The sequence below is a fragment of the Eumetopias jubatus genome, unplaced genomic scaffold (assembly GCF_037043125.1).
Source record: "Eumetopias jubatus isolate StellerSeaLion01/CBP00866 unplaced genomic scaffold, mEumJub1_p1.0 scaffold_15, whole genome shotgun sequence".
Classification (NCBI taxonomy): domain Eukaryota; kingdom Metazoa; phylum Chordata; class Mammalia; order Carnivora; family Otariidae; genus Eumetopias; species Eumetopias jubatus.
The window spans coordinates 70,302,137-70,374,225 of NW_028274821.1; positions in this window are offsets into that span (position 1 = coordinate 70,302,137).

Below are 72,089 nucleotides of genomic sequence, written 5' to 3' on the forward strand. Positions count from 1 at the left end.
TGCCTCTGGGATCTCTGGACTGGGCAAATGTCTAAATAATCATAGACTTTTTGGAAGGTCCTTCTTGGGCCCCTCTTTGGTGTTTCTAGACAGGAATGAACATAGAAATCTTCTAACTCGTCTCTTTCAGTTCTTTCCACAGTCCTAGGGTTCTGGTGATCCCAGTCTCCCAACCACCATCACCAGTTTCTTTCCCCCACTCAAAATGACACCAATGAATAAATGGAAAGATACATGCTGCTGCCACCCCCCCCCCCACCATACATACACACTCACAGAACTTTCTCTCCTACATGGCTCACAACAATCCATGGAAAATACCCACAAATCCCTTGCTCCAACAACCAGGGAAAGCAGACTGATGTCAAAGCAAACATGCTCTCCTGATATTGGCCCGAAAGCTTCGTCGCTCTTCTCCCTAGATCTCCCAGGCAGAAGGGACACTGATTTCTGCATCAGCCAATCACAGGTAACACACTTCAAGGTTCTCCAAATGGTCCTACTGAAGTCCCATCACTGGTCCTGAGTGAAAAGTCCCTTCTTTTGTCTAGCTCCTGGGTATCTGGTGTCTGCCTGGCTACGTGGTCCCCTTGGATCGAACCCTTTGTCCTTATCTTAGAATCGGACAGTTCTCGCCAAAGAACTCTCCTAACAAAATCCACCCACTCATATTCAGAGGTGGTTGAGGGGATTGAACTGAGAGAAACAACAGCTTGGGCTCTTAGCGTCAACTTGCCTCATTTCAAATGCTTATGCCAGATGATCTTGGGTGAGTTATGTATTTTCTCTATACCTCAGTTTCATGATCTGTAAAATATGGGTAATAGTGAGACTTAGCTTTAGATTTTCTATGAGGATTAAATAAGATAACGCAAGGGGAACACTTACCAAATACACTGAAAGTCCCAGCTGTTAGTCTCATAACAAACCAAATCTCTGTATAAATAGTAGATGCTGCCACTATAACAGGATGACCCAATAAGTTCCTCATTATGATTTTTGGAATCAGAGTTTATAAATTTCCCTGAATCTGCGAGCTTAAGTATGCACAAGTATGAATCAGCTTGAAGAAAAGCCCTAGATAATGTTATCATTATTTCCGTATAATTTTCTGACAAATTGTAAATGACTATCAAAATTGCAAACTGCAGTGATAACGTTTCCACAGAAAATGAATGAAGTTGCTACTCCCTCACACTCTGGTGTGATCCTTTATCTCTCTGGCTGCTGGACAATGATGACCAGAGCTTGGGGATACCCTGCTTTCCTTTGGAGACTGACAAGTACAGATTCATCAAAATTCAGTTCAGTGAAAGCTGAACTTGACCAACCCCCACAAATAGAACTGTTTTCTTCCCACCTAGATTCCCCTCTGGTTCCAGGGTATCATGGGTCTCTGCCTGTCTCTGTGGCCCCCTGGGATTGAACCTCTCACCCTTACTTTAAATAGGACTTTGAGTCTGGGTACTGTCCTTCACGCCTCCATTTCATCCATACTCAGGGGCTGATGTGACCACACACTTTGGTGTGTCTCCTCTCCCTATCCTGATGACTTAATTTTGGCTGTCAGACCCCCTACTTGTACCTGATACTCCAGGGTCTCCTTGTCACTAATGGAAATTTAGAAACTAAATAGAAATGGAATCAGAAGCTAAGAGAGCACAGAAAAGTAATTCTTTCATCTGGGAGTGAAGAGGGTGGGGAAAAGAGAAAGGCAGAAGTGTTTTCCGGGTAGAGCTGTATGAGTGTAAGTTTACCTAGAACAGATCGAACAGCACTGGCAAAGCATAGAGAGGTGTAGAAAAGCTTGCCATCACAGAGACCATGAAGACAACAGATGTGTGGGAGTACAGGATGGGAGGAGGGTCAGGGAGAATGGCAGAAGGTGACACCGGGAAGAGAGGATGAAGGTGAGTGAAGGCTGGCTTCAAGAGTTTAGGTTTTGTTATGCATACATTGTGATGACATCTGAAGTGGTTAAAAGGGGAGGGGTAGGTGGACAAAGTAGGAGCCGTATTTCAGAAAGATCACTCTGAATGTCATGAGGTTGGTTTGGAGGGAACACTCTATAGCATAGGCCTACAAGGGCCAGTGCACCATGGATATCTCGCATCCCTTGAACATCTGTCTGTTATGGCTGAGGAATGTCTCTAGAAATCAAATATAATGAGGAGGATTCTTTGCATGGAATGTGCCTGTGGGGGTTGTGGGGAGGCAATAGGGGTGCAGGGAAGAAGGCACAGGATGTTTGATCCTAGTGAATATTGGAGAATGTATACAGCCAAGTCTGTGGGCTTTCATTAGGAAGAAGACAAAGTTTCCAGGAGGATACTGCTGTGAGGCAAAGGATATGAGGGGCCCAGGGGCAGCAGATGGTCAGGAGAGGTACAGAAGATGTTATCCTGGGCCTTTGTGGCATGAAGAGGAGCTGTGCTTCATTGGTCTGCTTATTTGCTCTGTGTTTCGCATTTCTCTGGGCCCTCTTCCTGCTACTTTGCAGACAGGAGGGGAGTCACTGAGTAATGTGCCCTCTTTCTGGCCAGAATCCTCTGTTCTTGGTTGAAGGCCACAGCTCCAGTCAAGCTTCTTCTGCTCCTTGCAGAACAGGATGGTCAACGATAAGAGTTTGCTCAGCAGCCTGAGTGAGAACTGGACCCTGGCTTCCTAAATTTTTCACTTCTTCCTCTGGCCCAGGACCTTCAAGGGACTGGGCAGAGAGCTGGACCCTCAGTATGGAGTTTGAGGGCTGCTCGTTTTTTGGCTGATACTGCATTTTGCTTTCAAGTTTGGAAATATGTACAACCAAGACCTGGTCTTAATAACTGTAAATTCATTCTCTGGTCTCCAGAGATAAGGTGTTACCAGAAAGCATTTCATCAGTACGGAATCCTAATTGTGGCCCCAGGTCATTAGATTTTAATAAATCGGTGTGGCTGAATGATGGCTTAAGAGACTTTCTATTTCCAGGAGAACTGACAGGATTATGAGAAAAGCTACTATAACTAGTATCTCGTGGAAGAATCTTAATTACCGCAAGATTCATGGGAAGCACCTAATAGCTCCACAGATGATTTGATTAGAAACCACATTTTTAAATCTCTCCTGGATGAGTCAGTGATAGCGTCCTTTGGGAGCCAAGTCTGTGTGTAAGGTCTCATGCATGCAATAAATCTCAACATTGAAGAAAAACAAAATTCCCTCAAAACCTCCATTTTCAATTTCTAGCCTAAAAAAAAATACTGGTACTTTTTTTTTCCTTGACCAGAACTTTCTAGGCTAAGGATAGGTTGGAGCTAAAATGCTAGTGTACTCAATATTCCTTGTCATTCATCAATCACTGTAGGTAGATATCAGGTAAATGATATGGCATGATATATGAGGTACCACACCATATGAAGCCCACCCACTCATTCATGTGTCTATTTAGCAAGCGATAGCCACTAAGCCCCTGACACAGCTTCATGCTGGATGCAGGAGCAGCAACAATGTGAAACCAAGCACCGATTCTTGCTTTCTTGAGCTTACAATTTATTGGAGCAGTTACACCTAATCAAAAAGGTGTTCCCCAAAAAGCTACCCAAATAAATGTAAAGGAGCAGATACTGGTGCAATGAAACCAATAATGTATAGAATTGACCCATTTACATCAGAGAAGCCTGGCTTTCTGAGAAAATGATCATCAAGCTGAAATCTGGAAGAATAGTAGGGGGTGATTTGGTGAAGGGAGATCAGGGGAAGGGTTAAGTGGCGGGGGTAGGAGCTGGAGTTAGGAATTGCATTCTGAAAACAGGGAAAAGATGGCACCAAGGCCCTGGGGCAGCATGGAACGTAGAAGGTGGTCAGCATCGCACACTCCCGTGTTCTCCCCTGTCGCTCCAGTCAAGGTGGGTCCCTGTCATCTCACTCCCGTGTGTGGCTTTCTCCTCCTGCGGTGTTTCACCCTAGGTCTCACCAATCCCTAGCTACCCCAAGCCCTCCAAGTATCACCTGAAACATTACTTCCAGGAAACTTCCAGATCCCCACTAGGAAGGATGCCCTTTCCCTCTGTGCTCACAGGATACTTGCATTCCATTTTGTCTTGTATTACATGGGACAGTGTCTGAGTCACAGGCTCCAATGCAGGGTAAACAGGGTAAGCATATTTTCAAATGAATGGACAAACATTATAACAGTAGTGCTCATCTTTTCTTTGTACTTGGAATAAGATCTCAGGACGGTGTCTTACTCCTGTCTGTAGCTTTCATAGCACATGGCAATTAAAGGTGCACAGGATTTAGGTGCTTTGTTTTTGTAAGGTTTACATGAATGAATCAATCACTGAGACTCAGGTAAAAGTGAACTGGTGCTACCCAATGGTTCCCAACTGGGGATGGAACTGTTCTCCTGGGGGCAGGTGTTTTGGCAAGTGTCTGGCATTCCTGGTCATCTCAATGACGGGTGGGGGCTCTACCTACAATCGCGGTGGGGATCAAGAAGGGTAAATACGCTGTAAATCAAGGGAGAGTCCAGGCTGACAAGAAAGCGCTTCTACCCCAGTGCCATGTGCACCATTTAGGGAGGGCTGCCTGCTTTTCATGCTGAGAGACTAGAAAATGTTTTGAAGAAAGTTGTAGATCCTTTGCCTCTGAGGTAATTAAAAGAAAACAGGAGAACGTTGTCCTGATGGCCTTTCTCAACCCTGCCCCGTCCTGTGATACTCAGCTCCTGGGGAATGTAACATCCAGGCCAAATGGTCCAGACACAGAAGACCCACCCCTTTGGCTCATGCGGGGGCAGCCTCAGAGATCCCTGCTCCCTTAGGAAAGGCTTGGGGCTGGGCTGCACTCCCCCCAGCCTCGAGAGAGCCTGCCCTCTGCATGGATTTGACTCCAGGAGAAATAAGAACTCAGGAGAAATGCATACATTTATATTTGGCACACAGGTAATATCATAGCTTAGGCTACCAGCTCATCCCAGGGTTCTTTTTTCCTTTCTCCTAACCAAGCAAAGAGCTTAGCTAGGAGGAGTTAGCTAGGAGGAGCAAGGCACAGAGTATGGGGAGGAATCTGAGGTGGTGGCAGGGATAAGGGTAGCAGAATGTCTGAAAGGAGAAATGACAGACCTTGCGGGACTTTGTGAAGCCCCCTGTCCCCTTCACCATGATGGAACTGAAATCCCTCCCTTACATTATATATATTTATGTTTATATTTATATTTATATATATAGTTTTACATGAATATATTTATATAGAGATAAAAATATTATAGTTATAATATATATGAATAATATATAATATAGTTATATTCTCAATCATCAATAATTTTATTATAAAATTTTATTTTGATGTTATTTTTATAATATATTATCATTATGAATATAATTATAATTATTATAATAATAATTTTATTATGATGAATAATAATTTTATGTTCCCTTCTAGTCCTGGAGCTCCCTGAGAACAGTGATAATGTTTTATTTATTCCTGTGTTTCCAGTACCTAGAACACCTGACCACTTGCTTCTTGATGCTTCATATGCATTTCTGTCTTATTCCAGAGCACATATGATTCTTAAAAAATTACATCCTTGCCACGATCTATGGCACAAAATCTTGAGGGCCTTGACTCTATTATACTCATTTCTGTGTCCCCAGAAGCTGGCTGAGTTCCACACACTCGAGAGGTGCTCAGCAAATTTTGGTTGAATCAAATCAAACTGAATCAGCATGAACTGAGTATTGACAGGCCTCGTCTGAATGATCTGAATGATGCATGAGAGTACGATTGAAGAAAAACGCATCGAAGAAAAGGGACTGATTGGGCTGAAGGAATAAAGGGGCTCTAACAAATATGTCAGGAAATAAATTTAGCTACCTTGGAAGGGAATGGGTTTTTCTGACAATGCAAGTGCTCAGGCACAGGGGTGGGAGCCTTGGCTAAGGAGACTGAGACTCAACCACCAGTCAGATCAGGTGGACTCATTGTTTAGAAACGTGTGATTGAAAACATCCCAGGAGCTGATGCAAACATAAAGGCTTTATCTGGTTCTTCTACAAAATACAGATTCATTCACAGAGTTTTAAGAATATCCTACTCTATTAGCCCCGTTCAGTTGAACACACAACGGAAGACACTAGGGATAAGTAGAAAAATAAAATCCATTCCATACTTTCAAGTCATTCCTAAGCCATCTCGTCTTTACCATTATATAAGCCAAAACCTCCTTTCACTTAAACTCTTTTGAGTTACATTTTGTGACTTCAAGTCAAGAGAATGTGGGCTAATCAGAGTACCTACCACTGCTTTCCCCAACATATCATTTTTTTAAAAACTTTTGATATTTTGAAGACAAGGGTCCATTAAATATTGTTTCACTTCCCCTTCACTTTAGATTTATTTATTTGTTTGAGAGAGAGAGAGAGAGCGAGAGCAAGAGTGCACTAGTAGAGGGAGAGGCAGGGGGGAGGGAGAGAAGCTCCAGGAGACTCCCCACTGAGCATAGAGCCTGACATGGGACTCAATCCCAGGACCCTGAGATCATGACCTGAGCCGAAATCAAGAGGCTGATGCTCAACCAATTGAGCCACCCAGGCGCCCCCTCCTTCCCTGTGAGCAGCTACTTGAAGGGCTAGCAATTCCTAAGTGTGTTTGAGAAAGGTTGATTGCTCTAGGTCAATGATTTAGAAGTCAGACTTTGTTAACAGAGACAAATACTGATTGTTCTGGATCTTCATTCTCCATCAAAAAGGAGCAAGAAGAGCTGTAGGCAGAAGGCCAGTGAGTAGTTTTCCCTGAACCCTGCCACCAGTGGGCCAGTCCTGCCTCTTTGAGACATGTATCAACACTTGATTGGCCTCTCCTGGGTTTTCCTTCTGAGTGAAGGGAGCAGTCAGTAAGCATATAAACCAACCAGTCCTTTCTTCACTCCACAGCAGAAAAGATAATGGTATCACTTAACTGGTTAGTATCTCTGCACTTTATCGTCTGTCCTTCCAAAACTACAGGCTCATTGTGCAGCAGCATCTCTTCCCTGTTTTGACCAACACTCCAAACATCAGTAACTACCTTCTTCAGTCAGGATACTACCAGCTCCCTATTGGCTTAATGATGACACCAGTAATCATAACCATGAGCTGGGGAGACATGTGCTTCCCGTGGAGAGTATCAACATACTATTTTCCATACATTTCTATGGCCCCTTTAGAATTGTGTGTCTCAGTGAACACGTTTATAATGAAAGCTTGTGAAAAATGACTCACCAGTTCCAGCCCCAAACAGTTACAGTTCTCTGACGACTCATGTATTTTTGTCTTACAGGAAAGGGAAAGACAGACTCGTCTTGTTTGATCTTCTGGAAGCCAAATCTAGGAGACTGTGCTTTAGAAAGGCCTCTGGTTGAAGGCTGCATCATCTAAAATATGTTATCAGAGACATTTGTACACCTGCTGTGGCTGAGTTCCTTCAACACAGTCAGTCACATTCACCTCTGACCAAGACGAGTCGGAGGTGGCCCTGATCATTCAGGCCGACAGATATTAAAGCCTGAAAAACACCATCCATTGAACACTTACTCCATTCCAGACATTGCACCAATACTTTTGTAAATATTAGCACATGCCACACTGCCCCCCCTCAAAAAAAAAAAAAAAAAAAAAAACCTCTGTCATTTTTAGGGATGAGGACATTGAGGCTCAGAGAGACAAATTACCCAGGGCCCACCAGCTAGTAATTATGGAGCCTGGGTCTGACCTCCAGAGTCTGTGCTCCTCAGGTAACAGAGCAAATGTTCTCCCTGATGTCCTTGACCTGCACTTGGCGCAGCCTTCCAGCAGAGCAGTTCCCACGATGGACTGTCATTATTTACTGAAAATCTTGACTGCCGCACCAGTTTCTAAACTCTTAATTTTGCTAATCTCTCTATGTCTTCAACATTGCTCGGCCATCAGTAGGGACTCAGTAAATGTTTGCGCAGTCATACAATAAAGGCGTGAGTGAACGCACACATAAAGAAATGAAAAAAAAAAACACCAAAATACCTAAAATAAATGGACATTTTCTTCCTTAGATTCTTATTTGAAGTCTCTCCTAGATCTTTTAAGATCTGCTTTACCCCAGATACACTGGAGACTATGAATCATAATTCATATAATTTATGAACCTTTACAGAATGGAATTCTGGGCAGTCCTTTAGGTGCAAACCTGGACTGAGGCCGAGTCCTGGTCAGAAATGCTCATTATGGAGGGAGGCAAGCAGGAGCATAATCATCCAACTATCGTTGGTGGGTGCCAAATGGGTTTGTGTGAAGAATCCATTTGAGCGGGATTAGGTAGCTAGCACTTAGTGCTAGAGGTAGGCCTTGAAGAATGCAGAGGATCAGAAAATGAGCCTTTCACTGTCTGAGAACTTCTTTCTTTCTCTATGAATTGCATTTTCCCTAATTGCTCTTCAGCACTTCTCATCAGAAAGGGAAAGGATCGACAGAGATGGTGACAGCAAGAACCGTTTATGATGGAAGAAGCTAAGCCAGGGTGACAAGGCTGGGAAGAGTCCATATTGAAGCCCTGAATTCTGGGCTGTGAGTAAACTTCCACAGCCCTATGACTATCTTTGAGAGCATCTTTACATTCTTAAGAAATAGTCAACATTCCTCACCACAGTGTACTCAGCAACTCCCCCTGCAGAGTACAGCTCTTCCTCCTGTCAACGGTGAATGGAAGTAATTTGTTTTTGGTTAGCAGAGATCCTATCAGGCAGGGAGGAGACGAGGAACCACATCTTATCGTCCAATCTGCCACTGCCTTTTTGCGGTATCCATAACCGTGTTATAACCATAGAACCCAGACATTGGGAGCAAAACAGATGTGTGGGCTGGCCATATAATCCTCAGGTTCCATACTTGGGTCGCCATGCATGGAGAAGGGGCCAAATGAGATACATCTGATTAAGACCTAATGGCACAACAAAACAGAGGCAAGCAGGGGCAGGGAGACTGCAGAGAGCTCACATGCACTTGGGGGTTTGCCCACACCCTCAGAGCCAGGAAAGAAGCTTGAGGATTGAGGCTTAAAGCCAAATGGTACTCATAACTGGAGGTGAGATTGATCTCTCCCCCAACTCCCATCAGATCCCAACTGACAAACTGCATTGATGACCATGATATTTGGTCTTCTGATACTCCATAAACTACAAGTATGATTTGGTTCCCTCCTGCATGGTGACAGTCCATGCTCCAATTCTGATTCTCATCATCTCTTTCTAAAATATCATAATAACCTCCTCACAATATTCCCTGCCTCTGCATTACCCACCTCAAATCTATTCTATACACTACACACAAATCTACTCATGACCATCCCCTTGAAATCCATCACTCGCTCTACATTGTATACAATAGCACTATCCATAGAATTTGTGATCATGGAAATACTTTGTATCTGTGCTGCCCAATATGGCAGCCACCAGCCACATGAGCCTATTAAACATGGAAATATAGTTGGTAGGATGGAATATTACACAGTCGTAAAAAGGATGAGATCATGCCATTTGAGAGAACATGGATCGTCCTAGAGGGTATTATGCTAAGTGAAGTAAGTTAAACTGAGAAAGACAACTACCATATGATTTCGCTCATAGGTGGAATAAGAAAAAAATAGGAAAGAAAGAAAGAAGAAACAAACAAAAAGCAGAATCAGACCTACAGATACAGAGAACAAACTGATGGCCAGAGGGGAGGGGAATGAGGTGTTGGACAAAATGGGTGAAGGGGAGCGGAAGATACAGGCTTCCAGTTAGGGAGTGAATAAGTCATGGGAATAAAAGGCCCAGCGTAAGGAATAGAATCAAGGACACTGTACTAGTGATGTGATGGGACGGATGGCAGCTCCACTGTGGTGATCATAGCATTAACGTATAAACTTGTCAAATCACTACCTTGTACACCTGAAACTGATATAACATTGTGTGTCAACTATACTCACATTAAAAAAAAAAAAAAGAAATATCATTAGTACAATTGAGGAACTGAATATTTAGTTTCAATTTTCACTAATTCATATTTAAAGAGACACACGTGTCTAGTGGCTGACACAGTAGACTTTGTAAATCTGCAGGATGGTGTTCAAGCTCCTTAGCCTGGCATCAAAAGGCTTCAATGATCTAGGCCTAACCAATATAACCTGGCCCATTTCCTACCCCAATTCTGATCTGATTTCCCCCACAGATAAGCTAGACTCTTTAAGCCTAGCTGTTCCCTCCATCCGAGTATCCTTTTCCTCAACACCTACTTAACACATTTCTATTCAGATTTCAAGGTCTAAATTAAATGCCACATCCTCTGGGAAGCCTGTCTCAAACCTCTCTTCCCCGACATAATGAAGCCCTCCCTCCCCAGGGCTCCTGAAGCTCCCCGCATCTGCTTCTACTATAGCACATCCCACACTCTATTGTAATGATTTGTTTACTGGGGTGTCTCAGCCACGAGTCTGGGAACTCCAAAGGGCAGGGACTAACTCTTCTTCATCTCGGTAACCCTATCACCCAGGGAGGTCCACAGTGGTAAATGTGTGGTGAACACATGCAAACCTGCAAAATGCATTCCTCATTTAGTCAATCAGCGTTTAGCTCAAAGAGCTCCCTGAACTGACAGAGACATTAGTAAACTGTTGGAACATCAAAGCCGTTGAGGCCAACCTGTCCGTGATGTCAGGGACAGATCTGTATCCATGAAATGGTGCCTGTAGTTATATGGAGGGTCGGCATGGAGCTCTCAAATCCACTCTATTTTTTATTTTTTTTAATTTTATTTTATTATGTTATGTTAGTCACCATACAATACATCATTAGTTTTTGATGTAGTGATCCACGATTCATTGTTCCAGGATTTCTTTCTCCAATGTCTCTTTGTATGGTAGGTCCAATAAACCACAAGCCCTAAATTTTTTTTGTCTTAAAAATGGGCCAGGTAACCCTTCAAACAAATTAACATTCTCCAATCAACAAACTCATAAGCTCATAAAACAATGTGGAAAGGGAAGGAGGAGGAGGTCAGAGAAGAAGATGTAAATGAACAAGAAGGGATCCATTTCTCAAAGAGAGAATTTCTTTTTCTGGGGCCAAACAAAAGCCATGATGATAAGCCATATATTTTTACTTAAAAAATGCTGGGACTGGGGGGTAAGGGTGGAGACATGACTAGGTGGAGTACAGAGGATTTTTAGGGCAGTGAAAACACTCTGCATGATACCTTAATGGTGGATATATGTCATTATACATTTGTCTAAACTCACAGAATGTATAACACCGAGGGTGAGCCCTAATGTAAATGATAGACTTTGGGTGATTATAATATCAGCGTAGGTTCATCGACCGTGACAAATGTAACACTCTGGCAGAGGATGCTGATGACGGGGGAGGCTAGCCTGTGTAGAGGCAGGGGGTATACGGGAAATCTCTGCACCTTTCTCTCCATTTTGCTGTGAACCCAAAACTGCTCTAAAAAAATTAAGTCTTAAAAAATTCATTTCTATATTTATATCATTTTAGGCTCTAGACAATAAGGATTTGAGTCCGTTTACAAAAAGGGCCAGACATATGGAAATTGACTAAAAAGTAAACAGTAAAGCTGGACCAAAGACATGAGGGAAAAGGAAAGTTCAGGAACTTTAAGGGATAACATAATTCACTTGGACACGGCGAAGCATCACATGGGGCTCTGGGTCTCCCCAGCAGTGAGAGGGGAATCCAGAAATAGAAAATTCTATAGACTTTTAATCTGACCAGCAAAAAGCATAGAAGTTGCTTAAAGAATATAAAAGTTTGTTTTGGGGATTGTTGTAGCTCTGCTTTTTTGGATTTTTCTTTTCCTTTTTCTCCTAGGACTGCATTTTTAAAGAAACACCTTATTTTATTTTATTTTATTATTTTTTTATTTTTTAAAGATTTTATTTATTCATTTGCAAGAGAGACAGAGAGAGAACAAGCAGGCGGAGAGGCAGAGGGAGAGGGAGAAGCAGACTCCCTGCTGAGCAAGGAGTCCGATGCGGGACTCGATCCCAGGACCCTGGGATCATGACCTGAGCCGAAGGCAGACGCTTAACCATCTGAGCCACCCAGGCACCCAAGAAACACCTTATTTTAAAGAAAACACCTTATTTAGGACTTCAGGTGAGGAACACTGAAAAACAGAAAGAACAGCTTCTCACCCTTGGTGTGTGAGCTTTCTGGGAAAGGACCACATTATCTCTCACCTTTAGATTCCTGGAGTCCTGAGGGGCTGCTGGCTCTGAGGAGAGGCTCAATAGATGATCGTAGTCTTACCGTGAATACAAAAGCAATTCTCATACCAGCAATGCTGGTAATAATATCTGCAAAATCACAGTATGAGATCTTAAAGAGCAAATTGAGGAAGGTAAGGGATGTGACCCCCGTTTACAGACTTCCACTCATCCAATTTTGAATCAATAAAATGTAGAATATACTAGAGGCAGTACCAATACTCAGCCTGAACCCGCCATCATGGGAGACCTTCTTGCTTTCAGCCAGAGTCCACTGGGAGAGATTGACGGATGTTAGAAATTCTGAATATCCCTGCAGAGGGGAAGGGGCTTACTACTACTTCAAGCCCCAGAGGCTTGAACAATTCTTCTTGAATTCACTTCTTTCATTAAAAATTTGCATAACAGAAACCTCGAATGCCACTATGTGATGCCACTGTACTACTTAACAGTGTGAAATTTATTATCAAGTGGGATGGATGGCTTATATTCGTTCAGGAGCCCAATCTCTTAACAGATCATTCTCCGACCTGGGTAGTCAAAATACCAGAAAGTCACCTAATGACTCTGGAATCAGAATAGGTGGAGTTTGTGGAATTTTCTAAATTATTGGCAGCGCCCTTGGGTTTGACTGCGGATGTTCCCCTCCAACGCTAGAAAACTTCCGGCCACAAAGGTGTGGTTGGCATGAGTGGGTCAATATAACCTCTCCCTTGGAGCCTCACTTCATTGGCCAAGGTTTTTGGGCAAAGCACATGGAGATTATTCCGGGCCACCGAATAAGCAGACTCTTGTGCAGGACTTCCAGATGAATAAGAGAAAACCGACCGGCCCCAATCTTCCGGAGTTGGTAACAGCCATTGAGGGTATCAGCGTGCCACTAAAGCTCCTAGTCACTGTTACTTGCTTCTCTCTGAGTTTCCATCTAAGCACTATCAAGGGGAACAGAAGGAATATAAGCTTTGGCTAAAGAGCTCACCAATAAACTCTGTCACAGGAAAGAGGAGAAACCATAAAATCTTTAAAAAGCTTTTATAGACAAAGTATTCCTAAGCACGACCACACTCCTGAAACACTCGATGGTCTTGAGATGCAGGGTGCTATTGGAGTGTATCCAAGACTTCAGATTCTCTAAAGATTGGCCATTATCCTTGCCAGACGGGCTTGTCCATCTTCCCATCAGTGGCAAGACATTTAATAAAAACAGGCTGCATTAATTCATGCTTGCTTTATGGACTGCTCCACAGGGCCTCAACTGGGTAAGCCTGCAAGACCCAGCCGTGCATGGCAAATGGCTCAGCAGATGGTTTCAGTTTAGATAGTGGCTGTCAATGGTTTGGTGTGAACAGCTCTTGCAAACCAGCATGAAGTGAACAGATTGCATGGTGGCTGGGAGAAGCATATGTAATTGGAAACAGTAGCCACTTACAATGGGGGCACATTTTCAATCTTGATCAGAGTGGCTCCAGCTTAGAAAAAAAAAAAAGTTGATTAACCAAATGTGTTTTTGGCTGTGATGAACCCAATATTAAGAAAGTTTGGGTAGCGTCTCAGGAGTGTGCTGGGCATGGCTGGTCTGCTGCATGGATCAAGGATGTCAGGGTTCCAGAACTAATCCCGTTCCCTGGAGATGGGGAGGCATTGAGAGAAATAGGAAAGCCAGCTCAGCTGAGCCCCAGAGGCAAGCTTAACAACACAATAGCTGAGCTGGTGGTGACAGAGTAGGTTCACCGGCTCAGGCAAACTGTCTGCAGAGGCACGAAAGACTGGAAGAAGCAGAGGTCCACATGGGTTCGCTGGGGACAGAGAGCAAGGCGGGGTGATTTTTGGAGACCCCGCAGGGAGAGGACATTTGAAAGTCTGCAGCAGATGGTCTGGCCACAGGCTCTAGGCCAGGGTTTGATCAAAGCCTGTGGATCTTGAGGGGAAGGAGTATGGGCAAGACAAGGACACTTCCCCGAATGACAGAGACATAAAAATACTTGCTGAAACAGTTACAGACCTAGACAGTGGCCTCTGAGCCAACTTTGCAGAAAGTGCAGCCTCAATATTTATAAACGTTTATTGCATAACTCCCAGGGGTACAAGTAACAGTGCGACCTGGGTGATCCTCTTCGACCCCTTTCCTGTACCTGCAGCTCCTCCTCAGCAATGCCAGCACCCCTCTAGGTGGCTTCCTCTGCCCTCCCTGACTGCATCGCATTCTCCTGCCATTCGGTGTGCTGAGCAGTCCTGTAGTTGTCGTTCCTAGCACCTGTTAAGTTCTAGTTTCTCATGTATCAGATGGTGCATTTCTGGTACTGGACTATACATACTGTAACACTTGGGATGATTTCTGGGGTTGTTTTCTTCAATAATTTCCATCTCTCGGGAGAATAAGCATACAGAATATTTGCTTAATTGTTGCATGGGTGAGTGAAAGGGGGAAAAAATAATTTCTTTTCTCGAGGTTCTCAGAACCCAGGAGATAAACAGTGATAATGTCAAGGCAGAAGGAAGCACCAGGCTTGGTGCCCAACCTAGACCATGGGACGTTGGGGAAGACTTCCTGGAGGAGGTGACCCTTGGGCTAAAGTTTGAAGTTTACAGTGAAGCTGGCCCAGCAAAGGTCACAGGAAGACTTGGGAAAACTTGACATAGCACCTGATGAGGGGTTAAAGATGCTTCCACGCCTTCTGTCCAATGCTCCCTGAATCTGAGAAAAGGAAGGCAGAATGGAGTGTGTATTGGGTGTCCCCTGGCTCAGCAACAGAGTATCAGGGGCGCAAGAAGCAGGGTCCAGGTAAGGTCTGCACAGGACCGAGAACCAGACACTGGAGGTATAGCAGAGTGTTCCTTGGGGGGGATATTGCCCTTCTCCGGCAGGGTAACTGAAGCAGTGGCAGAGCTGGGTGCCTGGGTCACTGGCTGTCATGGTGGAGGCCCACGCCCATCTGGGCTCTCGGAATGCCCAGGGCCTGACTCTGGTCCGCACTTACCCACAGTGGCCTGTCCGGGCCTGGCACCATCCCTGCTGTGTGTCAAGAAGGCCAGCTGCTCAGCCTGTGGCACCCTTGGCAAGGGGAGCTGGGATTGCGGGGGCTGCCCACCAAGAGCCTGGCTTTCTCTGATACCGAGGTGCTACCTCCTTGAGTCAATTTCCTCTGGCGATAACACTGGCCCCACGCAAATGGCCACGTGAAGGAGCCATTCTTCTCTCTGTCTTTTTCAGAGCCTGTCTCTGCCCTTTTGGCAAAGCTTGGCTTGTTGACGTGACAAGGTCACTCAGGCATTGTGAGCCACACGTACACCCTGGACTGAATCAAAGGAGGCTGACGCTATCTGGCCCAACACCCTCACTGACAGATGAGAAAACTGAGGCCTAGGGAGAGAGTATTCAGCAATGTGGCGAGGATCTGGGCCTTTTGAAACTCTCCCTTCAAGCGCTGAGTCACCAAAGGAAACAGTTGGTGAAAGAAATAAGCCACCATCTGAAACCCCAGCTTCAGAAGAGCAAAGAGTTAGGTTGGGTCTTTAGATAGTAATCATTCTGCTGGCCCCTTTACCACACCTGGAGACCCAGCTGTGTGCCTTTGGGCAAAGTGCTCTACCTGTCTGATTCTGTAAGAGTGGGCTAAAAATGATCATGCTTCTCACATTTTTCTGCCCTTTAGAAGTTCACAGTTTGTTGGAAGGACAGGTGCCCCAAACCAATCACAATATAAGATGAGTACAATTCTAGAAATGTGTACAAAGTATGCAATTAGTCTAAGGGATGAGAGTTTCTAAGAGTACCAGCGAGGGCTTTCCAGAGGAGGTGACACTTGAGCAGGGTTTTTCAGCAGCTCATCATGTGCACATGATGGGTGAGCACTAAAGGCATAAGAAACAGTGTTTACCCAAAGGCATGCTGTGGGAACTCCCCACATGGGTTGTGATCAGAGTACCCAGTGCAAAGAAGTGGGCAGGAGCTAGGGCATGGGGCTGAGGTGGCAGTCAGAGTCCAGGTAAGGAGGAGGGTGGTCAGATCTGAGATGGAATCAATCACTCTGGTTTGTCAAGATCAACATCAAAATAATCAACTGAACAGTGAGTGAAATTTGCTGGGAAAAGTCAACTTAATTATTCATTTTCAACACATTCCTTCTATCTCCTTACATCTAAGTTGTTGGTTTGAACTGTATCATTTCCATAGTTTAAGTTTGGTAGTTTTAAACAAGCTACAAATGTAAGGAGTTTATAACTACTTTTATGTTTGCATCTATTTCAAGAGCACTAAGTCAAGTTCTATAAAAGCTCATCCGGAGGTTGCTACAACGGATGATGGAATATTTGGAACTGGACTGGAGTCAAGAAGGCCAGCCAGAAGGATGTTGCAATTGTCCGGGTGAGAAGTAGTCCCTGAGACAGAACACAGTACACGGTTTTAAAATGTGGGGCCCTGTGCCACACTCGCTGGGGATGACTTTAGTTTCTAACTCATGTGAAATCACTTCTGTAAACCTCAGTTTCCTCTTGTATAAAATGGAGATAATACAGTAGGACTACCTCACTGGATGACCACGGAGGTCAATAATCATCCAGACAAAGTACTTAGCGCAGAATCTGCCAAAAGCCCGGGTTCGATAGCAATTAAAGGAAAGTTCACAGCAAATAACACCAATAAAAGACAGGGACTGCGCCAAGGGCAATGTAAACTAGACCATCTCACTACATGTTGACAGTTTTGGTGCAGAGGGAGAGAACGAGAAATGGGGGAGGGAAATCTCTGGGACGGAAGGCTCTGGAAGGCTCTGAGAGCCCCCATGTGTAGCCAGCTGAGCCCTGGGGTCATTTCCTTTCTGGGCATTTCTCTGGTGCTCTGCCTGCTTTGCGAGGAGGAATCGTAGCACTTAAAACCACAATGAGGTGGAAAACTGGTACCTTCACGTCTGCAACTGCACCTCACACCAGAGCATCGTTTGCTGTCTGCTGGTGGCTTTCACCAAGAACACGGAGGCTAAAGGCTCCTTTGCCTTCTACTGGGAATATAAGGTTCATTTAGAAGTGCTCCCTGCACAAGGCACTGCTTTTGTCAAAGTAAGACATTTCTGAATAACTCTTCCCACAAATCCTCAGCTCTCCTAGGCTGGGGCTTGATATCTTCTATCCAGGTTCCATCTTTAGTTCCTCTCCCTCTGCTCTATACCAGAAGATAAAGACTATTAAAAATGTAAATGATAAATTTGGAAGTTCCTTTCATAATCACATTTTAACATTTAGGGAAAAATATTCAAGGGTTGCCTTCACTCTTACCCAGATTTTACGGTTTTAAATCCTCCATTTTTGTCATAAATTCTATTTCCTATAACTTCAATGGGGGAAATGTTCCAGTTTCTTAGCTGAAGTGAGGAAGAAAGGTAAATTGTTTGAGCTTTGATATTCCTTTGCATTGGAGCAACATTGTGCCCCTGGTCAGCTTAAACACAGGTTCCAAGGAACTAAAGAAGTGTGGTCTAGCAGAATTTGGAAACCACTCAGATCTAATTCAGAAATTAGAGAGAGACCTGGCATGCATTCATTCACTCACTCATTCATTCATTCATTCATTCATCCATCCATCCATCCATCCATCCATCCATATACTGAACAAATACTTATTGATCTTTAACTTTTTGTCAACCCCTGTGATCTGTGCTGGGGATACAACAGTCGGTTCAGAGTTTGGGACCTCAGGAAACGGTTCTTCCATTAGGGAAGGCAGAGATTAGTCAAACTCAATTCACGACAATGAAATGGCACTTAACATTGCAAGTGGGATGAGTGGAACTATGCACAGCTATAAGAGGGTTTATTAGGGAAATTTGATCTTCTCTGGGCAGGGTGGGGGGAAGGGATGAATCACAGTCCTGCCACTTTTTAATTACATGACCTTGTCAAGGAACTGAACTTCTGATGCCCCCCTTTCCCCATCTGTGACCCAGGACTCTGCCTTTCAGGGTGCTGTGAGGATTCCAGGAGGCAAAGTGTGGATGGACCAGCACAGAAACGGGCTGCAGAAACTGCTCAGTAAGTAATCTCTTCCATTGTCCTTGTGTCTTTGAGGTAATTAATATTTTGGATAGAAACAAGTTCTTTCCCAAATTGTTTTGAAATTATAGAGGGAGGAATCAGTCTATATTTTCAGGTTGGTCACATCACTACCAAAATACTCGTCCTTTTCTTTCTCTCTCCCTCTCTTAAATCACTCTAGGCCTGAGCCCCAAGACCAACAGAGGCAGAAGGCGCAGTAGCACAAGGGCCCCTCCATCTGAAAGCAAACCCCTGACGCTAAGGCAAAGGTACTTCTTAGCACTCGGGGGCCCATTCATCTCAACTCACTGTCCATCGCTGCGCCATATGCATTCTCGATTTGGCTGAGTGTATCTTGGTCAAAAAGCAGGAGTGGAGCACTGTTAATATTTCACCAAAGCATCTCCTCCCAGTCACTGATAACTCAGACACTGCACGAGGGGAGAAGTCAGTGTCTGATCACCACTCCTGAACTGCAGTGGTGGCCAATGAAGCAGCTCTGCCTTAAAGTATGGACCCAACCACACTGGAGAACACCACGCATGGGGAAAAGAACTGAAAAGAAATACACGGAGAGTATAAGAATTGGAAACATGATTTTGTTTTTCTCCTCTTTTTACTTCCATACCTTTTCCTAAACATTATTAATGTCACGTATTCCTTTTTAAATGTTGAGATAAAGGATTACTAAAGAAGTGCAAATACAAGTGTGAGCTCACAGAGAGACTAGATTAAGCACATCTCTAAAGCATGGTTATCGACACCAGCACAGATGCCCTACTCATTTTGCCAAAGCAAGAATGCCAGCTCTGGGATATTATCTAGGTGGGGGCTCCTTCGAAGCTCTCTCCCCGCCCCGTTCCCTCCCTCTTTTCCTAGAAGTCTGCTCTTCTGTGTCCTACAAATGCAGGTTACTTCTTGTTGTGCTGGTTACACTGTTTGTACCTCTTCACTACTGGGGTGTGAGTTCTCCAAGGTCGATAATCTTGTCTTGTTCGTTTTTTTTTTTTTTAACCCCTGTACTTAGGACATCTACAAAACAATATAATAATAACGCTAATAATGATGACAACAACAGTAAGAAGAGGAAGAAGAGGGAAAAGAAACTAATATTTACCACTGGTGTGGTAGGCCCTTCCGTGGATCATCTCATTCTGTTCCCAGAACCAACAAGTTAAGTGCGCACTGCTAATATTTCTAACTTCGATGATGAAGTTGAGCTCAGAGCTCCTACGTCCTAAACCTCAGCAGGAATGTGTGAAGCTGGGCTGCAAACTCACAGCCCATGTTGCTCTGCTGTGCAGCACGTGCTAGGCCTTGCTACACGTGGCTGAGCAGTTGATTCGATTTGACGTTAAACACATTTATTTTTAAAATTTGAGCCATTATTGGCTATCTTGCAGATCGTAAAAGGCAAATTATACAATGATAAGGGATCGAAAAGTGAAATGCTTTTGGGGACTGAGCAGCAATGGGGGAACAGTGAGATGAAGTTGAAACTGCATGTCTCATCCACAGGGGGTACCTATGAGCCCTATTCACTCTTTTGACCTTTTTAAAAGAGGCTCTTTATGATTTTGATGGACTCCTGTCTCACATTTAGGAGGTTCTTCAAAAAGTTGAAAATAGAGCTGCCATATGATCCAGCAATTGCACTACTGGGTATTTACCCCAAAGATACAAGGGATCTGAAGGGGTACGTGCACCCCAATGTTTATAGCAGCAATGTCCACAATAGCCAAACTGTGGAAAGAGCCAAGATGTCCATCGACAGATGAATGGATAAAGAAGAGGTGGTCTATATATACAATGGAATATTATGCAGCCATCAAAAGGAATGAGATCTTGCCATTTGCAACCACATGGATAGAACTGGAGAGTGTTATGCTGAGCGAAATAAGTCAATCAGAGAAAGACATGTATCATATGACCTCACTGATAGGAGGAATTCTTAATCTCAGGAAACAAACTGAGGGTTGCTGGAGTGGTGGGGGGTGGGAGGGTTGGGGTGGCTGGGTGGTAGACTTTGGGGAGGGTGTATGCTGTGGTGAGCTCTGTGAATTGTGCAAGACTGCTGAATCACAGATCTGTACCTCCAAAACAAATAATACATTATATGTTAAAAAAAAAAAAGAAGAAGAAGATGATAGCAGGAGGGGAAGAATGAAGGGGGGTAAATTGGAGGGGGAGACGAACCATGAGAGATGATGGACTCTGAAAAACAAACTGAGGATTCTAGAGGGGAGGGGGTGGGAGGATGGGTTAGCCTGGTGATGGGTATTAAAGAGGGCACATTCTGCATGGAGCACTGGGTGTTATACGCAAACAATGAACCATGGAACACTACATCACAAACTAATGATGTAATGTATGGTGATTAACATAACATAATTTAAAAAATAAATAAAATAAAATAAAATAGGTATAAATAAAAAAAAAAGAGGCTCATCAGGGTCTGATGGTACGAAACAGAGAAATCCTGACAAAGCCTGAATTTTTTGTATGCATACTTAATACTTCAGAAATTCCTAGAAAGAACTGGAAGTTGGCACCAGAACCCCATTGACTGATAATGATCACTTGTTCTAGACATTTATATTTAAATTAATAAGATAACAGCATACATCAATTCTGAGTCCCACCTGTAAATTCGGTAATCAATTGATCCCTCTTTGTCTTCATAAAATATGGGGTACAAATATGGATATAAATGAGCTTCATTCCAGATCAACAATTCCCTTTCTAAATGAGTAACTTCAGCAGGCTTTTTCTGCCTGCATGTCTCATGTTAGTTGAGGTTTCCAACTCAGGCTCTTCCTTGAGTCACGCAAAACAAACCCAGAGAATGGGGACTTCTAGAGTTGTTTTTAAGCCTTCTCACTAAGGTCAGCTCTGAGTCTTGTGTTAAAGCACTAAATTGTTCTGTGTGCCAACTATAATTGAATTATTTTGGAAGAGGAGAAATTGTTGAATATCTTACAAGTTTCTATCAAATACAGTATCTTCCAATCAAGTTAGTGAACACATGCCAGGTAATTTTGGAAAGTAAATATGGTTTTTTAAAATACATGCTGCTTCTTTAGAAAAGAATAAAGCAGTAAATAGCTACCAGCTAGTTAATTGAAAGTGTAGGAAAGTCCAGTTATCAGTTGTACTGACTTACCTATTTAATTCAGGGGAATTTCTGAGAGCAATATAGATATAACTCAAATTTATGCTCCTTCTATGTCTTTGCATCATTCAGCATTCACTGAGATTCTAATATGTGCCAGACAGTGCTCTCAGTACTGGCCCTGCATTAATATACTTATGACGCAGTGAGGAAGTAACTGACAACCAGATTATGTATTATAGAAAGCCCCTGGTCAACTCCTAATCATCCTTCAAAACAGCTCAGTTGCCATCATCTCCACGAAATTTTCCTTCATTGGAAGAATAAATAATTAATTTCTAACTGCATTTATGAGGGCACATGCTGGGCTATCTTGAAATTTTTGGTTACCTATCCATCTCTCTACTAAAGCAAGTATTTCCATCAAGTAAGGACTATCTCTTTTCAAAATCTCTGCAACAAAGGGATTACAGATGTAAAGATGAAAAGAACAGACTTTTCTTGAATGATGTATGTATGTTGTATACACGGTAGGTGTGTGTCATGTGAAAAAAAGCAGCAAGAAGGTGCATTAAGTGTAGTGCATGGTAGGGATGAAGTAAAGACACACAAAACATGGCAGAGAGGCTGATAAATATCAGAGGTAAAATATAAGAATATATAGAATATAAAAGCAAAGGGGCTTCTCTTCATGTTGTTGACACTGGAAGACACAGAAAAGTTATAAACATTTTGGCAATTTTAGATTAACCAAAAGGGAGATAGGAAAACTGACAAGAAGCAGGAAGATACATTTAAGTTCAGTAGAATGTCTGCTTCAAAGTAACTTTATGACTTTCTTATTATTGTCACCAAAATTCCTCAAGGGAAATTTTATTCTTGTCTTTGTGTATCCATAACACTCAGAAGAGCACGTGACTCCTAGTAGCTCTTTCATATACCATTTTGAGTCATACTTTAAGGCTATGATACAGTGGACAGAGATGATTAAAATAAGATGGTAAGAAATTCAGTACACCTGAGAAAAAATTGCTTTGAAAAGCAAGGATGGACTTCTAGTAAAGATTAGTAATTTTACACATGCATTTCCCTCTACCTCTGTCTCAAAACTCCATTGGAACAATAGTTTAGGGACTAAAAAATAAAGAAGAAAACCCAGGAGGATAAAGAATACAAAAGAAAACAAAACCAGTTTTGTGGAATATGGAAAGCAGATGGAAACTGAATTAACAGACTCAGTAAAGCTGAATTATAAGCCAGCAATAGAGAAAGCTGCAAAATCCCCAGGCTTAGGCACCATTAGGTAACCCTATAAAGGGGGTCTGAATAAGAGGACTGGTTGAAAGTATATCTACAAATTAGAGACTCCTTACCTTTCACCATGCAGCTAAGTAACTGCTACTATCACCTCCTGTAAAGAATATTAGAGGCTTTTTTCTTTTGAGAGGGTAAAACAGCACATCTCAAGGTTGAAGAACATTGGACAGAGTTGAAAAGTGGGTACCATACTGAGAAGAAGTTACTGAATAAAAGTATGTATTACATGTTATTCAGATTTTCTCCTCATACAGCTTCCAGGATACAAGGATCTAGACCTACACCCTCCAGGCAAGATGCAGGAGGGGACTTTTCTGGGGAACCTGATCTACAGAAACCTGTAAATACTAACATTGGGGTATGAAATGGCCCAACCAGATAACTCTATACTGAAGCCCACTGAACATCCCTCCACATACACAGAGCTTCTTAGTGTCCCACACTTAAATACAAGACATTTGGAGAAAGCACTTAATATGAAATACAGAGACCTAAATAAATAAATAAATAAATAAATAAATAAATAAATAAATAAATAAATAAAACAAGAAATACGGCCTAAAGAAGGACATGAAACTTTTAGAAAACTATCATTAATATTCTCCAAGGGATCAAAGAAGAATTTGCTCAGTGGAACAAGAACAGTATATAAGAAATGAGAACATAAAACACACAGGAAAAAAAACTTTAAATGAAAGCATAAACAAAAATATTGAATGAGTGTTTCAGGGTAATCTGAGAAAATCATCCAGAAAGAAATATAAAGAAAAGAGATGGAAAATAGAAGAGGAAAATAAATGAATCATTCTAAAAGATATAATATCTGAAAAAATGGGACTCATATAAAAGAGAAGATATAAAACAGAAAGTTAGGTGTCATTACAGAAATAATTCAAGAAAAACATTGCAGAATTGAAGGATGAAATTTTCAGGCTGGAGTGGGTCCAGCACAGTGAATGGAAATAAACCCACAGCAAAAATGCATCATCACAAAATTTTAGAGCACTGAGAACAAAGAGAATAAATTCCTTCAGAAAGAGAAAAAAATGTTTTCACACAAAGAATGAAGAATCAGAAAGACTTTTCCACACATATCTAAAAGCTAGAAGAAAACTGAGCAATGTGTTCCAAACTGATTTTTGACTGAGAATGTTATAGCTGGCCAAACTATCCAGTGAGATAATAAAATAAAGATATTTCCAAACTTAAAGGGCCCCAAAAAGTAACTGATGATGTACCCTCATTGAGGAAGCCATTTAAGAATAGACAGCACCAAGAGAGAGAGACAAACAAGAAAGAAGCAGACTCTGTAAACAGTGGATCCAACACAAGAGACACGCAAAAAGGAGTGCCCAAGAGAGCCCAGGGTGTCAGTCATGTGGGAGGGCAATGTGTCTACCTGAGAAGTTCAGAGGACTCTGAGGGATTTCTTCAAGAGGAAATCATATTACCTACTATATCTGAATGTCCTAAGAGTTATGTCATAACCTGGAAAGGATTTGGGGTAAATTAATGATGTGTATGTGAGAAACTAAGCAAAAAGAAAAATCTGTAGGAAACCAAAAGATTGTGCAGGAAAAGAAATACACAACACAGATCAACTGTGAATGGCATTTACATAGTCATGTAACGTAAATACTGAAAATTGATCAAACCACTATGAAAATGTGGTTATCTTGGGCTAGACAGGGAATCCAAGTGTGCCTGGATTAAGTGGAACAGAAGATGAAAGACAACTAAATTCTCAGTTCCCAAAATGAGAAGTTAATTTATAATTCCTAAACTAAAATAGAAACTAAGAAGTATCATTATAAGCATGTTACTCAGAGAATACGGAGGCAAATATATGAAAAAGATTAGCTAAAAGAATGAGTGTACATAATTGCAAGTAGAATTATTTGATTCCTTAAGCTATGTGTGTGAATCACATTGATGAAAATGCCAACTACCTTTGCTTTTAATGAATATATCAAGTTCTGGAAAAAGGTAATCGTTAACCTCTACCCTTGGTTCTCAGGGACCATTTTAATTTCTAAATATTTGTATTTGCTGACACTCTTGCTCTTTCTTTAAGGATTTAAGATAACCCTGGGGGCAATTTAACGATGTTTTATTTGCATCTTAGAGACTTATAAATCATTGCTTTTGTAATTAAAATTGTTCTGGAAGGTGAAGCCTGGTGGCCATATTGTCTGTTTGCCTTAGTGAATTAGGTTACAAATGCTGAGCAAAGGCTTTGCCTCTCCTTTCTGTGTTCCTGTTTACTCAGGCAGGTACCATTTTGTGGCAAAGCAGATAAGATCTGTTCCCAGGCCTGTAAGGGGTGACAAGTATATTATTTGAACATGTGGGAAAATTATTTAAATAGAAAATGCACAGGATTATCAACACCCCTATCACTCAGTTCAAACAGGAACCAAATAAATGTCACTCTGCCATCATGTACTTTGCAGCTTATTCCCCAAGTGTCCACAGAGGACAGGGGGGAAAGGTGTTGATTGCATTGAGAATTCACTGAGGTGTGTACAGGGAAAATAAAAACTGCAACATTATTTATTGGTTGTTAACAAGTTTTAAACCACGAGTATCTTATTTAATCCTTTGACCCACCCTATCAGGTATTTATTAGTATTCCTAATTTACAAATAAGGAAACTGACACTTCAGAGTTTAAGCATGGTATCTAAGTGAAAGGGCTGGGAATCAAATTTATGTCTCTTTCATTGTAAAGCCCGATCTTTTAATAGTTACACGACTTAGATGGGAACTTACCAATGTTGTTAATACAGTGGGGAGTTTTTATATTTTTATATGTGCATACATACACATGTGTGTTTGTTGAGAGAGAGAGAGAGTAGAAGAATACCAGAGGCTTCTCACATCCTCTTTTGATCTATCACTCATATGTCCCCTTGTAGTTTCTAAGGGAAAAAAAAAAACGTACCAAGGATAAAGCCCAATCCATGGGCTGTCTTTGTAACTGTGCGGCTTTGTTCTACATATCTACGTAGTCCCTTGGTGAGCTAGGCTGAGTGGTGTGGAAAATACCTCTTGTCTTGCTAGAGACAATGCTTGTCGCCAGTTCTCTTCGGGCCATTTTTCTAACCAGCGTTATTGTGCAGGAGAAGCTTATGCCAGCTTGTGAGAGCTGATAGCTAAATTTTCAGGAATTCTGTGAGCCAGTTGATGTCAAGTTGGTTGCTTAAAATGGGCCATGGTGGGAGTATTTACACCACAGAATACGGCAAATGCTACAAATAAGGGCTTCTTTTTCTTTTCTTTTTCTCTTCTCTTTTTTCCTTTTGTGGTTAAACTTTTACCAGCACATCGCTACCTAAACCTCAGTTCCCTGCATCTTACCACTCTTATGCAGAGGAAAAGCCAGTCTGGGAAGAGAAATCTGCCCAATGCAAATGCAAAAAGCTTTTCCCAAAGCCTGGAGCAGAGCTGATCTAGGGCTAGTGGCCCAGATCTTCTTAAAGCAGGACCACAACAGCTTCTAACCTTACCTGTTTTTGTTAAAGAAGATTGGAGAAGAGCGGGCAGTAAAAGAAAGAATGAGAAAGTCAAGAGTGAGCCATGACAGATGGCAGGATCACTGCCCAGAACAGCCACCTCTCTCTGCCTGCCTTCCCTCCCTTCTCTGGCCTCAAACTTAAATGTCTTAACTCCTTCACAGAGACAGTCCTCTCAAGCACTGAGACCAAATACTACCTTTGAACTTTACCCACCGTAAAGGACCCCCTTTTAAGTGGGGGAGTTTCAGCTTTTCCAGGGCTACAGCAACTTACTAGCTGTACAACTGAAGGCAAATCATACCACTTGTTTGATCCACAGTCTCATCCGCTGTAAAACAGAGCTTTGAACACCCACCCCTGCAGGGATTCTGAGAGGAACAGGGTCAGGGTCCCTCATACACCGCCCAGCAAGACAAATGTGAATGATTGCTATTGTCATTGTTATTATCCGTATCATGATCATGGATTTCAGTATTTCTATCAGGGAAGGTATTTGGAGATCAGAGGGAATCTCACTGAAATCATGCCATCCATTTCAGAGACTACAACAGCTTATTTGATGAGCCTTGTAATGAACAGCAGGCTCAGGAGTCCGTCAATGCTCCAGGGCCATCACACCAAAGATCAAATTAGCTCTTCCTTCCATCCCCAACAGTAGGAAAAGATTGTGCACTATACTCAAAGGTGGGTTTTATGATGGTGCCCCACTATGAAAGATGTCTCTGAGAGGCACATGTGAGTCATGAGGACCTTATTTGCCAGCCTATCCACTCCTTTTGCCTAATCAATCTTTAAAAGCTGGTTTGAAACCTGGGGCCCTTGAATCCTTGAGCCACCTCCCGGTGGCTGAGTGATGGGGAGTTGGGAATTGAGTTATCCTAATTTGGTTGCTCACAGACCAGTGGGCCTATAGAACAGTGGGCATGGCCTGTATATTTCCAAGCCCTCTTGATAAACAGTGATTGTGTCACAGAATGGCCGGGGCTGGGAATGGCTGAAGATCAGTTCCATAACCTCTATAACACCTCTTCCTCTAAGTCAACACAAATAGATGCCAAGAGGACGTCAGAATAGCATGCTTGATACAGAGAGGTAGCATTAAAACAAGTCCTCTGGCCCCTGAAGCAGCCAGAATGCCACCCCTCAACTCCTCCTACACAGATATTCTGGAGCTCCCTCTTTTGACAGCCCTCTTTGAACAGTTGAAGGGCTACGGTTTGGAGGAAGAAATGGAATTGACTGGTATGGCTCAGATTTATAATTTCAACAAATGAATGGAATTTCCAAGGAAGCAGCTATGGCTCTGCTCTGCTCAAACCGACCTTCCACATGATGATGAGTTCAGCAAATCAGGATGCTGGTGGATGGGGAGTGGTGACATACACGCCCAGAATGTTGAATACAGTTGGAAGTAAGCTTTGCACTTTATCAGTCATACCAAGATACGCTTAGAAACTTGCCCACAAGGAGTCCATCTTCACGGAAGGGAAATTCATTTAGGAAGTTTGATCTCTTTTAATCTGGAGATTTCACCATTTATAAGGCCTGGGAACGACCTACAAATGACCTCCATTCCCTATAGCCAGTCATTACCCTTGAAAGCTCTGTGGATAATGCATGAAGGAACTTCACTGCTCTTCTCATTTGTATTACAGGTGGTTTTGATGGTTCTGTTGACAACAATGACTGTATATAAGTGTTGTGTGTGTGTACACAGAAAACGGTGAATTTCTCTTTTAGTTTACTGCTTGGGAAAATGTTGTCTCTACCTATGAAACTCATACACTTCCTCTTACTCTGATCATCACAGTAAGGTTACATTCTGTTTCCTTTTTTTTTTTTTTTTTTTAACTGCCTTGGCTAACAAAAGATTCAGTTCAATTTGGGCCTTGCCTGTAGAATTGCCTGCAAATAGAATTTTGTTAAAATCATTCATTTCCCCCCCCTCCTCTTTTTCAAAGGCTACAAAAGGCAGTGGACTCCTATTGTAAATTTGGTAGAAGGTGAATGAACAAATAAATCAAATAAATCTTGAAAGGATAAATTTACATATAAAATGTATGACTGAGCTGGTCTCTCAGAACTCCAAGTTTAATGTTGGATGGCTTTTACCTGACTGTCGCCTAAAGGAATAGAAAAGGTTGATAATTGCTTCAGATTTATTATATCTTAGTTTTTCCAATTAATACAATAAGACAACAATATCTGTACTTTTCTTAGTGTATAAAAATACTGTCAGATTCAATAAGTGTATATTTGAACACCCAGGTTATACATAAAATTTGTGTTCCATGTTTTGCTTCTGGGGGGTAAAAATAAACATCCCCGTTTCCTAAGGAAAGAGACACTTTTTTTTTTTAAATGATGAATAATAAGCATGTCAAATGTTCAATAAATTTGTACTTCACAGTCTTTGCTGTCAACATAACATTTTGCAAGGCCGGATATGAATTTTGCAGGAGCTTTGTGAAAGAAAATGGGTGTCACTTTTGTCAAACAAACCAACCTGTAATAAAACATTCTATGTTTGATAAGCCTTCTGTCACCAACATATCATGATTGAATTATCGTCATGCAAAACATGGACTTGGCAGTGCCAATGCCAATATTGATATTGACCTCACCTTGGCCACCTAGCACAGAAGAATTTTTTCCTTTTATTTGACTTGCTACTTTTTTTTCATAAACATGGTCCTGTACATATTTACTCTCTCACTCTCCAGCATCTCATACCCACAGATACCGGGAATAATCAGGCTATCACATTTCCTCAATATTCATCCAGCTCTGCCTAGCTTTACTATTTATAAGATAGGGCATTCATGTGAACAAATCCACCAATGACAAATAATAATCATGTAAAAAATTAATTTTCAAAATCACTTCTTGTGGTATACAAGATTAAGAGTTTAATTTGTCAGATGATATTGATCAGACAGTACACACGTATGCATACACACACACACACACACACAGATAATTTCATTAGATAATTTTCTCATTAAGTGGATCAGTGAAGTAACGGTAAAACATTCCATGTATAACATAAGGTATAACATAAGTTATAAAGGGAATAGTCTTTCCAAAAAATTCAATTCAAATAATTTAACTCGATTTCAAATAATTAAGATTAACACACATGGATAATATACTTACATCTATTTAACTCTAGAGAAATTACATATTAAGATGAATATCTACCCAAGAAGAGATTGAGTTGTATTTCTCCCAATATAATTTCAGGACTCTATCAGCCAGAGGACTAAATGCCCATTGCTATGACTGACCCCCGGCACAATTTGTACACCACAGAGGGACAGAAGTTACTTCATGAGATACCATGAAGGCATGTCAGTGAGATGAAAACTGTCCCATTATCCTCTACCCTACCACAAGAGGAATTTTAACTAGGCAACACTGACTCAAGGTGAAAGCATGGAGTGAATTGATCCTAAGTGATCCTGAAGGTAGAGGGCTTCAGTGTCCACAAGTCTCAGGTACCTCATTTGTAAACTGGATGAACTGTGTCTACTACAACATTGTGATGATCAGTGAGGATACAGGTAAAATGTTTGGTACCATGGTTGGCATATAGTAGGAGGTTAATACATGTTATTTTCCCTCCGTAATTAAAGATTAAATTAGCCTCAACACATCTTCTCAGCTTTGAATGAGATAAAACACCCCTTTCCACACATGCTCTTAGTACAAAAGGCACTGAGCAAGGAGACTGAGAGTCTGGGCCCAGGTCCCAGATGTTAACCTCTGTGAGAATTTGGTCACCTCATTTCCTCAGTTTGAGTTTGTTCCCCACCCCACCCCCCCCCAGCCATAAAATGTGGCCTTGACCATTTCACGTATCGATCTGGTTTGGTCATTCTGGTCTGCTCTGGGTTCCTGAGAGCGTTTCCTAGTAAAGGGTGTTATTAAAGTAGATATCTAGTACGGTCCCGGCCTCAGTAGAGTACTTTAAAAAGGATTATTCACTATGAGGAAGGACTAATATCCAAACCTCTTTATCTCTTCAGAATATTTTTTAGGAGATCTGTGATGGAAACAGGCAAGTTCTAGGCACGGGAAAGCAGAAGCAAGAGAGGTGCAAGTCTGTTATCGCCTTAGACTTGTTGCCCATCACTCATCATTCCTCTTCCTGGCATACTCCTTCCACACTCTGCCTGTCTGGTAAATTCCTCTGGGATTAAACTCTAAATTGCATCACAAGGAAAGGAGATGTTTCTTCTTACTTCTCTCAGGTTGTGTTTGATATTCTTTCCTCTCCCCACCCTCTGTGCTTGACCCTTAATAGCCTTTCACTGAAGAATACTAAGTAGCGTTGGGCAAAGAGTATGTTCAGGTTTACGCAGTAAAATGATCATTCGGGTGGCAGTATTGAGTAGTACATGCCCAGGATTCCACAAAGTATTCAGGGTAACCTGAGGACTAGCCAAAGTTCCTGCTCTCCAGAAGCCCCTGGTCTCTTGGGAGAACAGGTATCTTCAGAGAATGTGGGAGAAGGCAAAGACGATGAGGAAATTCTGTGAATCACAACGTACTCCCTGTCTTCAGCAGTGAAACTCATTTTCCAAGAAATTTCTTCCCATATAATATTGTACATAATATGCCACAGCAGTTGACAAAGTCTTCAGCTTGGCACCTCTTTCTCAACTAAAAGGTTAGGTGGAAACAATAACAAAAGAGCTGAGGAGAAGAGAAGCCGGATAAGGAGGCAGAAGTCAATCCTTCCATGTCCCAGTCCCAGTCCATGACTGGCTGGGCCTATCTTGGCTCCTGACCCTCAACTGCAGTCGTGTTGAGTAAGACCTTGTTGAATTCCGTGATAGACTATCACAAGCTGTATTCTTTGACAAGACTTGACATTGTCCACTCTCTCCACAGCAGCCTACAGACTGTCCACCTCTAAGGGCAAGTTGCTCTGGTCACGTTTCAAGGGGTCCCTGTCTCCAAGTTCCGGGAACATTTTATGCTGTCTTCTATACACATCACTCCTTGGAGAAATGCCCCCTTCTTCTGGAGGAACTTTTGTCACTTCATAAACTGGTGTAAGTATCCGACCTGGTTGTACCCCTTACTTCCTGAACCTTCCACCCACTACCATAAGACCCTGCACATTCAATTTTATTTTATCTTTGAGACAGACAAGGGATGGGGCCATGTCTTGAACATGCATTTCTTTATTCCTAGGACCTGGTATGCTACCTAAAATATTAAAGTCACTAAAATGTTTTGGGTGGGTTTTTTTAATTATTGCTAAATGCAGACTGAATAAATGATGAATAAATGAAGAAGATAAAAGAGAGTATTCAGCCGTCATCCAGACTGCTTTAAAATTTCCAGACTAGACTTGGAATTTGGGTGAACATTCTACGTGTTCTCATTGATTCTCCACCACACGTTTGGGGATGAAGCTTTTCATTGCCATTTTGCAGGTGAGAAGACCGAGGTCAGGATCACGCTGTGAGGCAGCGGGAGTGCGGACACCCCCACCTGCATCTCTTGGGCTGGAGCCCATGTTCTTTCCACTCGGAACATCACGCCGCCTCCCTCCTGGTGAGAGAGGCGGCAACAATACCCCCTCAGCTCAGCTCTGCTTGTGGAGTTCTCCAGAGCAGCCAGGTACTTTCACAGCCAGAACTGGCCTGGCAGCTGTCCCCTGGGAGACTCTCCGAGCCCTCTGCTCTGTGATAGATCCAGCTGCAGAAGACACAGCCAACCACTTCCAATCAAAAGAAATCCTGAAAAAACAGCTTCGGGGATCTACTGTGCATTCTCCCCGTCACAGTCCTTGGCAATAAACAACACATGAAAAGACATCAGCTTGTGCCAAGGTGGACTTCAAAGAGGGTGGGGTAACAATGCTCGAACCCTCCATTTGGCGGCTGTGTCGTCTGCCCATTCCAGACGTGAATTCACAGAGAGTGGGATGAAGGGAATGCCTGCCTCCCCTGCAGCTGATTCGTGGGGACTCTGTGTCTGCATGAACAGGAGGGAAGAGCAGCTCGCTAGTCTTTAAGGAACATTTTTTCCCAGCTCCAAGCCTTAGAGCGAGGCCTTGAACTGCTGCTGTGACATGTGTTCTGAACGAGTCCCAAACAAGCGCAAACACAACAGCCTCCCCTGATCAATGCAGCAGGGCTGCAGGATGGGATCCAAACCATGAGCCCAGAGAACAGAAAGTCCCAGCGCTTTGCTCTGTGCAAGTTGCCATGAGCTGGAGCCATGCGTCCCTCGGCCAAGGATGGGTGGCCCCCGAGCAGGAAACTCTTTGGCAGCCTCTGCTGCATGCTTTGCCTGCTGACAACAGCACACCCTGGCCTCGGTTACTGCCCTTATAAAACAGCTTAGGGAGGATGTGAGCCAAATGTTTTAAATGTGCCTGGAAGAAAAATGTTAACTATGAATCCATGCGGTAGAACAGTACAGTACAACTGCGACAACACGCAGCGCTGTTCCCCGAGGAGGGAGGGGCTGAGCAGGCCCTCGGCGGCCGCCCCTTGTCCCTCTGCAGAATCCTCCCGGGACCAGGGCTGCCCGGACGTCCCCTCTGCAACAGAATCTGAGAAATGGGGGCTTGTGCAGCCGTGATGAGAGTCGTCGAATTGCCAGAATGCTCCCAATTAGGAGAGACTGCACTAACCATTTATAGTCTGCATAGCCATAGAGGAAGAAATTGAAGTGCACAGAGGTTAAGGGCAAGGTCTAGCATTTTTTTTTTATTTTTTAAAGATTTTTATTTTATTTATTTGACAGAGACATAGCAGCGAGAGAGGGAACACAAGCAGGGGGAGTGGGAGAGGGAGAAGCAGGCTTCCCGCTGAGCCAGGAGCCCGATGTGCGGCTCGATCCCAGGACCCTGGGATCATGACCTGAGCCGAAGGCAGACGCCCAACGACTGAGCGACCCAAGTGCCCCAAGGTCTAGCATTCTTTAATTAAAATTCATTCTGCAGGTTTTTCAAGCCACACTTTGCAGAACAAAACTAATGGGACAGAATGTCTTTCACGACCAGTGCCTAGGATCTACCAGGCACTCCCCTAGGTATTTTTCCCATACCTGATTGAATCTAGACTATAGTCTTACAAAGGAATAGTAGTGCCTGCATTTTAGAGAGAAAGAAATGAAAACTTTAGGTGTTTGTGCAAATTGTTTACCCAGTAAGTGCTGGAACAAGCATTCAAACCTGAGTGCCCCTGACTCCAAAGTATGTTCTCCTTACTGTTCTAAAATGCCATTCAAATGGTATCAGGGGTGTCTGTTATAGTTCTGAGTTATTGGCATGCATTTTTTCCTAATAATTCTAATGAGGATATTCAGAAGAGGTAATTAGAACCATCTTTGAGTACATCCATGAGGAGAAAACCTACTTTGCCTTACTTTTTGGTGAAATACCAGAAGCATTACAATTAATATAAAGAAAAAGATACTGGGAGCCATGAACGACGTTAATACTTATTATCCTTCTGGACATCTTACCAATACAATAAAGCAAGAATCAGAAACATGAAGCAAAAATCCCAGTGAAAGGATATAAAATTGTTAATTTTTTTAGAATTGATTATATAGTATAAAACTAAAGAAAAAAAGATGACAAGACTATCCGCACTAATAATAGAGCTCAGTAACTTAGCCAGATAAGATTAAGAATAAAATCAATAATTTTTTTCTTTATAGCAGCAACATCCACTTAAAAAACACAGTGGGGAAAAAAGATTGATGATACTCACATTAAAATATACTCCTAGAGAGCTTTACTAAAATTGTGTGCTCTGTGGAAATGAAACCTCAAAATTTTATAGGGACTCAAAAGAAATTTTACAAAATCAGGAGAGATTTCAAGTCCCCAGATGAGACAAATGAATGAGGATGCCAGATGTTCCAAAACTAATAAGCAAGCTAATCATGGCAAAATAGTGGGGTTCTTACAGTAAGAAAATGGTTGCAAAGTTATGCAGAAGAGGATGAGTGAAATTGCTAAGACCAAGTTTGAAACAAGAGAAATGAGAGGGAATTTGCCCACCAAAACATTATAAATACTACTATCATTAAAACAGAATCATGTTGTCAAAGACTAGACAGCTGTATCAGTAGAATATGACAGAAAGTTCTAGAACAGTTTTTTTTTTAAGATTTTTATTTATTCATCTGACAGAAAGAGAGAGAGTGAGCACAAGCATGGGGAGCAGCAGAGGGAGAGGGAGAAGCCGGCTCTCTGCTGAGCAGGGAGCCCGATGCGGGGCTCGATCCCAGGACCCTGGGATCATGACCTGAGCTGAAGGTAGACGCTTAACCCACTGAGCCACCCAGGCACCCCTAGAACAATTTTAAAATACTGTGGAACTTAATATATGAGAACAATGGAAGCAGCAAAATTCAATGAAGAAAAAGTATAATATTCACCAAATGATATTAGGGAGTGTGGCTAAAATATGGGGGGAAATAAACTTTTACTTGATCCTCACCTCACATATCCAACAATTCAAATTCCACTTGTTTTATAGATCTATGTGAAAACAAGGAAACCCATTGTTAAAAAACGAAAATAACAGCAAATATTTAAATTATCTTGAAAATGGATCATAACTTCTAAATATAAAATAAATGAAAGAAATCACAAATGACAACACATTGATCACCAGATATTAGACATCTTTACCCAATACAAACACAAAAGTAGATGAGAAATAAGAAACTGGAAAAGCAATTTCAACAATTATGAACAAGGGTTTAATCTTTTTAATGTCTTTTATAAAAAAATGGAAGTATAGTTGACGCACAGTGTTACGTTACTTTTAGGCTTACAATTCAGTGATTCGACAAGTCTGTACCGAATGCTGTGCTCACAAGTGTAGCTACCATCTGTCACCATACAATGCTACGACATTAACTATATTTCCTATGCTGTGCCTTTTATCAAGGGTTTAATATTTTTATTTTTTAAAAGATTTATTTATTTTAAAGATTGAGAGAGAGAGAACGGGAGCGAGAGAGAGCGTGCACACACAGGGGGAGGGACAGAAAGAGAGGGAGAGAAGCAGACTCCCATTGAGCACAGAGCCCAACCCAGGGCTCCATCTCACGACCCATGAGATCACGACCTGAGTCGAAAGCAAGAGTCAGACGCTTAACCGACTGAGCTACCCAGGTGCCCCAAGGGTTTAATATTTTTAAAGAGTATATAAAAATACACTTGACAAATCCTTTTTCTCTAATACCCATTAGCATAATCATAATAGCCGCAACACAACGGTCCATTGTCACCAAGTACAAACATTCATCCAGGTGCTCTGCCTCCAACATCCAAACCTCACCCTGTAGAGGTGGGGTTTTCATTCATGTGTACAAAGGGAGAATATTGAGACAAAGGGTGGTTATATTAAGTGCACAAGGTCACACAGCTGAACTAGGGAAAAAAGTCAGAACCAGACACATTTGTCTGTAAAGATCTCAATTCTCAACTTGCCTCTGCATAAAAGTGGCCAAAGGCATTGAACACCCATTTCCGAGAGGAAGAAATACATTTGACCAATAAATATGTGATAAATATTCAGCCTGCTAGTAATAAAAAATATGTAGGGAATACCATTTTTGGCTATTAAATTGACCCCCAAATGAGAAATAATATGAAGAACACTCAATGCTGGTAAGGATAGACTCCTTACAGCTTAGGGAGTCAAAATTTTTTGAAACCTTTTTGGAAGGGAATTTGGCAAGATAAATCCGAAGTTCTCAACATGTTCTTACCCAATAACTCCACTTCTAGGAATTTATACTGAGAAACCATCAGAGAAACTCATAAAAATATTTTCATTTGTAAGGAAACTCATTACACCACCGTTTATAATATTTGAAATAAAGAATTGAAAGTTAAATTAGTTAAATTGTGAAACATCCAAGAAACGGGTGTAGGAGGCTGCATACTGCCCTTGCTATCCCCCAGCTCCCCCCACGCCCGGCCAAAGAAACCCCCATCCAGTTCCTAATCCTCAGAACTGGTGAATATGGTACTTTATACAGCGGATGTGAATTTGCGGAAATGATTAAATTGAGGATCTGGAGATGGAGAGATTATCCTGGATTATGAGGGTGGGCACAATGTAATCACAAGGGTCCTTTTAAGAGGGAGGCAAGAGGGTCAGAGTCAGAGCAGGCAATGTGAGGATGGAAGCAGAGGGAGGGGAAGCGATGTTATGATGGAAACAGAGGTCGGAGCCATGTAGGGCCACAAGCCAAAGAATGCAGGCAGCTGGAAAAAGCAAAGAAACAGACTGTCCCCTAAAGCTTTCAGGGGAAGCTCAGCCCTGCCAATGCTTTGATTTCAACCCACTGCGACTGATTTAGGACTTCTGACATCCGGAACTACAAGACAATAAATCTGTGTTGTTTTAAGCCACGAAGTTCCTGGTCACTTGTAATAGCAGCAATAGGAAACGAATTTTAATCCTAAAACACCATTAAAATCATAGTTTCAAAAATCAAAGATGATATAGGGATCATTATCAGGATAAATACTGTTTGAAAACAAAGATTAAAAAAGCTGCCATAAATATTAAGTCATAAGTTTCAACTATCACCAAGATTCAACAAACACGACATTTCAAAGTGCGGCGCAAGATGCAGATTTCTAAAGGAAATGGATATAAAAAGGTTACATGACTCTTTAATTTCTCATCCACCTCCAGAGTCTGGAAAGATCCCATTTTGGAACTAAAGAAAGAGGAATCGGGGCGGGGGGGGGGCGGAATTTTTGAAGAGAACTGTCACTGTGGTCTGAGTACCCACCATGTGTGTCCACAAAGCGGGAATTGTGTGTATATGTTTTGAGGGTAGGAGAGAGCTCCTGACACTCACCTCAAACCAGCTGAGAAGAGACTCAACAGGACTACCCAGGAACTTGATCGATGTTTCTGCATTTGGGAGTCATAGAGTGGAACGTCCCAATGAAGAGAGCCAGCTTGGCTAGCCCTACTGGTGGGGGCAGTGAAGAGATGGTCGGCGTGGATGGCAGGTGCTCCTACAGGGGCCAGGGATGTGTGTTTCCCCTGGAACAGACATCAAGGGGGAGTGACAGAGAACCAGCATGGGGCTTTGTCCTGAGTCTTTCTCTTTCTGTGGGTTTCCTGTGCGCTCACACCACTGCCACATGCACAACACTTCTCACACTGGGTGTCTGTGAGTTTTGCCCACATCAAGCAATTCTGTGATGCCACCTGGGTGTCCTACCATTTAACTCATTTCTGACACCATCTATCTGGAGATAGCATCAGATCCCGCAATTTAAGGGCTCGATTCCACTAGACTGCCCCTCAACCTACCTCAGATGCCAGTCACAAGTCCAGCTTGCCCCCTGTGCTTCTGACCACTCTGTTATAAATCAGAGTTTCCCATGACTCCTCCCCAGGTTTGATTAATTTGCTAAAGCAGCTCACAGAACTCAGAGAAATGCTTACTTGCATTTACGAATTTACTAAAGGATACGATAAAAGACACAGATGAACAGTTAGGGTGAGGTCTGGGAGGGTCTCGAATGCAGTAGCTTCTGTCCCCAGGGATTTGGGATACATTACCCTCCCCATTTGTGGAGTATGTGTAACCTGACCTGAAAGGTCTCTGAACTCCACATGATTAGGATTTTATAGAGGCTTCCTCATGTAGACATGATCAATTATTAATTTCATTTCCAGCCCTTCTCTCCTCTCTGGAGGATGAGGGGTAAGCTGAAAATTCCAAACTTCTCCAAACCAGGGGTTTGGTCTTTCTAGTGACCAGCCCCCATCCAGGAGCCATCTGGGAGCTTACCCAGAGTCACCTCATTATAACAAAAGATGCTCCTAGTTCTCTTATCACTTAGGAATTTACAAGCATTTCAGGAGCCCTGTGTCAGGATGGACTCAAAGACCAATTATGAGAATAAGAGATGCTCCTAGGGCTCTTATCACTTAGGAAATCACAAGGGTTTCAGAAGCTCTGTGCCAGGAACTGGGGCAGAGATCAATATACATTTTTTTTCCTCACAAGTTCTTTCCCACAGGGCTCCTGGAGGGTAGAGAGTCCCCATTGCAGGAAAGCTGAAGTAATGCTGAATTAAGTAGGGGCTGAGAAAGGAGTGAACGTGGGCTGTACAAGAAGACTGTATCACCAACATCAAGAGAACTGCAGAGAAAAGCTCTTAGGAGGCAGGGTGTGGAGGCAAGAGTGTCTTAAAGAACATGTTATAGGCCAATGAGAGCACTGACTATAGACATTTCCCTGGTCCAGGGAGTGGGAAGCCCACCTTGGACAGTGCCAGTCACATAAGGAAACTTCTGGCTCCTCCCCTGACTCCAAACCTGGAGAGGGCAGAAATGGACCAACGTGGGGGTGGAGGGCAAAATCTGAGAGTGGAAACCGACCATACCTTCTCGGCCTTCTTCAGGTTTGGGCAGCCAGCTGAGCTGGGAAAGTGCAGAAGACCATTTCAAACCAAAGGTTCGATTACTGGAAGGGACTGGGAATCAAAATTCCTGAGTTGTGACTGTGTTGAAGAAGAGACCATCCGTTCTCTCACCACTTAGTCATGATCAGAAGAATCAGGAGGCTGCCCAGGGTTCCAGTGTAGGGCAAGGGAAGAACGATTCCTTCTAATTAATTTTAAAAAGATAGTGAAAGAGATGAAATAATTTTGTTTTGTGATTGTTTCTCAAGACTTATTCTGGCCAAGACACTGGTTATGGTATGTTTTTCAAAACATATAGAAAGAAAAGGGGAAGGGAAGAAAAGAAAGGAAAGGAAAGGAAAGAAAGGAAAGACGCTAAAATGTTAGTAGAGCATTGGGGTTGGTTAGGTGATACTTGAGTTTTATTTTTTATTGTCTCCTCCTTCTAATATCTTTACACCATTATAATTAGACAAATAATTCTTACCTGTATGCACCCTCCCATGCAAAACATCCCACTCTCGGTGCCTCCATAGCATCAGGCTTTATTAAAGGACAGCTCCAAAAATCAAAAGGTCTAGGCGGTCGAGGGACTGGAGGAACTCTTCATCCCTCAGTATCACAGTTTCAGGTCAGTGTGTTCATGGGAACTTTCGGTACCTGACCTAGTAGAATCCTTGCAACTGGACTGGGGCTTCATTATAGAAAGAACCCACACACAGTGGGCAGGAAACAACTGAACAATACAATACTGGCAACCAGAAAAATGAGCTGGCAGTTTTTAGCTTCATTTCATAAAACCAGGGTGGCATTTGTTAATGGGATACAGGAAACATCAAGAGAGACAAGAACTTCTGGATAACAGAGAGGGACAAAGAGAGAGAATCTTCTAGGTTAAGCCAGAGTGTTAGAGTAACGTTTCCTATTCACCCCCCTGCAATGACAGCATCCACCACCTTACAGCACAAATGTGGAGGAAGGCTGGCAGGGGCTGCAAAAGAATTTGGGACATCCCGACGACCACCGAAAGGATTCTTGAGATGGCAAAGGGCATAATGCGCCTCAAACCCAGCACTTATCTCACTGTAGGTGCTTCACAGAAGTTCCTTCTCTTCTCTCCCCGAGTCTCCTCCTCCTCCCCAGCCCCCTTCCTAAACATATGGGCACCTCACTGGGGTGGTTTGGCACCAGATGCCTCCTCATCTCTGCTTTCTTTATTCCATTTCAGACTCTTGGGTGAATTGTCATGCCTGATATGGTTGATTTCAAAGCCAAGTTTAGACGATGTGAATAATTAAAATCATGAAACTCAAACTCTCAAGTGAAACATTTCTGAGTCCTGCACACAGAGGAAACTTGAACGTTGAATTGGAAAGGAGATGCCAAACCGCAGCCAAACGAAAAAGGCTACAAATCCAGCATTTTAGGGACCACAGAAAATTAAGCACAGCAGGCAGAAAAGCAGCAGAGTTTATCTTGAGTCTGGGCCAAGAGCGAGCCAGGAGGAAAACAAACAGACAAACAAAAACTCTCGAGCAAAATGTATTATTCAACCAAGGTTTGGTAGATACCCGTTCAACCTTTGAGCTGATCCCCGCTAGGTGATGGTCTGTTTTCCAAGGCCACTGAGCAGATGAGCCTTTGCAGATACAACTCTGCAAGGCCATGCGTCGTCTTTAAATACAATAGTAAATTAAAGGTCTTGGGGGAGACCCGGAATAGTTCACAGAGGGTTCTGTGGTTATCCTGGTGCCTCCACTCTTTAATTCTGCAAATGCATCCGCTGAAAAACGTAACAAAGATCCCTCCTGATAGACATGTGGCTCTTGTGGGATCTAAGAGCTCCTTCCGTCAGACCAGCACACTCACAAGGAAAATACACCCACACTCGTCTGCATACACACACACACACACACACACACAAGCCAAGTTTACTCCAGCTAGGCGAGGGTGCACAGACACACACACACACACACACACACACACACACACACATTCTGACACACCAACATGTATATACATATGGGCACACACTAGCCTACACAAGAAATTCAAAAGGGAGTATGGAAATTCAATGTTAAAAATAAAATCCAACAATTTCCTACTGAGGTAAAAAAATAAAAAAATGTGATCTGAGGGAAAAATCTGACCATAGTTTTAAGTGGTCCCCCCCCCCGCTTTGGTTCCACCCATTTTTCAAAGTATTTTGCAGTATTTAGCATAATGGCCTCTGATGAAACTGGAAAAAGTTCAAACACTATGCTCTGAAACTACATTTCCAGAAATACAACTCAGAATGTATATTGGAGTAGGTTCAGGGGTATTAGCAGGGTTTCCCATCTAATAAGGTAAATTCATAAAAAAAAAATCAAATTCATGCATTAAGTTCATTCTCTCCAATGGCTAATGAGAAAGGTAAAAGAGGGAAGATCTTGGCACAGTTACCAATAATCTTGCTTAATACAGCTGGGTGTCTGTTGTACGGGTAACTACATCAGAAGGTCTACATAACTACATTTGGAGTAAATTACCCCTTGAGGACCTACTTATTTAACATCCTGGGTGTCTACTCTTTGTCGGTCTCCACTATAGAGGCTGCAGGTCTTCCCTGCAGGAGCTCACTATCCATACGTGAGGCGAACGTGAAAACCACTACACTACGGAAACGCTCACTATCCATATGGTTGCACACTCCCCGTCTCATTCAAAATCCTTGCCCTTACCACACTTACCAAAGATGAGAAAGAGGAGTTGCTATTTCCCTACTTGGCAAAAGAGGAAATGGAAGTGAATCACTCTCGAAGTAAGAGGATTCAAAGGCATGTTGGAACTGGCCTAGAAACTCTGTTGGAACAAACTGTCCTTGCACTGGGCTGAGCTCTCTGTACCACGTGCAGTACAGAAATATTCACTTACCAGCTGGAAAATGGCCTGGAAAGCACATGAGTTGCCTTGTTAGGCTTAACCCTGATGGCTACAACAGAACTTCACAACTCCAAGACTGGCATCGTTCTAGAACTAGAACCAACATTTAGCTTTTCCTCCCCTTAATCAACCAATGAGATGTCCTGTGGTGGCACTGGCAAAACTGCATAGTACAGTTTTGTTATCAGTAACAATGGGGTGCTTCTGATTTCAGCCTGGGGCCTACTGTGAGGACTTGCAGCAACATTGGTCACTCTGAAGCAAATGGGTGATGGTGGCTGGAGGACTCTGGGCCTTGTGCTCAGTGGGACCCCTGCCTCATATTCTAGAAGATGAAGCTAATGCACCCTACAGACCCCTGTCCTTCTTCTTATGCTTATACAAGATGAAGTCAAACACTACTGACTCCCTTCCTAAGCTAGATCTCACAGAGTACTGTACATCACCAACAGTATCTTCATTTTAGATGCTTAGTCACCATGTTGCTTCAACATGGCCGCCAAAGCCACAACTTGACCACAAACTACTAAATCTATATGTTCAGTCATAATTTCATTCCTGAGTTCCCGGCTTGTATCTACAACTTCCTGCTGAACATCTTCACTGGAATGTTCTACAATCACCACAAACTCAGCATGTTAACAGATGGAAGCTATTTGCCCCAATATCCTTCCCCAACACCAACAAAAATCTATTTTCTGTAGAGCAAGATTCAGCCAACATTTTTCTGTAAAGTGCCAGATAGTCAACTTTTTGTAGGTCATAGGTCTTTGCCACAACTTCCTGACTCTACCATTGTAGTGTGAAAGCAGCCATAGACAACGTGTAAAGGAAAGTGTATGGCTGAATTCCAATAAAACATTATTAAAAAAGACAAGGAGTAGACTGTTCTGGAACAATCCATGAACCACCCATTCATAGTCACTCATACTGGAAATTCCTAAGTTATTCTAGATTCCTCTTTTTCTCTAATCTTTTGCACCTGCCAATCATTCGCTAAATCTTGCTGGTCTGTACCTTTAAAAAAAATATGAAATCTCTTCTTTCACTCTGCCACTAATGCCTTTAGATCAGTTACGGTAATTTGTGCTATTTTGAGCGTGACCGACTGTTATGGGCAAAAACAAAGCATTATATATATCCACTGACCTATTTCTCCATTGTTTTTACTTTTTAACTCAACAATAGCCACTCAGGGGTGAGTGAAGAATGAGAAAGACAAGGTCCTTCCCCTGCACAGAGCTTCCATAAAGTAAAAGGAATGTAATTTTAAAGAATATAAAATATCCCAGTCTCTGAAAGTGGCTTGATTTTGTCTAATATCAAAAAGTTTCCCCAATTTAAAAAGAGAATTTGTCAAACATTTATTAACTACAGTTGACCCTTGAACAATGTGGGGGACTAGGGGGGCTGAACCCCACCCCCAGGCAGTCAAAAATTTGCACACAACTTTTGATTTCCCCCCAAAAAACTTAACTACTAATAGCCTACTGTTGACAGGAAGGCTTACTGATAACAAATAATCGATTAACACATCTTTTATATGTTATATGCATTATTACTATATATACTTAAAGTAAGCTAGAGAAAAGAAAATGTTACTAAGAAAATCATCAGGAAGAGAAAATATATTTGCAGTACTGTACTGTATTTATTGAAAAAAATCCATGTATAAGTGGACCTGTGCAGTTCAAACCTGTGTTGTTCAAGGATCAATTGTATTTATATTCTATATTTTCATATAAGCCAGTTGTTTAAAGTAAATAAAAGCAAAAGTATAAAGTTTAAAGTATAAAAGCAAAACAATCTTGCTTGCTGAAAGAATAAGGTATTCCTTACCCTGTAATAATTTCTGAAGCATGTATTGAAGGATTTGGGAATATTTTTACCTCACCTCTCAACATTTCTGAGTATTCTAACTATCAAGCTTGGTTTATATTAATGGAAATTGCTAGATAAATTTAATTTACCATAGAAAAGATCACGCTGTTATGTTAAACCTAAAATACATTCCCATCTGGGAAGTTATAACTCCACTAGTATAAATACAAGGAGAGGGGTGAATAATATTACACAAATCCTATTTTTTATTGCAGATAGACTAGAGTACCTTCAAAAATGGCAACTGGGATGTTTTGAGATGCAAAGTCATATCATATTAAGAGGAAATTGGGTCATTTGAAGTTACAGAAGATAAGAACTGGGGGACCATAATCCCTACATTAAAATAAAAATCTGGGATAGCTAGATAGGTACAGTTTGATATTTTATATATATTATCATATGTAATATATAATATATAACATAATACATACAACTATCTATAAATATAATTACAAATAGTATATAAATGGAATATAATAAAGTTTTATAATATATAAAATATATAAAATATGTGTCTGTATATGAAATACACATATTTTATGAAATATATATATACACACATATACATACATAGATACATACTTATATATAGGATTACATATATATGATTACATTTATCTTAAACTGTAGCCCCAAGAAGGACAGCTCTGGAAGGGAGATTCAACTCAAGAGAGACCCTTCCACAGTCAGAGCTGTCCATAAATGGCCTGGCCTTCCTTGGGTGGGAGCTGTTAGATAGAGTTGCACATGAAAGGCTGCATGGCTTCCTGGTAGGACTCCATAACAAGGATACCATCCTTGGCAGGGAGTTGGCCTTGTATGGCCCTGAGGCCCTGACTGCCCTGAGAGTCTACGAGGTCTTTAAAGAAGTCCTTATGTATAAAAGCATTACGTGACTGTACAGATCTCTTTCACCCAGAAATAGCTTGCAAATAATAATGGGCTAGTGCTCCAATGGAGGAAGCATTCAGCAAATATTGTGAAATGTTGTTGTTGGCTGGAAAAGTAAGAGTACATGCTTAATGCTCACAATGGCATTTTTTCATGGAGGCAAAAGAATAGATTGTAAGTTCCAACCTTGGTTCCAGGGATGGGTTTCCTAGCATGTGATCATTGGGAGACAGTGGAACAGGTAAGTTGATTGTGTTAGCTTTGGAATCACACTGAGTTCAAATCTTGCCTCCAGAATTTACTTGATATGGGAACTTGAGTATATTACTGTCAATGGTAGACTATATTTATTCAATATATTCCCTGGGCCTTCCCTGCTGGAGTATCTTATTACCTGCCTCGTCAGTGTCAGCCTTGGCCATGTCATTTGCTTTGGTCAATGAAATTGAGAGGAAGTAGCCTGTGTCCCTTCTCAATCTGTAGCTTTAAGAGCCATTGCATATTGCACCTTCACGATATTCCATCTGCTAGGACACAGCTCAGTTGCAGATAAGGGCTACTCTTTTTTTTTTTTTTAAGATTTTATTTATTTATTTGACAGAGAGAGAGAGATAGCGAGAGCACAAACACAAGCAGGGGGAGTGGGAGAGTGAGAAGCAGGCTTCTCACCGAGCAGGGAGCCCTCTGTGGGGCTTGATCCCTGGACCCTGGGATCATGACCTGAGCCGAAGGCAGGCGCTTAGCGACTAAGCCACCGAGGCACTCAAGGGCTACTCTTTCGATGTGGTTCCCTCCCCTCCAAAGAAAGAACTAACATTAAGTGACAAGGCACACACAACGTGAGGGAGAAATAAAGCTTTACTGTGGTCAGTTAGTGAGATCTGGGGTTGTTTGTTACTACGGTATCATTTAGGTTATGCTGTTTAACGTACTATTTTTGAAAACCACTCTCAGTTTACCTCTCTGTAAAATGAGGATGTTGAAAAATATATTTTAGAAAAGTGTTGGAGTAAATGAGTTCACTCATGAAAATTACTTGGAACCATGTCTGACATATGATGAGGACTAAATACATGGTAATTATCATTGTAATTTAACTACACAAAAATACCGAGGTTAATGCCTGCAACTTCTCAGTGCATGTTTTGCAATTATTGCCTGATACACCAGGAGTGATCATGAGTAACACGGAAGATCCCACTGATGGTTAAATTTAGCCAGACAGTCCTGAACTATCTTTTGTAAAACACATTTCATTGCAGAGAAATAATGCGTGGAGGCAGTGGGTGCCACCACCATGCTGGGAATGAAGAAACCAGGCTTTAGAACTTTCCGCTTCCTTCTCTTTGAATCAGGGGGTTGGACTAGATAGCTTCCAATGGCCCGGCAGCTTGCATGTCCAATGACATTCTCACAGAATACATTTCAACATTACAAGCGACACATTCAGAGAATGAAATCGTAGAAGGCGGCCCTGGGGTACATTTGTTTATTCCGGTTCAGCAGTGGTAGAAATTTGAATTCCAGGTGTCCAAGCAAAGTTCTGGAACCCAGAAAGGCTCTGTGACATACCCAGGAGATGCCCTGCCTTTCAAGGGCTCCCAAGCCTTGCAGGGGATGGCACGCCAAGAGCCAGGCCTTCATTGACATTCTGTGGCCGAGTCCTACGGGAACTCTAGATGATGTGTTGAACAAACACATTCCACTCATTTGTGTCCCCAAAGCACTGGCATGTGGGTACCAATCCAACACCTGCCACAGAGGGACAGATCAAACTCAAAAGGCCTCTGACATCTCCAATGTTTATTGCTATGATTTCATAGTCAGTCTCCGAGAGTTCATACAATCTCTGAGGGGCAAGTTCTTAGTCACACTTCAAATGAGAGAAACCCTCCCTTAAGAACTTCAGTTTAAAAGACATACGACAATCTACAGTGCTAAGTTTGTAGTGGAAAATGGCTTATGAAAACACTGCTGGTGGTAGTGTAAATTGATAAAAACTTTTCTGGAAAGCAATTTTACAGTGTCTACCAAGAACAGGAAAATAGTTCATTTCATTAGACCGCGTGACTCAACTCCAGGAAATTTATTTTAAGGAACTAGTTCCCTAAAAGGGTAGGGGCAGAAGAAACTAAATACAAAACTAAATTTATTGCAGTGACTTCCATATTAGTGAAAAGTTGGAAACAACTTTAAAGCCCACAAAGAAGAAACTGGTTAAACAAATGGTACTATAGCCCCTCAACTGAATTTGATGTGGCAAGTAAAATTACCTTTTAAAATAAGACATATTCACAGGAAGCGTCTATGGCATAGGGTCAGGGGAAGAAAGCCAGATATACCATGACTCTGTATGAAAAAGGAACCATTAATGTGCTTGATTCACTAAAATGGTGAAATAATTAGTGATTTTTTTGTATTCCTTCGTTGATAGCTGACATGGTTATATGACTGAATATTCCAGAACTAAGTCTCCATAGGTTTGAAAACATCCAAGTAGAGTCACACCATTCTACTCTTTTTTTTTTAATCTTTTTTTAAAGATGTAATTTATTTATTTGAGAGAGAGAACACGAGCTGGGGGGAGGGGCAGAGGGGGGGGCGGGGAAGAGAGAGAAGCAGACTCCCCGCTAAGCGGGAAGCCTGACTCGGGGCTCAATCCTAGGACCTGGCGATCATGACCTGAGCCACAGGCTCAGGAGCTGCTTAACCCACTGAGCCACCCACATGCCCCACACCATTCTACGCTGATATTCAATTTGTTCTTTTTTCCACCTTATTCAAAGTTTATACTTTTTTTCTTTTTCTAGGGAGGAAAAAAACTTTAGTAACATATGGAAAGTAGTAGAGACCTATGGTTTTTCTATGCATTTGGGGTTTTTGGACGAGAATGCATGTTGACCTCCATGAATTTATTTGTAAATAACCTGCAGTTTAATTGCAACGCAGTTTGAGCACTTTTTAAAAATCCACAGTCAAGGCAAAATGGTCATGATTTACAAAATGTATAAAAACCTCTTTTTCACTTATAAAGCCAATGCTTGTATAAAAAGCAGCCTGGGAAACAGCACACAGGCAAAAGGAACCATCAAATAAAAGCAAATCGTGTCGCATTATCCTGGGCTGACCATTACTTTCCATCTGGTATGAAGAAGGCAACCCTGGCCAAAAGCGATTTCACTGGCCAAGACATCCTCAGAGGGCACTGCTTTTCCAGGCAGCCTTGTTCAGCCTGTGCTTGCCTCTTGCAATTCGAGACCCTCTTTTTCCCTTTTCTGCCAATCCCCACTTCCTGAAACAAATCCTCAGTTTCATTTTGGAGCCGAGATTCCCATTCTCCCTGCCAAGAAACCTGTGAAAGCGATGCTTTTATCTTTGAAAGAATGTGCTTGTGCAGGAAGCCAACGCCCATCAGAGGAACATTGACTCAGGTCTATTCAAATGTGCTAATGCTCCGAGAAGGCGTGGTACTGGTGGAAGGACTTTCTAGGGTACACAGACAGGGAGTTAAGATCTCGGTTCTGCTCGTTGCTTGGTTTTACAACCTTCCCCAAAGTCAGTCATGTTCTCTGAGCCTTAGTTTCTTCTTTTGTAAAATGCGGATCATTTCAACCACGTTGCCATGACGATTAAACAAGATAACTTATGCAAAGCATGTGACACATAGTAAATAATAAATGCTCTCTATTATTATTATCTTAGGTATTTCATTTAGCAAGAATAACTGGGGCAATCTACTTGTTAGTATGTGAGCCAACCCATATGATTAAAAAAATTGAACACTGTATCATCGCTTCATTTTGATTTTTCTTTCTTTTCCCCCTAGTGACTCTCATTTGGCAGTGCCTAGCTCTTGATATAACGTACCTATGTCGGAAGTTGCAAGGGCAAATAGGTAGAGAGGGAGGATAAGAAATAATAAGAGGGGTAGGTGTGGACTAGGCAGTTTGTAATTTATCAGCAAGAAGACATGTAACTCGATTTTCATTTTTTAAATGATTATATAACTAAATAAATACCACTCTGTGATAAAGAAATATTTTCGTTGGCTTTGTGACACTTAATACTTTCAGATGTCCTTTAATTTTGGCCTTTGAATGTTACATCTAAAGAGACAGCCGTGATGCAGCCATTACTTTTATATGTGAATGCATTTAGGCTGCCCATTATTCAACAGCTCCTTCCACTGGGGGATGGGGGAGGGGAATCCCATTGTGTGTTTCCTTGATGGTAAATGAAGGGCAATCTCCCCTCTCCCATTGGCAGCCAGGGCACAGGCACATCCTACACTGAGGCAAAGATACATTCCCACTAGGGAATGAGAATCAGAACCAAGAAATGCCAAAAAGAAGCAAAGTTGGAACTGATGGTGGTGTCATGTAGCAGCCACGGCGCCCAAGGTCAGTGTCCAACAGTGGCGGTGATGAGCTGCAGGGCAAAGCACTGTCTAACACAGTGGTGTGTGCTCCTGGTCAGACTACCACTGCTGCCCAGCCTCCAGACCCTCTTTGAATCTTATCCGTTTGCCAACCCTACTTCTTCAAGCTTCCAGGAATTACAAAAATTCTCTTTTATCCCGAGAGAGTTGGGTGCTATTGCTTGCAACCGAGAAGTCTGGTTGGCACACCATTTCTCCCCTGAACCACCTCTAACACCTGTGTCTTCACTCTCCGTGGATCCTGTTCAACCCAGATTCTTTATATATCATCTCCAGCCAGGTCTCAGATTTCAGTCTCCATTGGCCTCTCCTCTTGAAAACTGTTGGTGACAAGGACCTTGCCTGGGATGTTGGGGGTGGGTGTTGAATAGGATAATTAATTTTAATGTTGATCTTTAATTGTGTTTGTGCTTTTTGTAGACCTAACAGGCTGCTTGGCCCTATGTCGCTTTGCTTGCGCTGTTGTGTTTTGTCTCAGCCCATCTGTTTATGGTCCTTAATTTCTACTATGTGCATCATGTTTGGTGTGTACTAGGGTTTAATTGTGTATACTAAGGCTAGAGTTAAATTCTTTTAGGGTATTTAATGTACTGTGCTGTTATACATTTGTAAACACAGTTCTCATAACGTTTGGGTTAATTTTGTTTCATTTTTGCAGAATTCAGCCATGGTGTGGTATCCACCAAGTACGGTCACCCTGCCAGAAGTGAACTTCAGTCTTGTCAATAAACATAAAAACCACAATTCAAATTGTCTGATTGACATGATGATCCAAGTGGAGCCTTTCAGGAATGCAACTGGTTGTTAATGTAGTAGAAAATGACTCTTAGGGGCACTATCTACATTTTCTACCTTGTTCTATAAACTGGTGCCTACTATTCATTCATAAATATTAGGAAGTAGCTCCTCCACCCTTAATTCCACATCTCCCACCCCTACCCGCAACCCCAGGGAGTAGGAAAGCCTTCTCTGGCCAGTCTCAGCTTTCTTCCCTGCTTTCTGCTGTGTGTGTGTGTGTGTGTGTGTGTGTGTGTGTGTGTGTGTGTGTGTGTGTTGTGCTTTACTTGGGCTTCCAAGTGGAAGTATATCTGATTTGGAGCCCAAAAGCATCTCTGGAGACCCAAGCCTCTCTGTCTTTACTTTGAGGCCTTTCAGGTGTGCAGCAGTCATGTTCCTTAAGGCTAAGCTGCCTGGTTAAGTAAGCCTGTTTACTGAACTAAGGCAACTCATTTCAAAGTTGAGATTTGAGGACAAGGAGAGGAAGCTTGCTCAAACCACATTCTCCAATCCAGCATTACTAGCAAAAATAGTTTTTTTTTTATTGCCATCGTTCTGACTTCTCTCTCAACTGGTTTCAAGCGCATTGTGTGTGTGCGTGTGTGTGTGTGTGTGCACGCGCGCGCATGCCTGGTGAAGTTGGAAGAGGTATAGAGTAAGATGCAAGTAGTTTCCATGTATTAGACCCCAACCGTGGGTAGAACTTCATAGAAGTCATTCCAAACGAAGAGAGAGAAATTTTTTTCTTTCTCTGAAATGCCAAAAATTTTATTCTATCTCCTTGCATCATTTGGGTCGCAAGATGATTTCTCTCAAAGGACACATATTATGTTGTTTATTTGACATTTGTTTAGTGCTTGTCTATACCAGGCACTGAAGTAGACACTACAGCCATCCCTCAGAATACAAAGATGGATGCAAGTGGCAAGGGATGGATGGGGCTGGGAAGGAGAAAGGGGCCACATTATGAAAGACCTTAAGGAAAGTGCTAAGGAATGTAGGCATGACCTGGAAGTTACTCGCTACCCGTTATCTCAGCCACCTACTTATCAAAGCAAGTCTGCAGCCTGTAGCATGACCCCAAGCTGACCCTCAGAGCCCTGGGACTTGACAGAGTCACTTACGGGCCAGTGTGAGGAATAGGCCAAGTAGAAGGGCTCTGGGTCCCACCAACTCCAATCAGGACACTTCCACATTCACCTGAGTTGTATACTTATAAGAATTCTTCTGAAGAAAGGGCATTTCAGCTAAAACTAGATTAAAAAAACCAAACTTTTATTTTTTAAGGATAAAACTACAATTTTCAACCCTCCTATTGAGGACCGTGCTGCAAGTAGCTGACATTAAAGACCCAACTTATTTTGTGTATGGATGTTGATCTCAATTTGCATCTCTAGGTGTACAAGAAATACCACATTTCTGTTTTTAAATCAAACCGAGTATGACTCTGAATGGTCATTCTACCAGGGCAGCAGGAAGTCAATCTCAGTTATGAGGGGTAGCCCCTTTCTTCCCCCAAGGCCACATCAAAATCTAAGAGCCTTCTTCGGTGCACCCAAAAGAGGAGGGCTCTCTAATTCCCAGTCCATCGTGGTCATCATGAACATCTTCAGTAAGCCTGAAGCAGCCCCTTGACATCCGGCTGCTTCCATGTCATATGTGTGTAACTCTTTGCCACTCCAGTGCCCAGAATCCTGCCTTCTACGTACACCAAGAAGCCAACCATGCTCAGGTTTGATCAACTTCCTAGAGAACAAAACAGGGCAGGGCACGAGCCTGAGCTAATCATTGTGGCCACAGCCTTCCTTCACCTCTGAGATGCCCTACCCACTCTGTTCATATTTTCCACCTTCTCTCAAAGACCCCAAGCATAATGCCGTCAGTTAAGGCTTTAGCAAAAGGCTATTTTCTACATTGCAAAATAATATGAAATGTGAAATTAATTAAAACTTGCTACCTACTTAGATGTCAAAGAAAACTAAGGAATATCATAGGTTGACACTTCAATAGTATAAAATGCAGGGGTTTGTTTTTAAATCACTGTTATAAATCGCTGATTTTGTCTTTCTAATTGCTGACTCCTCTTCCCAGAAAATAACAATTCTGAATAACTGAAGAAATTACTTTGCTCAGCTTTTAGTCACCCCAGGGACTTGTGACCTTTTCTTTTCCATTTTAAACAGAGACAGAAGTCAACTACCCAAGGGCAGTCTTCACAGAAGCTCCCTGGAAAAGGACCAAACATAGCATTGACTTTGTAGTGGGGGAAGGGGTTTCTCTTTCTTTCTGACCCAGGTCTCCGGACAGGTGACTCTGAAAGTCTCTATTGTCATTCCAGCTCTTCATAGTCTCTGTGGGAATTCAGCCAGCTTCGCCAGTCACTGGTCTCTTCTTCACTGGCATGGGGGGCTACAGTTCTCGGCTGGGAAAAGGGGTGCACTGGCAGTGGCCCATCTGCAGAAGTGTAAACCCGAGGATGATTCAAAAGCTCCACTAAGAGCCAAACCAAAGCACCAGCACAAGCCGGGCAGACAGAAGGAAACCAGGTACAAGAAAAAGCCAGAAATAACACCAGAACAGAAGGAGCAGCTTCACAGTGCTCGTTACCTTTCGGTGCAAGGGAGCGGGTGGGCTGTGAATGTTATAGTAACAGGATCCTGACTGGGGCGGTGGGGGTAGGGGTTGGGGGGAAGGCGGACGACTCTCAGGACAGCTACAGCTTGCCTTTAGTCACTGCTCAGGTGTCGTAAGTCCTATCATCTTGGACGTCAACCACACCCAGGAGTGTCCTCATCCCCTCTTGGTCCTTGTCCTACTTTTTACTCCACCTCATGGAGGTGGGACCAGTCACCTGGCCGGTAGGCCACAGCCATTAATCTCAACTAGTGGAGCAGCTTCTCTCAAATACCTTAAAATTTTTAGACTGTCTCTTTCTCCTTCCATCTCCCCAGGGACCAGGGGGAAGGAGGCCTATAGTCAGACAAATGCTTTCCCCTCCTTCAAGATGTAGGCTCTAAGAATGCCATGAGAGAAGAGTAGAGAGTGAATTACCAGTGGTTTCCAGCAAATCCCAGGGATTGATAGAAGTGCCAAGATCATCATCAATAAACGGTAGCTGCAATATTGTCACATATGACTCTGGAAGTCATTTTCAATGATAGGCCCCAAAGGCAACATTAGGACAAAGAACACATGATTTCCGAAGAAACATAGGAAATTCATATATATTAACTATCTTCTGTGTGCCAGGATCTCTATCTACATTGCCTCATTTAAACCTTAAAACAACCCTGCAAAATAAGCATTATCTCCATTTTTACAAAGGATGAGATAGGTGGTTTGCCCAATGTCACCCTTTGGTAAATAGTAGAGCTGAAAATTGATGCCTAGTACTTCTGGCTCTTTCTAGTACACTGTGCTCCAGGAGGAGACCATCCGAAGGGGGCTGGCTATCATTTTGATATCTACATTCAGATTTATGGGCTAAAAAAAAAAAAAAATCAGTCCTATTGTCTATACTCTATAGTCACCCTTAATAGAAATTTTCTAAGTACAGCAAAGAGCCTGGAAATGCATGGACCAAACAACTCATCATCAAATATCAAATCAAAATGGGAGCTTATTATATTTCTCCAAAAAAGAGAGAGAGAGAGAAGGTGATTATATGGCTGCCTGTTTATTCCTCAAACCCCATTTTGACAGTTGTCTCTGAAATCGGTGCAGAGTACTTTTAGAAAAACCCCAAATTGCTCCAGCCTTGGTTCAAGGTTGACAATGGGATAGAAACAGGCAGCAAGGCAGGACTTAAGTGGTCAGCATTCCCCCTGCTGGGGTGTATACAGCCCAACAGCTCATCCATGGCCTGCTAGAAAGATGGTGTCATGATGTCAATGCTTTATTTCAACCTCCAGAACCACAGGGACTCATGAGTGCAGAATAGAAAAGACCACCAGAGAGAGTTCTCCAGAGCCCTGCATAGAACTCTTTGGCCTATATGAAATTATAGGCAGCCAGAGCTGCCGATGGTACCCGGAGAAGAGTGTCAGCATCTTCCCTAGGGGTTTAGAATACTCACATTTTCATCTCATATCAAACCAGGTCTACAGTGGGAGCTTGAAGAACCTAGGAGAAGTGATTCATTTCATTCATTCATTCATTCATTCATTCATTCATTTTTCCTATACTTCTGGAGCACCTGTTTGTGCCAGCTTCTGGAAATTCTGAGATTGCAATAAACAATATAGATGAGCAATGTATAGTCCCTGTCTTGAGTGCCCAACACATAGTAGGTACTCAATAATTAGTTTCTGAATGAAAGAGTGCTCTTGAAAGACCCATTTAAAAGAGAACACATAAGTACATGCTATTGTACTGCTATCATGGGATTATATGCAAAGTACTGCAGTGTTCCAGAGAAAACCACTGAAAGGAAAAACCACTTGATCTGGGTTCTGAAGGACAAACAGGAGTTTGAAAAACGTATAAGAGGAGAAAAGAAATCCAGATAAGGGAAATAATACGCACATAGACGTGGAGATGGGGAAAAGATGGTGTGTTTGCATGCCCACCAGCATCCCTGTCACACAGGATTACACATGCGTGGGGGTGGATGAGGTGTGCAGGGGTTGAAGCTGAAGAAACCAGTAGGGGCATACCTTGCTAAGCTGAACGGCCTGGACTTCTCTTGCAGGCAACAGGGCAGGGAGGAATCCTGACCAACATTATTTTTAGGAGTGTAGCTTCTGAGCAAACAGGGATGACTCAGCACAATCTATTAGTGCTCCCAGGAGCCATGCTCAGCCCTCTTCTTGTGCCGGTGGGTGGGCATGATGTCTCTGGGCAGGAAGACCACCCGCCTGGTGTCACTGCACACACATCTGACTTCCATGGGGATTTTTCTAAGCCCCATGGCATGAGGAAAGCTTATTCAGAAATCTGGAAGGCAAAATTCTCCCATGCTTTCACTCACACTTTTGTTCTTTCCCCCCATTTGGTTCACATTCTTTTATTATTACAGTCACAGGATTACTTCTCTCTGTAGTTTTTTTAGTTCTGCAACAGAAAAACCATCACCTTGAACATCTCTTTCTCTGATTGGCGGATAATTCCACCCACACTTCAAAGCCTAGTCAAATGCCACCATGCATTTTGTCCAGCAAATGTTTAACCCAAGCCCTGCAGCAAAAGTGAGCCATTTTCATCTGAACTTCATGTGGGACCCTTCCATCAGCTACTCTACACTCCCCTCCCTCCAGACTCATTACAGGGATTAGTCTCCTGATCACACCTCCTGGATCCCACCCCCATCCCACATTTACTCTGGCGTCCTGCATGCTGACTCAAACCTTGATTAGAGGTAGCAGAAACAGGAGCGGTAAGAAACACATACAGTATAATGAAATAAGTGCAAAAAGTAGCAAACATTTATTCAGTGCTAACTCTGAGCCAGCCATTGCTCTTAAGGATTTTCGTATTTATTAACTCATAATGGGATAGACAGCAACAGGGAGGCTCAGCCACAGGGCCTGAACAGGGAGAGGGTAGCAGCAAGAAGGAGGCTGCTGTCTAGAGAAATGCGGGTTTTTCTGCTTTGCTATCGCTGCCACATAGTCTACTCAAGTCTCTGCCCGGTAAAGGGTATCCCAAGGATTTTGTTTCCAATGTTTCTGTTCTCATGCTCATTCCTTTTTCCCTAACAGAATCTGCAAGGAAGGGGGAATCTCAACCTTCCTACTCAAGGAGGTTTATTCTGTTAGAAGGGCATCAAATACTCCTCATAACCACGGTGTGACGAAGACTTTAGCAAGCCCCATCTCTTTAAAATAAATCTTAGGGGCGCCTGGGTGGCTCAGTCCGTTAAGTGTCTGCCTTCAGCTCAAGTCATGATGTCTGGGTCCTGGGATCAAGCCCTGCATAGGGCTTCCTGCTCAGCAGAGACTCTGCTTCTCTCTCTCTCTCTCTCTCTCTGCCCCTCCCCCCTGCTCATTCTCTCTCTCTCTCTCCCCCCTCAAATAAATAAAAATCTTTAAAATAAATCTTGAAGGCAAGAGGAAGCCATTGAAGGTATTGGAATAGGGAATAACATAACCCAGCTGTTGTTTTAGGATTTGTGGCAGAGGGTTTTAGGTTCCCCCTGAACTTCTGGCCTCACATGCTGGTGGAACATTCTAAAGGAGAGCTATAAGGATAAGAACACAACCACAGCTGCTCAGGAGAAGAGCATTTGTGCACAGGGTCACAGTTGGCATCACCTCTGTGCCCCAGTGAGAATTTAAAAGACGATGAACATCTTGAACCGACATCAGTCTGCTCTCTCCCCTCCCCACCCCACCACCTTTCACCAGGCCCGTAATCAATGAGAGGGAACCAGCAATTTGCCAGCTCACTGAATGCTTGACATGGAATTGTAGGATTTCCTTTGTGCCCTCTCCATCCCACCCTGTACGTTCTTGTCTTCATAGCCCTCAGCCATGCTGCCATCTTCCTGGGCACCCAGTTGTAATGACCCAATAGGACCTATTGACGATTCCTTCATTTGCAAACTTTCTGACTGTCCCTCCTCTCCTGGCCATTCCCTCCTCCTTCTTTAGGCATTCATTCAACAAAACGCTATTTAGCACTCACTATGTACTAAGCACTCTGTTAAGAAATGAGGCTACAACTGTGAAAGTGCTCCCTAGAGTTTATGACCTCATGGAGCTGATGAAGAAGAGGAAAGTAAACAGACAAACAAACATGTGAAAGAGATCTTGACAAGGAAGAACTAGGCGGTACGGAGGCAGAAAGCCATTCTAACATGTTATTGATTGCCAAGAACAAATCACAAAGTTCAGATGAAAACACAGCAGATGCCACGAATACGGGTGTAAATTTCATAGTAATTTCACTTGAAGAGGGACAAAGTTGTAACTTCATTCGAATGAAATTTAGTTAAAATCACAGCAAATTTAGTAGCTCCTTTATCTAAATTTGGCCAATTCAAGATAAAAACTTGGCCACTTAAGGTTTTCTCCTCCCTTTCCCCCCCCCCTTCCTTTCCCAGCATAATCTAAGTTGGGGTAACGATGGAGAAGTGGTGCGGAATCGCCTAGCACTGGCGTGGAGCCATGTCTCAGCCTCAGCCATGCTTCTGTTCCTCCCCTGCCTCCCCCATCACCCACCTGCCACCATGTTGCCAGGTCCACCCTCATGACACCTGGGTCCCTCCTCTGAGTTTCCTCTTCACTCCATCCTTTAGAGCTCCAGACTCTACCTTTCTAGATTTTCTACCTCCAGAGGCTATAAAACATAATTAACACTCAATCTCTCTTCCTAAAGAGAGATTACTTTACATGCAGAGAAATTGATCTTCCCTTTGTCTCTTAACATCTCCCCTCCATTCTAGATCCAAGGTTTTATATTTGAATAACCAGGGGCCTCGTCAAAACATATTTATAAGAAAACATCAGTATTCCTCCAAAGATGATGAACTCTGCTAAAATACATAAACAGGTACACCTCTTTAAAAATGAACCTTTTTTACCTTTTGTCCTGCTGCATATAAAAAGGTGAAGTCCAAATCTATTCTCTTCCCCCTCAACGGTGTAGCCCTCTAAGCATCAAGCCCACTTTTCAGTCTTCTTGGATTTATTGAGACTTGTTTTGCAGTCTAACATGTGATCTGTCCTAAGAATGTTCCGTGTGCACTTGAAAAGAATGTGTGTTCTGTGGTTTTTGGATGAAATGTTCTTATGTATCTATTAAGTCCATCTGGTCTACTGTGTCATTGAAGGCCAATGTTTTCTTATCGATTTTCTGTCTGGATGATCTATCCATTGGTGTAAGTGGGATATTAAAGTCCCCTACTATTATAGTATTACTGTCAATTTCTCCCATTATGTCTGTTAATAATTGGCTTTATATATTTAGGTGCTTCTATGTTGGGTGCATAGATATTTACAAATGTTAGATCTTCTTTTTCAGTTGACTCATTTATCACTATGTAATGTCTTTCTTTGTCTTTCGTTACATTCTTCGTTTTAAAGTTTATTTTATCTAACATGAGTATTGTTACATCAGTTTTCTTTTCACTTTTATTTGCATGGAATATCTTTTTCCATCCCTTCACTTTCAGTCTGTGTGTGTCTTTAGATCTGAAGCAAGTCTCATAGGCAGCATATAGATGGGTCTCATTTCATTATCCATTCAGCCACCCTGTATCTTTTGATTGGAGCACATAGTCTATTTACATTTAAAGTAATTGTTGATAGGGGTGCCTGGGTGGCTCAGTCGGTTAAGTGTCTGACTCTCGATTTTGGCTCAGGTCACAATTTCAGGGTTGTGAGACTGAGCTGGGCATGGAGCCAGCTTAAGATTCTTTCTCTCCCTCAGCCTCTGCCCCTCCCCATGCTTGTGCTCTCCTCTCTCTCTCTATAAAAGAATAAAAATTTAAAAATTTAAAAAAATAATTATTGATAAGTATGTAATTATTGTCATTTTGTTCATTGTTTTCTGGTTGTTTTGTAGTTCTTCCCTCTTCCTTTCTTTTTCTCTTGGTCTCTTCTCTTGTGGTTTGATGGTTTTCTTTAGTATTACATTTGGGTTCCTCTCTCTATTTTTTGTCTATCTATGGTAGGTTTTTGGTTTGTGGTTACCATGAGGTTCATATATGTCAACCTACATATATAGCAGTCTATTTTAAGCTGATAGTCATTTAAGTTCAAACACATTCTAAAAGGACTACATTTTTACTCCCTCTTACCATGTTTTATGTTTTTGATATTGATATTTTGTATCTTTATTTTGTGTATTTTGTGTATCCCTTAACATCTTATTGTAGCTTTAGCTGATTTTATTATTTTTCTCTTTTAATCTTCATACTATCTTTGTTCTTTTTAAGATTTTTTAAAGCAGTCTCTATACCCAACATAGGACTCGAACTCACAACCCTGAGATCAAGAGTTGCAGGCTCTACTGACTGAGCCAGCCAGGTACCCCATAACCTTCATACTATCTTTTAAGTGGCCGATCCACTGCCTTTACTATATATTTGCCTTTACCAGAGAGATTTTCTTTTTCATATATTTTCTTATTTCCAGGTATGGCCTTTTCTACTTCTGTCCCTTTAACATTTCTTGTAGGGCCAGTTTAATGATGATGAACTCCTTTAGTTTTTCCTTGTCTGGGAAACTTTTTATCTGTCCTTTAATTCTGAACAATAACCTGGCTGTGTAGAGTACTCTTGACTGTAAGTTTTCCCCTCTTGATTCTTTACATATATCCTTCACTCCCTTCCAGCCTGCAAAGTTTCTGCTGAAAAATCAGTTGATAGTCTTAAGAGGTTTCCTTTACTTGTGACTATTTGTTTTTCTCTTCCTGCCTTTAAGATTTTCTCTTTATCTTTAACTTTTGCCATTTTAATTATATGTTTTGGTGTGGATCTATTTGGGTTCATCTTGTTTGGAACGCTCTAGGCTTCCTGGACCTGAATGTCTGTTTCCCTCCCCTGGTTAGGAAAGTTTTCAGCCATTATTTATTCAAATATGTTTTTTGCCCCTTTCTCTCTCTCTTCTCCTTCTGAGACCCCTATATTGTGAATGTTAGTATGCCTGATGTTGTCCTGGAGATCCTTTACACCACCCTCATTTTTTAAAAATTCTTTTTTCTTTTTGCTCTTCTAATTGGGCAATTTTACTAGTCTGTCTTCCAGATTACTCATCTGTTCTTCTGTATCCTCTATCTGCTGTTGATTTCCTCTAGTGTACTTTTCATTTCAGTCATTGTATTCTTCAGCTCTGTGTTCTTTCTTACAGTTTATAACTCTTTGTTGAAGTTCTCATTATGTTCATCCATTCTTGTCTTGAGTTCAGTGAGCATCTTTATGACCATTACTTTGAACTCTTTATCAGGTAAACTGCTTATCTCCATTTCATTAGGATTTTTTTCTGTGAAGTTTTATCTTGTTCTTTTGTTTGAAACATATTCCTCTGTTCTCATTTTGTTGGATTATTTGTGTTTGTTTCTATGAATTAGGTGGAAGAGCTACCTCTGCCAATCTTGAAGGAGTGGCCTGAGGTAGGAGCATCCCCTGTGTGGACTGCATGTGCCTGGCAGCTTTGGCTGGCCAGATGGAGCTGGAGTGGGTGTAGGCCAGGGGGGTCCCAGGGCATGCTGCATAAGGTTCACCTTGGCAGGTTGGCCAGAGCTCGAGCAAGTGCCCAACAGAGGGTTCTAGGGCACTCTGTACTGGGGCTGCCATGGCAGGATGGCTGGAGTGTGATGGGGGTCTTGGGGTGCTCTGTGCTGGGGCCACCCTGGTGGGACAGCTGGATCTGGAGTGAAAGCCTACTTTTCTACAGAGGGATTTTCATGTCAGTTGTTTGTTCAGTTTCCCCAGGTTCCAAGGTGATAAAAAAATGTTGCATGAATTATGGGAGTAAATTTGCCTACAGATCCTTAACAATGGTTATGAAAGCCCTTCATCCCACATAGACTATTTTGCATTTTTCCAGCGGCACATGTTCTACCAGTTGTGCCATTATCATAATAAATTCAAACTATAAATATCAAGGACTTGGTGGGGCCATGGATTACCATGGGTATTCTGGATTACCCATGCCTGTGTTCCTTCTTTAGCACAGAAAATGGAGAGTAAGCGCTCTCATTATTTTAAGAGACTACGTTTTTAGGGGTCCATTTCCTTAAAAAGCTAAAGATCAGTCAACAACAAATAGAGAAGCCCAGACATGTATGTCTATGGTTAGTCCTATGGTTAATTTAAAAACAGAAGGGACTCTTCCTTTCCATATATATCTTCTCGCAACCACACTCAGGCTTCCAAATATATCCACTGATTGAATTTCAAGAGACGTGTTCTACTCCAGTCCCACCAATTCAATATGTATTCAATCTGAACAGGTTATGCTGGACATGGGTAATTTGAGGTGGACAGCTGCTTATAAGGAAGACTCTGGAGTGGAAAGGAACCTAAAGCCAAGGTCAAAGTAGGAAGGATGTTACACGAGGCAGCCTAAGGCAGCTTGGCCAGGTTATCAGGGTTTCCACCAGGAAACAAAAAGCTCTTTGGGCATCAGGACAGGAACAGAACAGCAGAGCATGTAGGGAAATCATTGATATGTGCGAGATATGAATAGCTGATGAGGAAGGCACCAGGCTAAAGGCACCTTGCTGAGCTTCACAGGGCACTGGTATAATGCTGGTACTCCTGAATGCATTCTGCTTGGGTACCTTCCCTCTAGGATCCAGGCTGACACACGGCCTCTCCTGAAGGCATATGGAAAGGCCAGTCCAACTTTCCACTCAAGAAGTAGAGAAAACACACCCTACATGTAGTAAGCATGAAATCAGCTTCATTCTTACGGCCGTGTGGTCCCCATCATTTCTTACCCCTCTTTTCCAGGCCCGTGCTGAGCTATAAGTTTTTTAGAGAAAGATTCCAGATAAATACAGTCTCCTTGTTATTGGTATAGCAATTCAGAGCTCCTTTAAAAAATGATGAACAAATGATTTCCTTGTTCAGCTACACAACACTCAGCAGCTACGCTCACATTGCAAACCATAAGGTGAACAGGGAGTCAAAATAGACTTTGATGTATGCCCTCCAAATAGAAAAAGTTTATACCCCACTGGCCCAGAGGTGACCCTGGTATTCTAGATGGGAAGTGGAACATCGCTGATGGTCTGTTCCCTGAGCTGTGGGCCCCAAAACATTTGGTTGTACCTAATTCTCAGTTGCCCTTTACCACTTAGGGAGAGGAAATGGAGAAGGGAGAGGGATTGTGGACAGTCTCACATTCACCATCCTACCTGTTCCTTTCAAAAACAGAAATTGTAGCCTTTTAATGATCATTATAAACCCATTTTATACATGATTCTTCCAAGATCGCACAGCTGGCATCATGGATTTAGAATTTAAACCCAGATCCCCAAACTAAATATCTACCATGATTTATGTTTAAAAAAAAAAAAAAAAGGACTGTTCCCGCAAAAGGAGGGGGGGGATGGAGAACATGACTTATTTGCCAAGGTGCTGGGATATCAGGATTCACAGATTTTCAAAGATGCTGCTAAGGTCTTTTGTAGAGTATGTGGTCCTTTTGAAGTAAAGCCAGGGTAATGGGAAACACTGAATTTGCTTTGTTTGAATCCCCTTGTTTGGTTCTTCCAAAGTCCAGTTTTTTTCAAATAAAATGGCATGCTAACAGCATTTTTGCTTTCCTGAGTCTGAATGGCCCCAATGTGGCAGCATCCCAGAGCATGCTGGGAAGAGGCATAGTTTCAAGGCATGTCCAGTGACCCAGTATCGCCTCTTTCCTGACCAGAACCTGCTGCTGCTGAGGCTAAAGATGAGTCAGTCTCCTTCCAAACCAAACGGTAATTAAGAGAGGATGCATTTTTAGACTGCTGTGGTCTGGTACTCTGCTGGCAGCTTTTGAAAGTAGTTTCTGCCAAGTAAAAAGGGAAGGGACTACCATCTATTGGTTGAGTAGCTATGACAGACTAGGCACTGTGCTAAGTGATTTACATACTTAGTGACATTTCATCTTAACAGCACCCTCGTAAGATAGGACTTTGGTGCCTCATTTTTTAGGGTGATGATAATAAGATTCAGAGAGGAAAACTGACTTGCTCAAGGTCACCCAGCTGGGACACACAGCTGGTAGAATTTAACCCCAGATCTGCCTGACTCAAAAGTCTATTTTAATCTTACATAGCAATCCTTGGAGCCAACTTTTAATGCCCCTGGAACTTGCCATGTGCTCTCAGTTCTGGTCCTCAAGAAAAGAGATCAAAACAATGGAGACCCAGGAATTCCATATTAACAATGTCCAGCTCACATTTGTTCTTCTAAATTCGATGTGTCTCTTCTCCCTGAGGACTGTGCTTCTTCCTCAATATGTAACTTGTGGACCATGCTGTCTGCGCACTCTCACTGATCCATGATGAGAGAAACACAGAAACCTAATGTAAGTAAATATTTATAGCTATGTAACAGTCATTTTTTTGCAGCAAATCAAATTATAAGGTATTTAGGGATGATTATGTATATCTTTTTTTCGTTTTATTTTTCTAGTAATTCGTCTTTCATGTGCTTTCCAAAAATATCAGTATGTAACAGATTAGAAATTAAAGAAATAAGATGGATTCCTTGTCTGAACTTTGAAAAGCACGGTCCCAAAGTTTGAGAGATCTTCAAGAGGACCATCGTTTAGTGTCTATTAAATGAATGTTTTGATGTAGGTCTGGGTAACTGAGTAATCTACCACTTAAGGGACAGCTTCTGGCTGAAAACCATTTCTGACGTATACTACTGGCCACGTCAAGCATTTCTGATCTGAAGGGAGGCAAACCAGTGAGGCAATTAAAAGTATGGATGCTAGGGTCAAAAGAAATCGGATTTGAATCCTGTGTCTTCTACTTGGCAGCAGTGTGATCTGGAGAAGTTACTTAGTTTTGCTCTGGCTTAGTGTCCTCCTCTCAAGAGACAAACATTAGAGAAATGCAAATCAAAACCACAATGAGATATCAATTTGTATCCATTAGGATGTTACAATTTAAAAATGGAAAATAATGTGTTAATTAGGGTGAAGGAGAAATTGGAACCCTTGTGCATTGCTGACTGGAGTATAAAATGGTGCTGCAGGTGTGGAAAACACTTTGGCAGTTCCTTAAACAGGTAAACAGAATTTTCATACAATTCACCACATCTACTCCTAGGTAATATACCCCCAAAGAATTGAAAACAGGATTTCAAATGGGTACTCACACACCCATATTCAAAGCAGCATTATTCACGATACCCCAAAGGTGGAAAAACCCCTAATGTCCATCGACGGGTGAATGGATAACCAAACTGTGGTATATACATACAATGGAATTTTATTCATTCTTGGTAAAAGATAAACTGAGGCATATTAAAAACTTTTGAGAGTTTGAGCAAAAATCTATGTGAATCAGGCAGCATCAAACAGGAAAAGGTTAGGAGTGCTCCATCAACCCAAGCTAGGGCAAAGATTTATAGAGAAAGTGAGGAAGAAAAGCAAGCGAATCATTTGAAAAGCTTATGAGTTTGCCTTATTTGAGAAAGTCTAGTTGGCTCCTTGTGATTGCTGTCTTTAGGTTTTGATTTCTTAATCTTGAGGCATTTACAGGCTGCTAAGGTATTACAGCCACCTCAGTCCTAAGGCTTCCTTGTTTAATTAATTTAACACCTTTAAAAAGGAAGAACATTCTGACATACGGTACAAAATGGATAAACTTCGAAAACATTATGCTAGGTGAAATGAGCCAGACGCCAAAGGACAAATACCGTATGATTCCATTTCCATGGGGCACCTCGAGTAGGCAAATTCATAGAGATAGAAAGTAAAATAGAGGTTCTCAGGGACTGGTGGGAAGGGGAATGGGTAATTATTCCCTAATGGGTACAGAGTTTCAGTTTGGATGGAAATCGATACTGTCGATGGTTGGACAACATTACAAATGTACTAAATGCCACTAAATTGTATGCTTAAAAATAGTTCAAATGGTAAATTTTGTGTTATGTATGTTTTGCCACAATAAAAAGAGAGAAATAAATGGTATTTCCCCTCTTATTCTACTTATTTCTAACTGCTGTCAGCATATGAGTCGTGTTGAGCAGAGACCCGCAGGAAACGTGCCAGAGCATTCGAGGAGAGGCTTTGCCATTTTCTGTACTTTCCAGGTGTCCTGTAGTAAGCAAGCGTTCTTTTTGTGACTGGGAAATAAAGCACACATTTTAAAAATTTGTCTGAAAAGCAGGATTCAAAAACCGATGCTCCCCCCGTCAGAACAGAGAGGGCTTTGCCTTTGCTATAGGATCAGGCCACAGAGTGGCTATTTTTATCCAGAGGCACCATCACAACCAGCCCAACTCAGTCATGTTTTGTGTGTGTCCAGCATCTTGGGCTGGTTTTCAGACATCCTGATGATTGGGGAAACCCAGAGGCGCTTGTCTGGAAGATATAGGCTCTTAATTTCTAAGGTAAATTTAAGGCACATGTATTACCATCTCTCTTCTGTCATCTGCCTTTGAAGTGGGCTCGCCACTGAGCTGAACTTCAAGGTTTACCCGACGTTGCCTTGGTCTCCCTAAATTACTTCCTGCGGTTGGCGGCAGGCAGCATTTGGAGGGTGCAACTTGATGCACTCATTCAGCAAATTGTACGGAAGCAGCTTTTGGGTCCCAGGCACAAGAGAGACGGGGAGCACTCAGTGAGGTTTCTGCTGATGACGGGCTCACGGTCAACGGGGAGAGAGAGAGAGGAGGAAACAGATGAATACATGGAGTGTGACGGGTTAATTACAAAGCTAGCCAGGCGCAGTGAGAACCCCGCCGGAGGTTGTACAACTCAGGAATCTTCTTGTGGGCACTCCATCTAAAGTGGAAATGCCTAGTGTCTCTGCCTGTGCTTTCTCTCCCACCTCCATCAGTCCCTCTGGGCGTATCCCCTATAGAACTACCTTCGTAGGTAGCTCATGCCACCTTGTGTATTTGCTTGTGATTTACATGGTGATATAGGCTCTGGGATCAAGGACGCCATGTCTGTCTTGGTCACCACTGCATGTCCAGGGTGTAGAATAGCGCTTAGCTCTGCACAGTGACACCTAGAGAATTTCCACCCAGAAGTTGTTTACAGACAGCAACCTACACGGAATGGGAGTCGGGCTAAAGCTCCCTTTTCAAGCAAACCCTATATTGTTTGTTTCAGTGATCACAAGTGTACTTGGCATGGCTTTGGTAGGGAGACTGTTAGGGATTCGGGAAAAGTAACTGAAGACACCGTTCTCCTACCTGCCTCTTACAACTCCAGGGGGTGGGTCATATTCATCGATTGAACTTATAATACGATTCAAAATGAAGCAATGCCAGAAAGAAACTGCAAAAATTATGCTGCTTTTTAAATGCTCACATGTAATAAATGAATGTTTTAAAAACGGAAAGCAATGTTATTCTCTTAGTCACTGAATAATTCAAGTATATTTTAAAATTTAGTAATAGTGTGCCTTGAAAAATGTGTTCCAAAAATGGGGCACAGATTTTAAATTGCACAATAAATGGCTTCTCTTAATCCTATAGGTCACCTCATTTTGAGAAAATGCCCTAAACCCCAACCCATCCTGATGAGGCCCGTGCCAAGCTGTCCCTAGGTCCCACCCCCCATTTTCACCATGTTTGGTACAGGCCCTTCCTGGCACATAAACACTGCTCACCAAGTGGCTTAAAATTAATGCTAACTGAATACACAAATGAAGAAATAAAGTCAAGAAAAGACAGTGTATGGGTTGAGTCTACAAAGATAAGCAGCATCCCCAGGAGCTTGGTGGTAGAAAGATAAAAAGCCTTGTAGGCTGAGGGGACAGGCAGGCAAAGGTATGGAATTGACAAATAGAACCAGGTGTTCTAGGAACTGCAAACAAGACAGAGCTACAAACAATGCAGAGGGCACATGCAATCTCCAATGTAACAGGCAGCAAGAGGCCAAATCCACTGGGCTTGGGGAAGAGCTTGGAGGTGATGGGGAGGCACTGAAGGTCTTTAAGCAAGATAGCACATACGATTCTACTTGCCTTTTAGAGAGATCTCATTGCCTCCGCTGTAGAGCAGGGGCCAGCCAACTCTGGCCCGTGGGACAAATCTGGCCCTCCACCCGTTTTTGCAAATAATTTTTTGTTGGAACACAGCCATGTTCATTCACTTGTGTATTGTCTATGGCTGCTTTGTACTGCACCGGCAGTGTTGGGTAGCTGCAATGGAGACCGCCGAGCTCACAAAGCCAAAAATATTCATCACCCATTCTTTTACAGAAAAAAAATAATTGCTAACCCCTGGGTCTAGACGAAGGCGGAAGAGACAGTGAGATCAGAGGCAAGGAGACCAGTTGGGGACCTGCCAGGAACCAATAGAGTGAGGATGGAAAGGAGGAGGGCAGAGCAGGAGATATTGAGGGAGTGGAATTATCAAGACTCAGTGTTTGGTGGGGGAGAAAGAAAGGGTGTTCAGATGACTCTGTTTCTCTCATGAGTGATCAGGTAGAGGTTGCATCATCCACTGAGAAAGGAAAAGAGATTTGCAGATAGGGAAAAGAGATACTGACTTTGGCTTTCAACATGTTGGGTTTGAGGCTCCTCTGGAACATCTAGGTGGAGTTGTCCTCTAAGCAACAGGATAAACGAGCCTGGGGTGGCCTGGGGACACAGATCTAGGAATCTCAGCATGTTCAAGGAGGTGGTTCAAACAGCAGGGGAGAATGTACACCCAGAGAAGAGTTGTAGACTGAGGACGGAGCTCTGGGAAACCCCCAGAGCTCAGTTAGGGGCAGATAGATGCGTGAGGAGCCCAGAGCCTTGGGGAAGGCTATCTTCTACCCAGAAGCACGATGCCCTGCTTCCTCCAGCCTTGCCCATCAAGACAAAGTAGGGTTTGGGGCTTGGGGGAGCCCTGCCTCCCAGCTCTAGGAACACCATCATTTCCACGCCGAGAGGCCTGCGGGAGTCTAATCATCTTCTATTTATCACCTCAAGCACTGCTCCCAGGCCATGCCAAAGTGATGCCAAATGCCGGGATGAAAAGTGGACTGCTCTGTGAGATGTTTGGAAGCCTGCAGTGATGAACCAGGTTTCTCTCTTTTCATTCAGCCAAAGGAATATCAGTGGCCATTTGCTCTATCCATGTTCACTGAAGGAACTGTCTATACATTTTCTTCCAGAGTCATTTCAGTCAGGTCTCTCTCCCCAGGATCATCACCTTAGCTCTGGGCTTAGAAGGACTATATGTAAATATGACACATACACATATAGATGTAGGGATGTACTATGATATAGGGCATATGTAAATATATATCCACACACAAGCACGTATGTGCTTTGTTTTGGTCCAACGGACAGATTGCTACCCAAAGGAGAAGGAACTTGCAAGAAGGTCACCAAAGTTTATGGCAAAGGCAAAGATATCCCATGTCTTCTGACTCAAATCCCAGGGTTCCCTCCTGCCTGGTTTCCCCTCAGGGTTCCATGAGGCCTTCACGGTCTTGATATGGAATTGAAGGGTGTTCGGCTCTCCTTCCCACATCTTTCCCTCAAGCCCCGCCCCCCCAAGCCCAGGAAGGTGTCACATAGTCACATGCAGGCATAATATTTAGGTTTCAAGGGGGTGGAAAGCTTATTCTCCACACCTCTGAATTTCCGGGAGTACTTTGGCCTCCTGCCCTGGCCTTTTCCTTCAGAGGTGCAGTGAGCCCCTTAGATGGTGGAGACAGTTCTTGCTGCATGGCTCCCGAGGGGTGTCTTCATCAAAAATCCTGAGCCTGGGGATTCTCGCCTCCCGCTGCCCAGCAGTTACGAGGCAGTGATTATGGCTTAGTGGGTCTGCTCTGCAGACTCCCACCTTCTGATGTTTAACTATTCCAAAGTCAGGCATATTTGGCTCTAACACTGGACCACGCACTACAACAAGGTTTCACTATATTGAAAGTCATCTCTTGATCTCTATCATGCTGACTCTTGCATCTGTCTTTCAATTTGTTCCAACTGTAGGTGAAAAGCAGGGAGGTTGTCAACTTCTCAGAACAGAGAAGCAGGAACTTTCGAAACAAAACCCACAGTGTAAGGTGTGGAGAAGGGGGAGGTTGTCTCTGGTATTTTGTCTTTGTGGTAATGTATGTGAGACTCACATGCTTTACCCCTCCGAGAAAGAGGAAGTCCAGAGCTGAAAATATTGTATTTGGCTGGGGAACGAGGCCTGTCACAATCTGGCCCTGGCCTGCCTATCGAGCCTCATTCACCATGGCTGGCTGCTCTGCAGCCAAATTCATTTTTCCCCTCAGGCATGCTCCAAACCTTTCAGCCACTAGGCCTTTGCTCAGATGGGTCTTCCCACAGCTACACTTTTAGCCTGAGTATGAGCGTCTGGGAACCAGGTCTGCAGGAAACATGAAGAAGGATGAGGTATCTCAAGGCATAAACCCTCTGGTCCTGTGTTTGTTTCCTAGGGCTGCCAGAACAAAGTGCAGCAAACTGGGTGACTTGGAATTTATCCTCTCACGGTTCTGGAATCCAGCAGTTTGAAATCAAGGTGTCAGCAGGGCCATGCTTTCTCTAAGAGGTAAATCCTCCCTTGCATCTTCCTAGCTTCTGATGGTGGCTGGCAATCCTTGATGTCCTTCGACTTTGCAGCTCTGTCACTGAATCTCTGCCTCTGTTGTCACATGGCATCTTCCCTTTAGGCCTGTGTGTTTCTGTGCTTTCACAGGGCATCCTTCTCTTTGGGTAAGGATGCCAGTCATACTGGATTAAAGACCTCACCCTAAAGACCTCATCTTAACTTGATTACAACTTCAAAGACCCAATTTCCAGATACAGCCACATTCAAGATACCTACAGTTTGTGGGCTCTTTTTTGAAGACACAATCCAACCCACCACAGCTCCTATTCATTTTCCGAGACTCAGTCTAATATCCCTGGAGAAAGTTCCCTGATGCCCCAATCAGATGGGGCCCTTCCTTTCTCTGCCCTTCCAGGAACCAGTCTCCATCTTCTGGTACTTGTCTTATACTGCCTTATCGATGTAGAGGAAATAGGCTTCATAATTTGGAGAAAGCGACCAAGAGAAATGGGCTGTGCAGGGAGAATAAAACATTAAGTTGAGCCCCAGAGACTACTTCACACTTACATAGCCTCACATAGACTATGTAGAGTTTCTGTATTTATTCTTTGGCCTGACCCAAAATTCTGCGTGGTGACCTGGCCCAAGGAAGCTTCTCTGGGCTCCAGGGCTGCATGGAGGCACTGGCACAAGCTCACCACAGCTGGCCAGGAAAGCCCTGGCTGACAGATGCCCCATGGGTCCCTCTGGGGTGTGTGCCTCGGCCCGCCGGCCAACCAAGGAGCATCCCCCCCCCCCCACCCCTGCTGCTTTCTCTGGATCGTGCTGAATCCAGAAAGCAGGCTCTTCAAGAGCAGCCTGTGGCTTGGCTGACTCAGGCCCACTTCCTTTCTCCACCCTGGTGTTCACAACTCCCTGTAACAGCCCAATTGGCAAGTCCAGGCTGCTTCTCCACCTACATTCTGAAGCCACCCCACTGGGCCAAGACCGGCAGTCTTGCCTCTGGTACTGGAGGGAGGCTTGCTGTCCCTTGACGGGTCAACTACTGACCTGGGCTGATTCCTAGATACCCATAAATCTCCAGGTTACAGTCTTGTTTAGCCCAGGCTCCAGGGCAGGAGGACTTTGTAATACAGAAATTATCAGAATGGGATGGCCCTGTGTTCTGAATCCCAGTTCTGTCTTTTAGGCAAGGCTCTGACCTCAGACAAGGTCATGTCAGTCTCTGTGTTTCTGTGATCCATCTCATGTTGAGATGGGCTTAATGATCATTTCTTTGCAGCACTATTGAGGGCAGCTTAGTGGCTCGGAACATGGGTTCTGAAGTAAACCAGCCTAAGTTCAAAAGCAAACCATCAACATGGAACACATTACTTCTCCTCTCAAGCTTTAATCTCCTCCACTGGGGCTGTTACTGGGATGACTATACTAGTTTCCTGCAGCTGCTCTAACAAATTATCACCAACTCAGTGGCTTCAAGAACATAAATCTATTTGCTTATAGTTCTAGAGGCCCCAAGTTTGAATGAAGTCAGTTTCACTGGGCCAACACCAAGGTGTCTCAGGGCTGTCCTCCCTCCAGAGTTCTAGGGAAGAACCCACTTCCTGCTCCTTTTCAGCCTTGAGAGTTGCATTCCATGGGTTGTGGCCACTCTGTCCATCTTCAAAACCAGTGGCATGGCATCTTCAAATCTCCCTCAGCTTACACCATTACATCATCTTCAGGCTTCTGTATCAAATCCCCCTTTACCTCCCATTAACAAGGACACTTCTGGTTGCACTCAGGGCCCGCCAGGATGCTCTCCCCATCGCAAAATCCTTAATTTAATCACATCTGTGAAGTCTCTTTTGCCGTAAAAGGTAACATTCACATATTCCAAGGTTGAGAACTTAGATATCTTTAGGAGCCATTACCCAATCTACCACACAACATTAAAAATATATATTAAGCAGTGTAGTGTGGCACAGACCCCTCAGAATGGCCCCCTGCTTTCCTGCCTCACGGGAGGGGTAGAGACATCCAGGAGGGTGGAGAGCCACTCAGGGAGATCAGGTCAGCAGCTGTTTACTAACTGGCTTTGAACTACTTCAATATTTTAACACCCAGCCATACCAGCTAAATATGAGTGAGTCCTGCTATTAGTAAATACCATGGAGAGGATTCATCATGATTAGAATCCACAATCCATGTCAAGTTCTTAGTATAATGCCTGGCATACAGTAAGTGCTCAATAAATGTTAGCTATGAATATTTTCATTAATAGTGATGTGTTGCCTTCTAGGAGCCTGAACTCTATTCTGGGTAAACTAATTCCACCAAATGACAAGAGTCCCCCGCCAGCCCCCCCCCCACCCCCGCAAGCTGCCTCTCTGCTGTCCCTTCAGGCAGCATAGACACCTCTGTGTACCTGGGCACTTGCCCTCTGGGATGCCAGTTTTCCCCACCCTTCTCAACTTCCTCCACATTTCCTGGACTTCCTGGACTCTCACTCTCAGCTCCCCGCCCCTAGATTCAGGACTCAATCTATCTTCTACATTTGGCACTCTGATGAGAAAGTCGTTCAGCATACCCATTCATCAGCCCCCAGTTTGCCCAAAGAATAAATTATGCTTCCCACTTCCTCATCTACATATTATGTGCTGTGGCCAAGAATGCACTGGATGCTTCCAATTGCCTGGGTGCTGGCCAGACATCCTGAGCCTGGAGTTTGTGCACGAGAGCCAGGCTCTGACAGTTGTAAGAAGTCAGCTGGAAGATCCATTAGCCTGAGCTTATTTGCCAAGCCTGAAAGAGGGCTCCAGGCTATACCCATCCTTGCAAGCTGATTATGAACTTGCCCTAGGAGTCTAAGAGTTAGGCTTTAAGGTAACCACCCTCTCATGAAGTTAGGTAGATGCAGGTCTACTGGAATCCTCTCTATAAGGAGGAAGGTTCCAGGCTTCCCTTCCCTTGGTATTAATGGCCAGCTAATCTTTGAAGTTTAGCTCTCTAATTACATATGTATATACACATATACATACACACACACACATATGCATATTTATATATGTATACAGTATATATATAAGTATATATATATGTGATCTTTATCTAATAATAGAGTGCCAATTCTGAGTCATAACCCTTGCCACACTCTGGAAATCCAAACTCAGTGATAATAGCTACTGCTTATTAAATGCTTGTTCTGTGCTAGAGAGGGTTCTAGGAGCTTCCATCAATCCTCCAATTGCAGTAAGAAGCAGAAACCAAGGCTTACACAGGCTGAGTAACTTGTAAATGGTGTTGTCAAGTCTTCAGATCAGGATGTCAAAGTCTTGTTTTGTTTTGTTTTTCCCATAATACCATACCGCCTGTGAATAAAAAACAATCTTTGAAAACAGAAGGTTCTAGTGG